The sequence below is a fragment of the Coregonus lavaretus genome, assembly GCF_964263955.1.
Source record: "Coregonus lavaretus genome assembly, chromosome: 9".
NCBI lineage: Eukaryota > Metazoa > Chordata > Actinopteri > Salmoniformes > Salmonidae > Coregonus > Coregonus lavaretus.
This window is the reverse complement of record NC_139996.1, coordinates 39,621,312-39,693,400: the sequence shown is the minus strand read 5'-3', so window position 1 is coordinate 39,693,400 and position 72,089 is coordinate 39,621,312. Positions and strand designations below refer to the sequence as shown.

Below are 72,089 nucleotides of genomic sequence, written 5' to 3'. Positions count from 1 at the left end.
ATGAACAGGAATGACATTTACTCGTACTTTGGCCAAAAATTGTTATCTGAAAGCCATACCCCTAATAGGCCACGCCTACTGAAAATAACCTATGGATTACATAGAAAAATACCCAGCAGCTGGGTCAACCCAACTGATGGTTAAAAACCCCCACTAATGGTTAAATTAACCCATTTTAGGGTAATCTAAACAACAGAACATTTTAGGTTATTCACGCAACCCAACTGGCTGGGTCAAAATAACCCAGTGTGTGTTCTGTCCAATATTTACCCAGCGCTGGGTTACCAAAAAACCCAAATTGAGTTGTTTTTAACCCAGCATTTTTTTTTTGTGGATGGTGTTGGTGGTTAGGTAAGAGGAACCTGTAAATGTTGAATGAGAAAACAGGCTGTTGATGTACTTTAGTTAATAAGATACTCTGTGGATCAAAAATAGATGAGTGAGATTCAAATGTGTGTGTGTGTTTGTTTCCATGAGTGTGTGAGTGTTTCTATGAGTGTGTGTGTGTGTTTCTATGAGTGTGTGTGTGTGTGAGTGTGTGTGTGTTTCTATGAGTGTGTGTGTGTGTGTGTTTCTATGAGTGTGTGTGTATTTCTATGAGTGTGTGTGTGTGTTTCTATTCGTGTGTTTGTGTGTGTGTGTCTCTAGCTCTCTAAATGTGGTACCCTGTCATTACCCTGCTCTGTGCCTGATGATTACCGTGGTTGCGTGGCCTCTGGAGGAGCACCTGGGCAGAAGGCAGATGCAGCAGCAGCTCACACCTGTCCTGTCCTTGTCCGTGTTACTGTTGAGCTCCACACACCACAGACTGCTCATTGCCATGTTTTATCATGTTTTCACACATGTTGAATCAGCCAGTAAGAATGCTTTGTGATGCTCTGTGAGTCTTATGTATTGGCATAGGGAGAGCATGTAATGCCACCCAGCATAGGGGATCTGGGCCTGCTGGGACATGCTGGAGTTGTCTCTCCGGGGTGTGTGTGTGTGTGTGTGTGTGTGTGCGTGTGCGTGTGCGTGATTGATGGCTGATAACCATCAATACTCCTAAATCCAGAGGACGGAGTGAGACGGTGTGTGGATGAGGGATGAGCAATCCCATTTTAACATGTGTCGGAGGGATATACAGTCACAGTGCATTCGGAAAGTATTCAGACCCCTTGAATTTTTCCACATTTTGTTACGTTACAGCCTTATTCTAAAATTGATTAAATCGTTTTTTTCCCCTCATCAATCTACAAACAATACCCCATAATGACAAAGAAAAAACAGGTTTTTAGACATTTTTGCAAATGTATAAAAAATAAAAAACTGAATTATTATAACATTTACATAAGTACTCAGACCCTTTACTCAGTACTTAGTTTAAGCACCTTTTGCAGCGATTACAGTCTCGAGTCTTCTTGGGTATGACGCTACAAGCTACAAGCTTGGCACACCAGTGTCGCTGCACAGCTGTTTTAAGGTCTCTCCAGAGATGTTCGATCGGGTTCAAGTCCGGGCTCTGGTTGGGCCACTCAAGGACATTCAGAGACTTGTCCCGAAGCCACTCCTGCGTTGTCTTGGCTGTGTGCTTAGGGTCGTTGTCCTGTTGGAAGGTGAACCTTCGCCCCAGTCTGAGGTCCTGATCGCTCTGGAGCAGGTTTTCATCAAGGATCTCTCTGTACTTTGCTCCGTTCGTCTTTGCCTCGACCCTGACTAGTCTCCCAGTCCCTGCCGCTGTAAAACATGCCCACAGCATGATGCTGCCACCACCATGCTTCACCGTAGGGATGGTGCCAGGTTTCCTCCAGACGTGACGTTTCATCAGACCAGAGAATCTTGTTTCTCATGGTCTGAGAGTCCTTTAGGCAGTGGCGGCTCCTGAAAAAATTCTCAGGGGGGGCAATTTTTCTGATGATTTAGGTGACCTACACACATTTTAAAAAAGATATGTCCAGCAACAACATGAAGACAGGGGCAGCATATAAGTCAATACCAGAAGCATTTATTGACTGATCTCAAAAGTGTTGGCTTACCAGGGTTGGTGGAGCCCTCAGTTTCATCTTTGCCTCGCAAAGCTAACTCAAACACTCCGCAAAACTTCACACACTGGATTAGCCGGCTGAGGATGTGGCGGTTCTTGCTAATGTCGTAGTAAATATATTTGTTATAGTGAATATGGAATATGATATGTTGAGTAAAATGTTGTGCTAAGATCTATTTAGGTCAGGAGCTGGTTATAAGTTCTGTTCCTATCCAATAACAATGGACAAAAGGGTCCTATCTTGTCAGCCTTGTCAGCAGGTGGCCAAGGACAACACCCACGCCATAGGCCTCTCAGTTCTTCCAACTCACGAGTTCTTGCTCTGAGGACACACACACACACACACACAAACACACACACACACACATCATCACTGTTAAACACACACACACACACACACACACACATCATCACTGTTAAACACACACACACAAACACACACACAAAAATCCCCTCTCTTAGGCTGAACATTTGAAGACAGAGAACCCGACTCAGAGCCAATGCAACAGTGACAGTAGCCTGGAGGGGACCTCGCCCAACTCATCAGGACCAATCAGAAGATCAGAACTACTAGATTCAACCTACTTCATTTATTGCATAAAATGTCTGCACACAATGTTTCGGGGCTCTCTTCAGATAATAATAATAATAATAATAATATGCCATTTAGCAGACGCTTTTATCCAAAGCGACTTACAGTCATGCGTGCATACATTTTTGTGTATGGGTGGTCCCGGGGATCGAACCCACTACCTTGGCGTTACAAGCGCCGTGCTCTACCAGCTGAGCTACAGAAAGTGGATACTCATGGATGCGCATCGCAATTGTAAAATGTCAACACAATTGGAGACACCACGTCATTTTTGGAGACATGTTATTGACAGTAAACTATTGTAGATGCGACTGCTAACTAAATAAAACATTTTAGCTGGCTAGCTAATCATCTTAGCTAAATGTGGGGCAAACAATTCAGTTATTTACCGTTAATTTGAGGGATTGGGGTGAAAGAAATCGAGTTACATAGTGATACTTTACGATATACTGTATTGACAATATCGCAATATTTTAGCGCTAGTTGGCTGTACCTGCACCAAAACACCATTATTGTTCCTTCATAGCTTGTTCTCAATCTTTTCACATTGGGAGCCAATTTGTTTTCAGCACTTTTATTTCCATGACTGATCAAAACTCGTTCTCATGGCTTTCTGATCCCTCTGCAACAGACATATGGTGCGCAATAAAATCACAGTATCGAATCGCAATACGTATAGAATCATGAGACTCGCAATGCATATATCTTATCGTGAGGTTCCTGGCAATTCCCAGCCCAAGTTCATTTGCCACAACAAATCTCTTCGCTAGCAAACGCGATGTCTTCTCCAAAACGGCAATGTGTCTCCAGCAATGTTTACTTTTTTGACGTTCTATGGCATCTCCACTTTCCAAGCATATATGACCACATGTAATATTTTGGTAAGTGATGCAAATAGTGAACTATGTAGGGCCAGGATGTAAAATATATGTAGCTGCAGCAATTTCTCTTATCTGATATGGTAAGTAATGGGGCTTAATGTATAGCTCCCTAAGAGTTTGACGAACGGGTCCGTGCACGCGATTCCAGATATCTTTACCTCTGAATAAACTGCCTTTATTATACCATATCCACCCTGTCCAAAGTCTCTACTTGGTCTCAGTTCTCCAGTAAACTTGTGATTATCAACACTAACCTCATCGTTGTGGCGGCGGACAGCTAGCCTGTATCCCTCATCCAGTTGAGTGGCAATGTTATTTCTTCGTTCGTACCAATTTTTGGAAAATCCTCGGGTGTAGGACTTTCCGCCTTTAGTAGAAACCTGTTGAATTATTAAATTTGGTCTGGGAGGTCCTAATTGTTTCGTTGCCAATTTATCTTCATTTGTTCGCCGACAAAAAGGAACTTCTTTCAAAGACACAATCCGCTCTTTTCTTAGTTACGTTCATGGTTACGTTACGTATGACGAAAGCGCGTAAGTGCAAGCCCTCAGACACCCATAGAGATTGTATTGAAAGCTCTGAAATTTGAAAAAAATAGATTTTACATGGGAGTCTATGACAGACTTCTGGGCGATTTTCAACCTGACTGAAATCGCCCCAAAAGGGGGGGGAGCCATTTGAAGCACGACTTTAGCCTGATTGGACATTACAACACTGATAACTACTGTTGCCGTGATATAATTGATTAGAAAAAAAATCCCTTCCTTTTCCCGTTTGGCAGTGCGTCGCCCATATCGCCCTATTGAACACACCGCCCCTGCCTTTAGGTGACTTTTGGTAAACTCTAAGTGGGCTGTCATGTGCCTTTTACTGAGGAGTGGCTTCCGTCTGGCAACTCTACCATAAAGGCCTGATTGGTGGAGTGCTGCAGAGATGGTTGTCCTTCTGGAAGGTTCTCCCATCTCCACAGAGGAACTCTGGAGCTCTGTCAGAGTGACTATCAGGTTTTTTGGTCACCTCTCTGACCAAGGCCCTTCTCCCCCGATTGCTCAGTTTGGCCCGGACAGCCAGCTCTAGGAAGATTCTTGGTGGTTCCAAAATTCTTCCATTTAAGAATGATGGAGGCCACTGTGTTCTTGGGGACCTTCCATGCTGCGGACATTTTTTGGTACCTTTCCCCAGATCTGTGCCGACACAATCCTGTCTCGGAGCTCCACGGACAATTCCTTCAACCTCATGGCTTGGTTTTTGCTCTGACACACACTGTTAACTTTGGGACCTTATATAGACAGCTGCGTGTCTTTCCAAATCATGTCCAGTGAATTGAATTTACCACAGGTGGACTCCAATCAAGTTGTAGAAACATCTCAAGGAGGATCAATGGAAACAGGATGCACCGGAGGTCAATTTCGAGGTACACTTCAACTGTGAGAGACGGAATCTAAAACAAAAATCCAGAAAATCACATTGTATGATTTTTAAGTAATTCATTTGCATTTTATTGCATGACATAAGTATTTGATACATCAGAAGAACTTAATATTTGGTACAGAAACCTTTGTTTGCAATTACAGAGATCATACGTTTCCTGTAGGTCTTTTGGCCCACTCCTCCATACAGGAAATATCACAATTACATTTACATTTTAGTCATTTAGCAGACGCTCTTATCCAGAGCGACTTACAGTTACCTCTTATTTAGTGTAAAATGTGTATTCCAAAGGGCTTTAAATATAAAATTAGGTGTTGTTTACCATAAAAACACAGAGATATGGATCTCAAAGTGAATTTTATGTATTTTGTTTTTAGTGGATGTAAATAATACAATATTTTAAATCTTTCTTCATTATTTTATAATCCTACTTAAAATCTCTCTTACCAAAAAAGTTATTTTCATGATTATTGTATTTATTATTATTATATTAAAATGTTCTGTGTGTCCCTGATTTCACTTTATTGTACTGTAATTTTTATCATAGGTACACTTCAACTGTGAGAGACGGAATCTAAAACAAAAATCCAGAAAATCACATTGTATGATTTTTAAGTAATTCATTTGCATTTTATTGCATGACATAAGTATTTGATACATCAAAAAAGCAGAACTTAATATTTGGTACAGAAACCTTTGTTTGCAATTACAGAGATCATACGTTTCCTGTAGGTCTTGACCAGGTTTGCACACACTGCAGCAGGGTTTTTGGCACACTCCTCCATACAGACCTTCTCCAGATCCTTCAGGTTTCGGAGCTGTCGCTGGGCAATACGGACTTTCAGCTCCCTCCAAAGATTTTCTATTGGGTTCAGGTCTGGAGACTGGCTAGGCCACTCCAGGACCTTGAGATGCTTCTTACGGAGCCACTCCTTAGTTGCCCTGGCTGTGTGTTTCGGGTCGTTGTCATGCTGGAAGACCCAGCCACGACCCCATCTTCAATGCTCTTACTGAGGGAAGGAGGTTGTTGGCCAAGATCTCGCGATACATGGCCCCATCCATCCTCCCCTCAATACGGTGCAGTCGTCCTGTCCCCTTTGCAGAAAAGCATCCCCAAAGAATGATGTTTCCACCTCCATGCTTCATGGTTGGGATGGTGTTCTTGGGGTTGTACTCATCCTTCTTCTTCCTCCAAACACGGCGAGTGGAGTTTAGACCAAAACACTCTATTTTTGTCTCATCAGACCACATGACCTTCTCCCATTCCTCCTCTGGATCATCCAGATGGTCATTGGCAAACTTCAGACGGGCCTGGACATGCGCTGGCTTGAGCAGGGGGACCTTGCGTGCGCTGCAGGATTTTAAGCCATGACGGCGTAGTGTGTTACTAATGGTTTTCTTTGAGACTGTGGTCCCAGCTCTCTTCAGGTTATTGACCAGGTCCTGCTGTGTAGTTCTGGGCTGATCCCTCACCTTCCTCATGATCATTGATGCCCCACGAGGTGAGATCTTGCATGGAACCCCAGACCGAGGGTGATTGACCGTCATCTTGAACTTCTTCCATTTTCTAATAATTGCGCCAACAGTTGTTGCCTTCTCACCAAGCTGCTTGCCTATTGTCCTGTAGCCCATCCCAGCCTTGTGCAGGTCTACAATTTTATCCCTGATGTCCTTACACAGCTCTCTGGTCTTGGCCATTGTGGAGAGGTTGGAGTCTGTTTGATTGAGTGTGTGGACAGGTGTCTTTTATACAGGTAACGAGTTCAAACAGGTGCAGTTAATACAGGTAATGAGTGGAGAACAGGAGGGCTTCTTAAAGAAAAACTAACAGGTTTGTGAGAGCTGGAATTCTTACTGGTTGGTAGGTGATCAAATGCTTATGTCATGCAATAAAATGCAAATGAATTACTTAAAAATCATACAATGTGATTTTCTGGATTTTTGTTTTAGATTCCGTCTCTCACAGTTGAAGTGTACCTATGATAAAAATTACAGACCTCTACATGCTTTGTAAGTAGGAAAACTTGCAAAATCGGCAGTGTATCAAATACTTGTTCTCCCCACTCTATATATTTTAATATACATTTGCAAACATTTAAAAAAGCTTGTTTTCGCTTTGTCATTATGGGGTATTGTGTGTAGATTGATGAGGAAATAAGATAATTTAATAAATTTTAGAATAAGTCTGTAACGTAACAAAATGTGGAAAAAGTAACGGAGTCTGAATACTTTCCAAATGCACTGTACAAAAGCAACCTTTTTACATTACATAGGTGTCCCACAGGGCAAACGTAGGGCCGTAAAAAGTTTTTTTTTTTTTTTAAATAGAACCAGCAGCAGCAGGACAATGGATATTTTGTGATGAGGTGTTTTTGAAGGAGTCAGGCGCAGGAGGGTAAATCACAGAATAACAGGCTTTAAGCCGCAAAATACAGGGTTACACAGAAATGCGTAGAACACACTCCAAGACACCAAACAGGCGCACTGGAAAAATACAAGGCACACAGGAAATACTGCCGTTGATACACAATACACGAGCTCCACTGAGCTTCACTAACCTCCACAATAAACAATCAGCCACACCTTTGCATAAAGGTCATTTTCCAACAGTCGGGCCAGCACCTTGCGAACCAGGGACACATGCTCGGCGCGCGTAGCGGAATACACCAGGATGTCATCGATGTAGACCATTACACCGCGACCAAGCATGTCCCGAAACACCTCGTTCACAAAGGACTGGAAAACATCAAACCATAGGGTATCACCAGGTATTCATAATGCCCCGTGGTTATGCTGAATGCTGTCTTCCACTCATCTCCCTCTCTGATACGCACCAGATTGTTCGCACTCCTGAGATCTAATTTGGTGAAGAAGCGCGCCCCATGCATTGATTCAATCACAGAAAGGAATGAGGGGGAGAGGATAACTAAATCTTATCGTCTCCCTGTTCAGTGGTCGATAATCAATGCACGGGCGCAGACCTCCGTCCTTCTTCTTCACAAAGAAGAAACTCGAGGAGGCGGGTGAAGTGGAGGGACGTATATACCCCTGGCGCAGGGACTCGGTGACATATGTTTCCATAGCCACCGTTTCAGCCTGTGACAGGGGGTATATATGACTCCTGGGAGGTACAGCGTCTACCCGGAGGTTTATCACACAATCCCCCGCCCGATGAGGTAGTAATTTAGTCGCCTGCGTTTTAGAGAACCCTTGTGGAGTGCCAGCCAAGGGATACCTAATACCACAGGGAAAGCAGGAGACTCAATAATGGAAAAAGTAACCTGCTCACAATGAGTCTCCTGGGTAATCATGGTGACTGGTGCAGTAACTTCCTTAACCAACCCGGACCCTAATGGTCAACTATCAAGTGCTCTGATGGGGCGTGGAATGGATAGGGGAATCAATGGAATGCCTATACGGTGTGCGAATGCCCTGTCCATAAAGTTCCCAGCTGCGCCTGAATCGACTAGCGCCTTACACTGGGGAACTACCATGTGCTCAGGAAAGGAGACAAGTATTTTACAGTGCGCAGCAGAGGGCTCTGAACGAGTGTGGGTGTTCGATACCTGGGGTGATGCGAGAGTGCCCTGCCTGCCGCCTCCAAACCCAGAAGAGCGTTGACGACAACGTGTGGTGAAATGTCCCTTCGCGCCACCAGTGTGGCACTGGCGCTGTCGTCCTCCGTTCTCTCGGCTAGCGGTTCCACCCCTCTCCATGGGTTCTGGATCCGAGTCGGCCGGGATGGAAACGGGCAGACCTCCTCCAGGACGTCCTCTGGTTGCCTGCAGGTTGTCCAAACGAATGGCCATGGCCACCAGTTGCGAGAAGGACAACATGGTGTCACGGCAGGCTAGCTCCCGTCGGACGTCCTCTCGCAGATGGCACCGGAACTGGTCGATCAGGGCCCGCTTGTTCCACCCGGACCCAGCTGCCAGAGTTCGAAACTCCAATGCGAAGTCCTGCGCAGTCCTCGTCCCCTGCCTCAGGTGGACCAGCCGCTCACCCGCCTCTCGACCCTCGGGCGTTTGATCGAAAACCGCCTGGAAGAGGCGAGCAAACTCCCTGTAGTTCTCCAACGCGGCTCCTCCTTCGTTCCACACCGCGTTGGCCCACTCCAGGGCTTTCCCCGAGAGGCAGGAGACGAGGGCGGAAACCTTCTCCCGCTCCGATGGAACCGGCTGGATGCTGGAGAAGTAGAGCTCCAGCTGGAGACGGAATCCTTGGCACAGCGCCGCTGTCCCGTCGAACTCCCCTGGTCGGGATATCTGGATCCCTCTGGGTGCTGGGGTGTAGGTGGCGGGATCCGGTTGACCAGCTGGTCTCGACGGATTGGGCTCTCTCCTCTCCAGGCGTTGGACGACCTGAAGAACCCGACCCATCGCTTCACCCAAGCTGGCTAGCATAGTTGAATGCTCTTGGACCCGTTCCACGACTCCAGGCATGTGCGTCTCTCCCGCTGACTCCATATCAATAATAATATGCCATTTAGCAGACGCTTTTATCCAAAGCGACTTACAGTCATGTGTGTATACATTTTTTTTTGTGTATGGGTGGTCCCGGGGATCGAACCCACTACCCTGGCGTTACAAGCGCCGTGCTCTACCAGTTGAGCTACAGAGAACCACAAGTTGGGTGATTCTGTGATGAGGTGGTGTTGAAGGAGTCAGGCGCAGGAGGGTAAATCACAGAATAACAGGCTTTAATCCGCAAAATACAGCTTTACGCAGAAATGCGTCAAATACACTCCAGGACACCAAACAGGCGCACTGGAAAAATACAAGGCACACAGGAAATACTCCCGTCGATACAAAATACACGAGCTCCACTAACCTCCACAATAAACAATCACCCACACAGACAAGGAAGCAGAGGGAACACTTATACCATGACTAATGAGAGAATAAGGACCAGGTGTGTGTGATTGAAGACAAGACAAATGGAGTGATGATAAATGGATCGGCAGTAGCTAGTAAGCCGGTGACGCCGAACGCCGAAACCTGCCCGAACAAGGAGGGGAGGCAGCCTCGGCGGAAGTCGTGACATATTTAGTCTTAAACGGTTATGTAATGTGATTATAAGAGAGCGATTGAGACTGAAGTGGTGTGGAAGTGTCAACAGTAGGGCTGCAGTTCATGGGGAGCTACAGTGAGCTAGAGTAGGGTGGTCAGAAAGTGATGCTGTTTGTAGAGAGCCACTGCACTCAGTCTTGGTTGGAACATGGACTAACTGGTCTTCCAACTGTTTAGAGTCTACTTGAAAAGTAAAAAAGGATACAAGTATCACATTTCAATCAAATCTAATATCTGAAGGTTTTCAGGGTATGGCAAGCCATCCATTCTGCTCCGTGATTAATACCCTAAAAAGCCTTAAATGAAATACACACTCTTGTTGCACAAGATACGTTTTGTTTTGTCTTTTACAGACTGAATAGAACACATATTGTTCATGTTATCTTCTATGGCCTAGAGCTAATTTCAGCTAACATAAGTCAGTTCACATAAGTCAACAGATAATGCCCTCCTGTCATGTTTGAACAACTCTGCTGAATAATGGGAAGTGCACCACTGTTTCTGACACAGTGCTGAGAAAGGTCAAGGGTCGAGGCCTGAAGCGACCTGCGTTTGAAACTCTCACTTCTGTGTAACAACACCATGGCTGGTTCTAGAGGTAAGCCTTTCTTCCTCCAGGCTAAAAGGTCACTTCAATTAACTCTCGCACACTCTTTTCTCTGACAGACCACTCTTCCTATATGTTACTTCAGTCTGGTCTGTCAAGAGTTAACCAACAGAAAGGGATTGGATCTCTGTGTGCTGCGGCTGCCAGACTCATGAGTTGAACAGGGTGCAGATAAAACATACATTCTCCCCTGCCTGTCCGGTGCAGGGGGGCTGGCTTCCAATCTATTCCCAAAACCGAGGGGAAATAATTCAGCAGTTGAACAAAAACACACTACAGTACCTCCGCAGTCCACCTCTTCCCCCTCTTCCCCCACCAGAAAGGGGGTCTGTGGGTGAGTGTTGTTCCCCGTACTGGTCTCCTGGTAATTTATTTCCCCTCTCTGCAGAGACAAAGGCAGCTTGAAGCCCAGAGCCGAGGAGGTGAAAGGCTACTCCACGAACATACAGAGAGGTATGCAGCCTTGCTACCCCACCACAAGGCCCCCTCATATATCATATATGCGCCACCTCAAAATTAGGTCAATAATAGGGAGTTTAAGGAGTTCAGGGGGGAGTGACACTGTGAGACTGGGAAACTGTGAGACCTCTGGCATAGGAGGACGGGTCCACAGAACCAGCAGAATGGGTCATGGCCCGGGTTTGGCTTGGTTCAGCCCGGTTCAGCTCAGTCCAGGCCGTGTAGTGTGATGTGGAAGAGAGGAGCTGAGTTCAAAGCATCTGGGAGGGTGGAATGTACCGACAGCTCTCACATGTCTGGAGGTCCACAGGATCAGATGCTTTGCAAGAGAGGAATTAAAACAAAAACGGAGGGAGTGAAAGAGAGCAGAAAATTGAATCGACATGGGGAGGGAGAGTGCAGCATACACACGAGCACACACACAAACATGCATACACACACACATGCACACACATTCCTCTTTAATGAAGTCAAGCAGGAGCGATCATCTCAGAACCTGTCCCCCATCGCCACAAAAAAAAATGGTTTTAAAGTAAATTTCCTGCAATTCTACACATTTTGCCAGAGTGCGTAGAGAACATGTTGCAGTTTGAAAATGACGTTTTTGGCAATTCTACACATTTTGCCATGGAGCAGAGAGAAAATGTTGCAATTTTATAACAAATTTAATGCAATTCTACTCGTTTTGCCATGGGGAGGAGAGAAAAATGTGCAGTTTTACAGCTAATTTCCTGCAATTTTACACATTTTGCCATGGGGGTGGAGACATTCTTTTTCAGTTTTAAAGTTAATTTCCTGAAATTCTACACATTTTGCCATGACTTATGCCATCACTTACAGAAAACCACATGAATTCACAAGTGATAACATGAGATTATGTGAAATCATGTGAAAACGTGTTTTTGGAACACTTCACATTTGTGAAATTTCACATCACATGTGAAATCATGTGCAAACATGTTTTTGGAAGACTTCACATTCGATATTGAGGGGATTTGATTAAATGGCATGGGTTGCCCCGGTGGGAGGAGTTTGCACTGGGTGAAAAGTGATTGTATTCATTTTGTAACTGGGCTGCCTCCTGGTCGTGAGCCAGGTGCCCCGTTCAAAGCCCACGGCGAAGTTGGCTCAAAACAAAAGTGACATAGACTAAGCACGTGGAGTAATGAGTAGGAGTCTGTGTTTTCACATGCAAAATGCTTTATCTGCCTTCCCAATGAAAACTACTTTGAAAATTCTAACATATGTTTTATGGAAAAGCGATGTTGAATGTTTCTGGATGATGCACCATGCTGCCTTGTTGACAACATGACCGAGCATCGCAGATTACAGTTTGATTTGAGAAGGACACTCCTCCCTCGCCACTTTTGCCCTTTTACGTCACTGGCCATAGACGGCTGCACCGCGGCTCAGGTTAATAGAACTTATCACATGCTGCTTTACATGTTGTCACACGTTATTACCTTAACTTCACATAAGATCACGTGATCACATGAGATCACGTGAAATTCATGTGAGCACCATGTTAGGATTTTTGTTAAATGTTTTCAAAACATTTGTTTTACCAGTCGTCAGGACGCCACGTGATGGTCCCAGATGGTCCAAAACCATCCCAAACCATTATAAGTATAGTAATGGTATGGTGTTTTTAAAGAAATATCGTAATGCCGTGAACCAAGAGGTTGTGAGTTCAAATCCCAGGTGAGGACACATTGAATAATAATTACTCTATAAGTAAACATACACAATGTATGTCAGATATGTAAGATGAAAACACTGTATGTTAAAAGCACTGTGTATCAACGACACATTTTTGTTGTGACATGTTTCAAAAACACAGGAATTCACATGTGAAATCTCACATGTGAAGTGTTCCAAAAACACATTTTCCACATGTGAAATCACGTGTTTTTTCAATAAGGGACGTTAATATGATATCTGAGTGAGAGTAACTAACAAAATCAATGGGGGCCCACTGGAGCTCAGGGCCCCTGGGCACGTGCCCTTCGTGCCCGGTCGGTAATTCGCCCTTGATTACTACAAGTTTAGATAGCTGGGTAGACTAACTTACCAATCAAAAAACTGTTAGCTGACATGGGCTAACTGCGTGACTGTCAGTGACTAACATAACAAGAGCAAAACTTGTGATGCACAGCCACATTTTGAAATTGCACCTTGTGTTTTCTACTATTCTAACGCTCAACAGAATTTTCTTATTTTAATAAATGGTCGATGGCCCCCTAGTGGCCGGGGGCCCTAGGCGACCGACTATGTCACTTAGGACTGAGGAGACCACCTCCCACAGGGCTCTGTTCATAAACACACATACTGTACATTACATTAGACCATTCTCCAGCCATCTGGCATCATTGGACTCAAAAATATCCAGTATCATATGTGTTATGCAACCCAGTCGAATAAGATCACCTCAGAGTAACTCGCACTGTGGGAGAGGTCTGAGACTGGGAGTACACCTTGGAAATTGTATTGTATCCTCATTACAGGGTTAAGGAGTACACCTAGTTATATTGTATCCTCATTACAGGGTTAGGGAGTACACCTAATTATATTGTATCCTCATTACAGGGTTAGGGAGTGCACCTAATTATATTGTATCCTCATTACAGGGTTAGGGAGTACACCTAGTTATATTGTATCCTCATTACAGGGTAAGCTCCAAGGTCAGACATCACACAGTCAACAATATCCCTATTGTCAAGCAGTGAGGTGGCTGAGATAGCTGTATCGTGTTATAGGAATTCTTATGCTCAGCAGAGACTGGGGAGTTCTTTAGACTCAAGATCAAGTGGGAAAAGGGTGTGTGTGGGACTGGAGAGGTCTGGGGGTCTCCCACCTACTGGGTTTCCCCATGGTCAAGTCCACAGGATATGGTCAGAGGTTAGGGGTCAGTTTGGGTCCGGGGTCCAGGATCCACCCCAGTGTCTGTGCTCTGCTCTGCTCTGCATTTGGCTTCACTCCTTCTCCCTGGGCCTCAGGAAACGGTAGAAGAGGGAGTTTTGTTTTCGGTCTGAAATGAGCTCTTCCTGAGCGGCAGTGGGTTTATTGTTATAGGGAAAGGGAAGAAGGTTGATACCTATAGGTAGCTGGGGAGGGCGGTGTGCGGCTGAAAGGTCTGGAATGCATTACACTTCCATCTCCCAGTCGAAAATACCTCACCTCATAACATCTCACTCCCCATGTGGTCCGGCAGCTAAACCAGCCTCATGTTTCAAGCATTGCACGCTAACAGACGCAGTCTCTCACAGTGCCCAACACAATGCCCAATTTGGCTCTGCTCAACTCTGTGGTGGTATATTTAAGCAATAAGGCATGAGGGGGTGTGGTATATGGCCAATATACCACGGCTAAGGGCTGTTCTTTGCACGATGCAACGTGGAGTGCCTGGAAACAGCCATTAGCCATGGCATATTGGCAATATACCACAAACCCTCGAGGTGCCTTATTGCTATTATAAACTGGTTACCAACGTAATTAGAAGAGTAAAAATAAATGTATTGTCAGACCTGTGGTATAGGGTCTGATATACCACGGTTTCAGCCAAACAGCATTCAGGGCTCGATCCACCCGGTTTATAATATACTGTACACTTCTGTTGCTTCAAAGGGTACAGGGTTTGTTTGAATTCAGGAATTGAGAGCCAAGCTAAATCTATTTTAGTCCTTGCTGCTTCAAACCTCTCCTGCTGCAAAATGAAGTGAGCTACAACTTAGTGATGTTTTATATCAACACAAAAATGTTGATGTAAAAGATATAAAAATGAAACAGTGAAGGACTACGCAGACTAGAGCATATTCAGAAGGAAACCATGGCTCAGAGAAAAGGCATCAGAACTTTTGCAAACCATGTATCATATTATTAATCACATTATGTAACTGTAAGTCATATCGAATTACGATAGTATAACTTTCTTGTCTCTCCCCACCTAATTAGAATGACGGTGTTGGGCCTAATTTATTGAATACTGGTCCTAATTTAGCCCATGTAACGCAACTTCTATAGATATCAGACCTGGGTTCAAATAATATTAATTTGATTTCAAATACTTTGAGCATTTGATTGAGTCTGTCTGGAGTGCTAGGTGGGCGGAGTTTACATTTTTGAGACTATTCCATTGGTTCCATTGCACCAGGCTAGCTCAATCAAGTACAGCTAAAGTATTTGAAAGAAAACCAATTCTATTTTAACCATGGTCTGTGAGTCAGTATGGTCTGCAGTGGGGCTGATGCTCCCCAGGCCAGGCTGGTTGTGTTTGTCAGTGAATCAGATTCAGGGCTGGAGAAGAAGAAGAAGAAGAAGAAGGAGAAGAAGAAGAAGAAGAAGAAGAAGAAGAAGAAGAAGAAGAAGAAGAAGAAGAAGGAGGAGGGAGAGGGAGAGGGAGAGGGAGAGGGAGAGGGAGAGGGAGAGGGAGAAGGAGAAGGAGTCCTTTAGAAATCAGAATCAGACAGCCATTTCCTCCACCATCCATCCAGCACCTTCTATCCGCAGCCCCCCTCTCTTTGCCCTCGATGCCCTGGCCCTGACCTGCTGCAGCTCTATGCTCTGGCGTGGCTTGTGCCAACGTGTACTGGAGTCTTTGATGTGGGCCGTTGACCGCTTGGCTCGCGTGAGCGTAGTCGCCTGCTGCCTTTGATCGTTGGCTGCCTGGACGTTCTTAATGTAATTGATGGAGGGAAGTCTCCTGTGGTAGCTTAGCACTCCACCCTACACCCCACACAGCTGGCCAACCAGCCAGCCCCCCACAGTTTCCTATTTAACTCTCACACCTGGGTATGGGGCGGCTCTGTCCTCTGACAGGTAAATCAGTGCTATGATCCCCTCGTATGGACAGCTAGCACTAAAGACACTCGCTTCGCCTGTATGAAGTTCAGTCTACTGTACTGTAGCCCACATACCCTCAATGTCTGTCTGTCGCCACCAGCCCATGCTGCCTGGACTGACCTAACAATGCTGCTGGCGATGAAATGGATCACGCCACCATTATACAGGCAGCTATTGGGGGAATGGGGGTGGCATGTGTTTGCGTGTGTGTCTGCGTGTGTGTTTGTGTGTGGCTGCGTGTGTGTCTGTCTGCTTGTGTCAGTGTGCCTGTGTGTGTTGCCAGGAACACACTCTATTTGTCCCCTGCCTGCCAGACAAGCTGTGTTTACATGTGGGGGACATGAAAACATACATGGGCATTGACAAGTGGGACTTTCATGTGCTGTGATGTGCTAATGACCTAATGAAGCCATTTGGGCTCCAGAGGGAGGGGACATATCAAATCAAATCAAATCAAATCAAATGTTATTTGAGCCACATGTAGGGCTCACTAAGCTGGGTGCCTACCTTCCTGCCTGCCTGCCTGCCTGCCAAAAGACAGTGGGAAAATACACATGAGCGTATAGGAATAGGAGTGAGTTACACACACACACAAACGCATAATCACACACACAGAGCTCACATGCTGACACATTCTCCAGCTATAGAGTCAGGTCTTTACTGAGTCAGGAGAGGTCAAGTGCACACCTGCGTTATGGCCCGCTAGACTTTCCAGTCACCTTCTCGTTGGTCACCCCTACCATTAGCTCTGTTGAGTGAGACAACATATGAGATTACATACACAGTGGGGAGGTGCAAAGGGCTTGTAGGCTACAGTCAGTAGATGGGAGGCGAAAGGCTTTTGCGTGCAAAGCTTCCATTCATCATTGTCAATAGCTTTGTGTTTTCTGGCCATAGAAGCCTCCTTTAGTTCTTCCTCTGAAAATGCTTTTGGGATGAACTGCTGGCTAGCTCCTGTTAAAGGGGTCTTTCCACTGTGCCACTCAGCCATAGCGCCATAAAGCAGGCCAGTGCAGCTCAGAGTACTGTTAATCACAGCAGTGTCGCTGGAGTGTGACCTGTGTTATTGTTAACCCAGCTCTAATGGACTCTGTCACCACCACGAATACATGACAACAAGGTGTTGTTGTCCACACATTGAGATGAGGCTGAGGCTTGCCTCCACCTCCTTCTGAGATTTGCTCGGTTGTTTTACTTTGGATTGATAGCAATGACAACAAAAACACACTCTTGGATGGGAACTGTAATTACCAAACAGTCTCTTCTCCTTAAAACCCCCTCACACACTCTCTCTAGTAACTAGGACTTGATGTTTTAATGAGCCTTCAAACAAACAAAGAGTTTGAGAGTGTTTGAGAGAGTGTGTTTGTGTTTGGGTGTGCAGATGCAAGCACTCAGCACTCGTCCAATGCTCTCTCAGGTCATATAAACATGGTCTGAGGGCCAAACAGTCATGCTCTGGATCTCTGGCCTACTTCTGAACGAGACCTCACCATTGGTCCTTACCTCTATCAAGGGCGTCGGTGCACCACGTTTATAGGTCCACCTAGAGGTGTGCGTGTGCATCTGCGTGTGCATGCATGTGTTGCTGTATCAGAGACAGAAGAGGAGTATTTATTGGCCAACTGTGAAAACAGTCAGTTGACGTACCTTATTTTCTGCTCAGGTGGAATGTGAATGATGTAGCGGCTAGAGTACTAATGCTGGAGTCAAATACAATTACCTTAAGTGGACCAGACTGAAAATGAGTGGGTCTGTTTAATTATTTGGCTCACAAAAACACAATTTAACTGAACTAAACTTAATATGAGCCCAATCTAAGTGCCACCATGATTAAGAAGTTTACAGACAAAAGGGCTGTCAACAACAATGTATATGACTTAACACAGTGTTGGAGGGAGGTTACAGTTTATGGCAAATTATCACCAACAGTCAATGCCCCACGTTTTGAAGGTCGATAGTTCTTATGGTAGCTAGCATATACGGTAGTTCCATATACAGTAGGATCTCCTTTCAACTCCATTGGACAAAGGTTGTGGTATCCCCTCTGAACTCCTTAGTGTCATTGTTCCTGAATATTCAGAAACGTCTGAACTTCCTTTGTTCTGTCCTCCACCAAAAGCCATCCATCTCAAAACACATCGGCCAATGACAGCCATGGGAAGTACATTACTATGCTCCAGTCCAAAGTAATATCCTCTCGATCAGTATAATGATTCACTTCACAACGGCCCTGTCTGTCTGCCAGCCAAACGATTCCCATATGAAAAACGCTGTCTGTCTCATATGAGAGTGTTTTCTAATTCCCACATCTGCAAACAGGCTTCTTCAGGGGAAGAGAGAGAGACAATCCAGCCTAGTCTGATCAGATGCCTGTGAAGATCTACCTTTCTGGAGAAGAGAGAGAGAGAGAGCGTCTAAATTACATAATGAAATCAAGGGTTGGGTGTGTTTGGGTGACCTAGTTGGAGACAGAGTATTAAGCAGAGCTGGCCTGAGACTCATTATACACTGACAGGTCCAAATTAATGGGCCATTTCTCTAATATGGAACAGCGACAGGGGCCTCCGATACTTCTAATGTTTCAAATTCAGCAAAACAGTGACCCCTCTGGAGGTTTTCTAAAATAAATCCCCTGTCACACAGTCAAACCACAGGAAGAATACAAATGGATCCTGTCTGCATGGCCCGGGCACTCCGACCAACATGTGAGATAAAGTGAAAAAGTATGTTGCATGTTTTATGTGTGTTGGCTCGATGTGTGTGTGTGCGTGCACTATTGTAATATGTACGTGTGTATGGTTATAGCCGTATGTCTGTTTTCTCCATTTGCTCATTTCATATTCCTTAATGCCTCTCTTTCTAAATATTGTCTGCTTCTGTCAGTCAAAGCCTCTGGAAAAAAGCCAACAGACTCAACAGACAACCAAGTTCATCAAGGAAATCCGGATAAACTTTAACAGAGCCGATAAGAATCATCACAACCCAAACTTCTGCTAACTTCACTAAACACTAAACGACCAAATGTTTCCGAGCACATGTCACTTCTTTCCCCCATGAAGCTCCCCTGCAGATAGGAGGAAACCCGTAAAACAAGCAGTGCATTCCTTTCGTCAGACACGTTTTCTCTCAGAGAAGTTTTTATCGTTTGGAGCAGTGGTTCAGGGTCCAGTCTGGAACGGCGGTGGCAGACAGGCAGGAGGAACCGTGGGGTGATGGAGAGGGCCACCTGAACAAACCTGTGTGGTTCTAAGGACCAAGATTTATTGATATTTTCCCTCAGGCTGGGGCCCGTCTCTGGGGCCACTTTGTCAAGGGAAAGAGGGTTCCCTCTCTCATGTTTTCTCTCACGTTTTCTCTCTCTCTCTCTCTCTCTCTCTCTCTCTCTCTCTCACTCTCTCTCGCACTCTCAAATTATCTCTCTCACGTTCTCTCTCATGTTCTCTCCCTGTCTGTCTGTCTGTCTGTCTGTCTGTCTGTCTGTCTGTCTGTCTGTCTGTCTGTCTGTCTGTCTGTCTGTCTGTCTGTCTGTCTGTCTGTCTGTCTGTCTGTCTGTCTGTCTGTCTGTCTGTCTGTCTGTCTGTCTGTCTGTCTGTCTGTCTATATATCTATCTATCTATCTATCTATCTATCTATCTATCTATCTATCTATCTATCTATCTATCTATCTATCTATCTATCTATCTATCTATCTATCTATCTATCTATCTATCTATCTATCTATCTATCTATCTATCTATCTATCTATCTATCTATCTATCTATCTATCTATCTATCTATCTATCTATCTATCTATCTATCTATCTATCTATCTATCTATCTATCTATCTATCTATCTATCTATCTATCTATCTATCTATCTATCTATCTATCTATCTATCTATCTATCTATCTATCTATCTATCTATCTATCTATCTATCTATCTATCTATCTATCTATCTATCTATCTATCTATCTCTCTCTCTCTCAGCTGTTTGTCCAGATGGGTGGGTAGGTGTCTGCTGTGGGGCTGTCTGGCCCTGGCCTCAGGGGTGGAACTCCTGTCTTTCCCAACACTTCTTCTGTCTCCTCTTACTCACTGACTGACTGAGTCGCTGCAGCATCACTGACCTTCATGCGACTTCCGCTACTTGGTACTACATACAGTATACATGCCATGTGTTACAGAACAGACCAGACGGACTGGCGGCCAGTTAACCATACATGATTAGTTGATTACTGCATACCGTATAGTATGCATTGTGCACTCAAACTAAAATAAACTTGCACACAAACATACCCACTTAATTCAAAACCACAGTATGCTAACAGTTCTAAACTATCGCTGTGTCGTTAAAGAGGATTTCTCCACCCTAGCAACAGTGAAATCTTGGCAGTGGCAACCATCGCCCCAAGTAAAAGTAAAATCACTGACTACAGACATTCAGTAAATGTGTAAAGAATTCCCTTGACCGTGGTAAATTCGGTTATACACCTCTTGAGACGCAAGGTAGTAAAATCAAATGAAGTGTGCGGCAAATTTGTCCTGCTTTGCTGCAGATATTGCAATAATTAATCCAGGCCTTGCACGCTTTTCTGCCATGGTATTCCACTCTACTAGCCAAGTCCATGGGGGAATTAAAGAACTCCTTCTCAGTCCTTTACCAAATGTTTAAGTCTTGGAGCAGCAGTTTGCTGTGAATTAAAAAAATATATTAAATGGTCCTGTCTCAGAGATTCAAATAGCTGTTCTATTGTTTTTGCTCAAACTCAGAGGTAGTTTCCAAGGTAAGTCAAAAACAACATTCTTCTCAAGGCTACAGGAATGCATATTTGGATTCGCAAAATCAACAAGACAACGTTTAAACCGTGAAACAAAATAAAACTCCAACTACACCTAAACTCAAACATACATTCAGTCTCACAGAAACACGTGAATAGAATGTTGTTTTTATCTTCCCCTGAGACCTGGTTATTGCTTGTGATTGAATAGCGCCTCCAGTCAGACAGTGTTTCTTTCTGTTGGTCATTACAATACAAGTAGTTACCAACGAGGAGAGGCTGGCTGGAACCTCCAGGCCCATGTGATGGATGTGTTTACCCTAGATCTAATCACCATGTCTGATGCGGCTTCTCTGGACGTGTGAGGGGGAAATGCCGGCTAAATGCAGTCACTGCCGTCTAATGAGGTGGTTTAGCTAGTGGCCGTGGCTTTCCTCTTCCTTCTACCCAGCCTGTAATTCAGCCACCAGCCACCCTACCTCTCTTGGCCTGCTTGCGTCACAAGTGCGTCCGTCCATATTTTCGATCTCTGTGAAACATTTTGAAATGCTGTGCTGTATTAAAGGTTGAACCCAAAGGGCTGCCTGTCACTCAAAGCTGTATGTGTGGTTTTGTTAATGGATTAAATGGGAATGTAAGAGGAAATGACTTGTGTTTTAGATGGTAGCTGAACTGTGTGTCCTGGATCCATTAAGTCTCATACACACACACACACACACACATCCCCCCAACACACACGTAGGCCACTCTTGGTCTCTGCGTGTCCTCGTGGCAGTGCCGCTCTTGGCAGTACTCTGTAGGTCTTCTCCTAACGGTTAAACAGCATGCTCATGCCATGCTACCTAATGACAGGCTTGGGTAATTCCACTGAAGTGGCAGTTTTCAGAGTCAGCAGGCAGAGAGAAGGCACTGCACCTCCTTATGCTCAGAGGTGGTGTGAGGACACCATCAACCACTGCACGCTGGCATGCACACACAGGCACACACCATAGGTAGGTATGCACTTACATATGCAGACACACACACACACACACACACACACACACACACACAGCCCAATGATACTGCACATAAAGGTCTGGAGGTTTATTTGCTTGAGTTATCTTCCAACAGTTCCTCGAAGATCGGACTGTTTGATAGTACTGTTAGGGGGTATCTCATTCCAGCTCAGAATCTGCTCCTATTTTACACAAGATCAAAAAGATAAAGCTGAGCATTTTTTCTCTCACGAGGGTTTCACATGGCTGTCACTTCCCATTTGAAAGCATGACCATGTTTTCGCTAGCGTCAGCCCCATTCAAATCAATTGGAGATGTACATTCTGAGCACAAATCCTTGTTGCTACTGATATTATATAGTGATATTATATAAGTGGCCATAAATGAACCCTGTCTGGCTGGTAGTGGTACAAAACAACCTACATCTCCGGCTATCTCTCTGTGTCTGATAGGGAAGGAGGTTTAACTAAATGGAGAGGGTCTCACGCTCCTGAGACAGAGTCCATAGCTGCGTCCAAACTCCCTATTTAGTGCCCTACTTTTGACCATGGCCTATGGTGCTCTGGTTTAAAAGTAATGCATTATGTAGGGAATAGGGTGCCATTTGGGACGCAAACCATATCTCTAGTCTGCACTTAGACACACTCCATCAGACTGTAAACAGAAGACGGAGAAAGAGTGTGTGTTTTTGTCTTTGAAAACATGGGGGTAGTTATGACCGCTTATTTCTGCCTTGGCGTTTGTTTAGCCGAACGGCCCGTTATTAGGATAGCAAACTTCCAAGCTGCATCGTTACGTAGCCATATGTTTGTCTTTTAAATTCCCTCTGAGACAGGATGTAAGGGGACCTCCATTTAGTCTCATGAGGCAGACCAGGGGAGGTGAGCCGAGGGTCTTCAGAGTGGAGGAGAATCCATCATCTCAACACCACTTGGCCTGGCTCAATTAGACATTCCCAAGGGGCTGCATGGGGCTAAAGCTAGGCTATGCTAGGTCACATTCGCATGGGCCTGTATGACGTTAACGCTAGGCTACACTAGGCTACTCTATCTCACTCCCAGGGGCCTGTATGAATCTAATGCTAGGCTGTGCTAAGCTGGGCCAGATTTACAGGGGCTGCTGAGATCCTGACACAGTTTCCCTGGCTGTGTCCGCCTGCAGGCTCAAGTTCTGCCCCGTGGCTACAGCTGACTTCCACTTGCATCAGCAAGGTGGGAAGAAGAAAAAGAAGAATGGGCTTTTATTCAGGCAGGACTGGCGCTACATGAATATTTCAAACAGGCAACATGATTCCAGAGTGCCAACCTAGACAAAGGCGAGTTAGGTGGGTGAGGAGGAGGGAGGAGAGGTGAGGATGGGAGGGGGTTAGAAGAGCAGGGAGCGTGGGAGACTGGGAGCTGAGATCTGAGTTTCGCCTTGAGGTACCACCTGCTGGAATCCACAGGCAGCCTTGTGGTTTTGGTTTGTTCAGTGACAGGATTGACGGCAGCTTGGTAAAACCCGATCTGACCATGTCTGCCTGCAGCTAGCGGTGCCAGCCAGCCGTTGAGCCGACGAGCCAACGTCCCATCTCCTGTGGAAAGATGAAGACGTTGAGCGAGCTCTGGCTTGCGCTCCCAGTTTTTTTGCCTATGTGTGTGGAAGTGAAGGGTGTGCCTCTGGACATACCAGCCATTCCAGGTCGGCAATAAACCCAAATGAAAGGGGGATAAAGAAGTGATGTGTTGAGTGAGACCTGGGCAGCTGGGCCAGGGGGTGGGACCAGGGTAACGGGGTGGGTTTAGCTGATGAGAGGTGCTGATGTTGCCTAGGGTGACGACTGGAGACAGATTGAGAGTGAATACTTTCCTGGCTGCTCAAGGTCCCGCCCTCTATGCCAATTTGGGCACAGGTTATAGCAATGTGTTTTAGAGTAACACTGTGGTCTGACTTAGATGTAACGATACTGCTGTTAGTTGTACCTATTTCCACATCATTCTGGCAGTTGAAGTTCTTAGAACAGTTGTTGCATTTACCAGACAGACACCAAAAGTTTCAGTACAAAAGTTTTAGTTTTTTGTTGTATATTATACATTTTTTACTATACAATACAAAACAATACAATACAATACAATACAAATGGCCGCTCCCATCAGTGGGTGCTCTGGTCAGTGGGTATTTTCATACAGCAGCTCTGCCAACTACCTGTCATGTTGTTATTATACATGTTCATGGTGGCGACCCTCAGTGTCATAATGGTATGATAGTTTACAGTTATTTGGGTCTACTTTAAACCTTGTCCAATGTACTGGTTAAGATGGAGGCCTAACCCAGGCTCCACAGATCCTGAACAGAGAGCAGATCCATGATGAGATAAAGGCAATGCATGTTCCAAAACACCAGCTTTTCAAATATTGGGGACACAATGTACTTTTCTGTTACTATACTCTACGCACTTTTCACCGGTTTCTTGTATAACAATATTTCAAAACATTAGTTCATGTTCTTTAGATACTTTTTAGATAATTTACCAGTTGTGCATTTGAATCTTAGAAAAGCATGAAGAATATTGTAAACCTATGGTGGTTCTGTAGACTTGCACATCACCTAACATTTGTGGAGTGTTGTCCAATAAAATGCATGGCTGTTAATTCAGTCAAAATCACATCATTACACATTTCTCAGAGCAGCTTGGCTATAGTACCAGTCAGTCAGTTGGGACACGTAGTGATGTGATTGACACGGCTTCAGAGCCTTGTGCTGCAGGGCGACAGAGCATGGAGCAGCCTCAGCCTGAGCCTGAGTCACGGCTCATTACACCGGAACACTGGACCAATTACACCCAATTAACAACCCCAATGGACCCCCCAGAGAGAGGGCCTGTAACATGCCAGGGAAAACGTAGGAGGTGGAGGCCTGAACACAACCCATGTTATCCACACATCCTCTTTTAACACCACGCTGTTAGAGAAGCATACAGAGCTAACATGGCTGAAGAACCAAAAAGCGCTCCTTTGTTCAGTCAATGTATCTCACGCACGCAATCTCTGTTGTGGCTAGAAGACATGGGAATCAACCGAAGCCAAAAATAACTCTAACCCTAGCTTTAATAACAGGACTATTTCCAGACCGAGCCGACTGAACGGCCACATTTATAGTTGAACATGACTCTCAGACGGCGGCGGGTAGGCGATTCCTACATGGTCCTGTAGACATCTGGATGCTTTTCAAAAAGCCGGTTTCGTTTTTCAGAATGGCCAGTATTTTGAAATGCAACAACAGAGGGGGCCTTTGTCTTTGAGAGTAACTGACTTCCAGGCAACATGTGGAAAGAAGGGCCAGCCATTTCATCCCGAAGGTATGTCCGTCTGGGTTGCAGCGGGTCGCAATGCAGGCAGCAGGGCTCTACCCCATCCGGGAAAGCCTAATGCGAGCCAGATTGCCCGTGCTTTTGGGGAAAATAATATAAATCTCATAATTAGCAAAAATTGACCAATTCATCTGAGACCTGGTTTGACATTGCGTCTGCGTGTGCAGCTGCGTTTGGGAGTTGTGTGTTTTATGTGTTTGTAGTCCTGATCAATCATGGAATAATAAATCAAAGGAGGCTGGTAGCCCGCCTTGGGCCTCTCGCTTCAGAGAAAGTGGCTCACAACGTGAACATTGATTGAGCGACAGCAGGGCGGCTGGGGCATGGAGACGGAGTGTTTGGATTTGAGTGAAAACATAGTCCGTCCAACAGCCAGAGTATTGTAGGGCAGGGCGGTTGGTTTGTGAGTCTGACTGGCCTCAGTGGACCAGGCATAACAGCAGTGGGGCTGCCCAGCACGTGTGGACCGCTGTAATCCAAAGCAACAGGGTCGACTGGTGAACAATTAAATGCCAGGCTTGGCTGTGATCACTGAACTCTGGAATGGAAGTTTTAGCACAGAGAGCTTTAAATGGGCCGTCATAAAGTATTCTGAGAGAGAAAACAAACAAAGAGAGAGAGAGAGAGAGAGAGAGAGAGAGAGAGAGAGAGAGAGAGAGAGAGAGAGAGAGAGAGAGAGACAGAGAGAGAGACAGAGAGACAGAGAGACAGAGAGAGAGGGGGGGGGAATAGGGACTTGGGCAGCTTTACTGGCTGCAGATGAAGTGATTGTGTACAAAGGGATTCCATGCATGCCAAGAAGGGAGATGGAGAGGAGACTGCCCATGGCCAGGTAGCCCCCCACAACACCCCCCTCTCCCCCTCCCTCCCCAATAATGGAGCTCATCACAGTTGGCACACAGTTGCTTCTCCCCAGCAGAACACTCCCTCTTTAACCCATTGGCACAGGTATTTATGATGTAAAGGCCAATAAAAGCATGTGTGTGTGCGTGTGTGCGTGCGTGTGCGTGAACGCAATGTGAGTGTATGAGTGTACAATATCACACTGTATTACCCCAAACAAACTCTACATCTTTAGATTAATTCAGCATCTGTTCAGTAACAGTTTGTCCCAAACTTATTAAACATAAACAGGGAGGTGATGGCTTGGAGTCTGTGGATGACATAACTGTTTCCCCCTTGGGTGTCACATGGTCTTGGTTAGGGAGCGGAGCGCTCATGTCCCCTGTCATCCTCCCCATCTGGTGTCCATAGGGGCTTCCGGGATCAGACCCATCCCAGGGTGGGGGCCACATGCTAGGCTATCGGACCCATCCCAGGGTGGGGGTCACATGCTAGGCTATCGGACCCATCCCAGGGTGGGGGTCACATGCTAGGCTATCGGACCCATCCTAGGGTGGGGGCCACATGCTAGGCTATCGGACCCATCCCAGGGTGGGGGTCACATGCTAGGCTATTGGACCCATCCCAGGGTGGGGGTCACATGCTAGGCTATCGGACCCATCCTAGGGTGGGGGCCATATTTTTTATTTATTTATTATTTATTTATTTATTTAACCTTTATTTAACCTGGTAAGCCAGTTGAGAACAAGTTCTCATTTACAACTGCGACTTGGCCAAGATAAAGCAAAGCAGTGCGATAAAAACAACAACACAGAGTTACATATGGGGTAAACAAAACATAAAGTCAAAAATACAACAGAAAATATAAATACAGTGTGTGCGAATGTAGTAAGTTATGGAGGTAAGGCAATAAATAGGCCATAGTGCAAAATAGTTACAATTTCATATTAACACTGGAATGATAGATCTGCAAAAGATTATGTGCAAATAGAGATACTGGGGGTGCAAATTAGCAAAATAAATACCAATATGGGGATGAGGTAGTTGGGTGGGCTAATTTCAGAATGGCTGTGTACAGGTGCAGTGATCGGTAAGCTGCTCTGACAACAGACGCTTAAAATTAGTGAGGGAGATAAGAGTCTCCAGCTTCAGAGATTTTTGCAGTTCGTTCCAGTCATTGGCAGCAGAGAACTGGAAGGAATGGCGGCCAAAGGAGGTGTTGGCTTTGGGGATGACCAGTGAGATATACCTGCTGGAGCGCAGACTACGGGTGGGTGTTGCTATGCTGACCAGTGAGCTAAGAAAAGACGGGGATTTGCCTAGCAGTGATTTATAGATGACCTGGAGCCAGTGGGTTTGGCGACGAATATGTAGTGAGGGCCACATGCTAGGCTATCGGACCCATCCCAGGGTGGGGGCCACATGCTAGGCTATCGGACCCATCCCAGGGTGGGGGCCACATGCTAGGCTATCGGACCCATCCTAGGGTGGGGGCCACATGCTAGGCTATCGGACCCATCCTAGGGTGGGGGCCACATGCTAGGCTATCGGACCCATCCTAGGGTGGTGGCCACATGCTAGGCTATCGGACCCATCCCAGGGTGGGGGCCACACGCGAGGCTATCGGACCCATCCCAGGGTGGGGGCCACACGCTAGGCTACAACCACCACACAAAACCCACCACAGAAAGAATGGGTGAGGAACTGGTGAATTTGGACAAAGATGAAAGTAGAGTAAAGAGGAGGAAGGCAGCATTAAAAAGAAGACAGAGGTCACATATGGTTGCGGAGGAGGAAGAAAGTTGCCTGAGATCACAAGCAGAGAAATAATTTATCACTGCTTACTCTATCATTTCTAGTGGCAGAGACAGATGGCCTGAAGTCAGATTGGTAAGTGATGTATTACTTGGGGTTTACAAACACATGCACGCTCGCACGCACCATATATTGGTTATATGGGAACATTATGGGAATGCTATATTGATGTTCTGGGAACATTATCTGAATGTTGTATTGATGTTATGGGAACACTATGGGGACATTATAATGATGCTATGGGAACATTATGGGAATGTTATATTGATGTTATGGGACATTATGGGGACGTTTTATGGGAACATTATGGGGATTTTATGGGAACGGGGAATGTAATGGGAACATTATGGGGACGTTATGTTGATGTTTTGGTGACATTATTGTTGAGTGGGTGTCAGATAAAAGTAACATGCTTTCATCTTTGAAGAGACCAGTGTGAAATGTTAACGTGTGATTTGGACACAGATATAAAACATTTATACTATATATTTGAACACATTTTTTAAAAAGTTATTCAAGTATAAATTACCAAAGTTACGATATTTTGCCATAGATTTTCTGTTAATTACCAAAATGACTGAAGGTTTCAGTAACTTTGGTAAACTACCGGTAGCTTTGCAACCCAGGTATTAGCCTATTATTACAGATGTGAGATTGGACCAGAGATGATGCCGTTGTTCATTTGGCATTACAGCATTACTGCAATATCTATAGAAAATGTGGCTTGTCAGTCCTGTGAACGTTTCACCTACTACCATCAGACCCGGGTTCAAAAACTATTTAGGGTATTTTAATTACTTTCAAAGTAATTTGGAAGTAAGTATTTTGATATATTTTTATTTGAAAACACAAGTAGTTGAATATTGGAATGCACAGTATTTGGAAATACATTTGGAAAGAATTTTGGAAAATATCGGAATGTTTGGTATTTGAAATAATTTATTTGGAAATAAGTATTTGAAAATACTTTAAAATAGTAGGCTATTTATAGGAAATTATCTGAAAATACTTTCAAATTGTCAAGAGTGGAGTGTAGTGGGATGTGGAATCACACGCAGGACACAGAGATATAAATCCAAAGGTCTTTAGTGAAGTCCGTAGAAACACGCCAACAACGGCCACAGGCCACAGGCGAAATAAACGCACACTAAACTGAACAAAGTAAGTGTGCACAAAGTGCAGGACTCTCTAATACAACACGAAATAAAGAGAGAACAAAATACAGCGGACCAAAACTACCACACGACAGTAAAACAATTACACACAACACCTAAACTAACACAAGGAACTAAATAGGGTGCCTAATGAGACTAAACACTAAACAGGTGTGCCAAACAGACAAAACCAATCAAACATGAAACATCGAACGGTGGCAGCTAGTACTCCGGAGACGACGACCGCCGAAGCCTGCCCGAACAAGGAGGAGGGGCCGCCTCGGCCGAAACCGTGACAGTACCCCCCCCTTGACGCGCGGCTCCAGCCGTGCGCCGCCCCCGGCCTCGGGGACGACCAGGAGGACGCGGAGCAGGGCGCGTAGGATGACCACGATGGAATTCGGTCAGAAGGGACGGGTCCAGGATGTCCCTCCTCGGCACCCAGCACCGCTCCTCCGGGCCGTACCCCTCCCACTCCACGAGATATTGGAGACCCCCCATCCGGCGTCTCGAATCTAGGATGGCCCGAACAGTGTACGCCGGAGCCCCCTCGATGTCCAACGGGGGCGGAGGAGTCTCTTCTATCTCAAAGTCCTGGAGTGGACCAGCTACCACCGGCCTGAGGAGAGACACATGGAACGAGGGGTTAATATTTTTGTAATCAATGGGCAGTTGTAACCTGTAACACACCTCGTTCAATCTCCTCAGGACTTTAAAAGGCCCCACAAACCGCCGACCCAGCTTCCGGCAGGGCAGGCGGAGGGGCAGGTCTCTGGTTGAGAGCCAGACTCGATCTCCAGGTGCGTACACTGGCCCCTCACTGCGGTGGAGGTCGGCGCTCGTCTTCTGTCGACGGATGGCTCGCTGCAGATGGACGTGTGCAGCGTTCCACGTCTCCTCCGAGCGCCGCACCCACTCATCCACAGCAGGGGCCTCGATCTGGCTCTCATGCCAAGGTGCCAGAACCGGCTGGTACCCTAACACACACTGGAAAGGGGTTAGTTTAGTGGAGGAGTGGCGGAGAGAGTTCTGTGCCATCTCGGCCCAGGGCACATATCTCGCCCACTCCTCCGGCCGGCCCTGACAGTATGACCTCAGAAACCTACCCACATCCTGGTTGACACGTTCAACCTGCCCATTACTCTCCGGGTGGTAACCCGAGGTAAGGCTTACCGAAACCCCCAACCGTTCCATAAATGCTCTCCACACTCTAGAGGTGAACTGGGGGCCTCGGTCAGACACTATATCCTCGGGTACCCCGTAATGCCGGAAGACGTGAGTAAATAGAGCCTCAGCGGTCTGTAGGGCAGTAGGAAGACCCGGCATGGGAAGGAGACGACAGGCCTTCGAGAACCGATCCACAACGACCAGGATGGTGGTATTCCCCTGTGAGGAGGGAAGGTCGGTAACAAAATCCACTGAGAGGTGAGACCAGGGTCGTTGTGGAACGGGCAGGGGTTGTAATTTACCCCTGGGCAAGTGTCTGGGTGCCTTACACTGGGCACACACTGAGCAGGAGGAGACACAAATCCTCACATCCCTGGCTAACGTTGGCCACCAGTACTTTGTACTAAGGCAGTGCACTGTCCGGCCAATACCTGGATGTCCAGAGGAGGGTGACGTGTGAGCCCAATAAATAAGCCGATCCCGGACCTCGAGCGGGACGTACGTCCGACCCACCGGACACTGTGGAGGGCTAGGGTCGGTGCGTAATTCCCGCTCGATCTCCGCATCGACCTCCCATACCACCGGTGCAACCAGACAAGACTCAGGTAGTATGGGAGTGGGTTCCACGCACCTCTCCTCTGTGTCATACCGCCGAGACAGGGCATCTGCCTTCCCGTTCTGGGACCCAGGGATGTAAGTGATATTAAACACAAACCGGGCGAGAAACATAGTCCATCGAGCCTGGCGAGGATTCAGTCTCCTAGCTGCCCGAATGTATTCCAGGTTACGGTGGTCAGTCAGAATGAGAAAAGGGTGTTGAGCCCCCTCAAGCCAATGCCTCCACACCTTTAGGGCCTGTACTACGGCTAACAGCTCCCTGTCCCCTACGTCATAATTCCGCTCCGCCGGACTGAGCTTCTTAGAATAAAAAGCACAGGGGCGGAGTTTAGGTGGTGTGCCGGACTGTTGTGAAAGAACAGCCCCGATACCGGCTTCAGACGCGTCTACCTCTACTTGGAATGGTAAAGTGGGATCCGGGTGCGCCAGCACTGGAGCCGAGGTAAACAGGTCCTTCAGTCTCCCAAAAGCCCTGTCCGCCTCAGCTGACCACCGCAAGCGCACAGGACCCCCTTTCAGAAGGGACGTTATGGGAGCTGCCACCTGTCCAAAACCCCGGATAAACCTCCGGTAGTAATTCGCAAAACCCAAGAACTGCTGCACCTCTTTAACCGTAGTTGGGGTTTGCCAATTACGCACGGCAGACACACGGTCAACCTCCATTCTCACCCCTGACGCAGACAACTGATAACCCAAAAAGGAGACTGACTCCTGAAAGAACAGACATTTCTCGGCTTTGACATACAGGTCATGCTCCAACAATCTCCTCAATACCCTGTGCACCAGGGCTACATGCTCGGCCCGAGTAGAACTGTACACCAGAATATCGTCTATGTACACCACTACTCCCTGCGCCTGCATGTCCCGGAAAATCTCATCTACAAAAGATTGGAAGACTGATGGAGCATTCATTAACCCGTATGGCATGACGAGATACTCGTAATGACCGGAGGTAGTACTAAATGCTGTCTTCCACTCATCGCCCTCTCTAATGCGCACCAAGTTATATGCGCTCCTGAGGTCCAATTTTGTGAAGAACCGTGCCCCGTGTAAGGACTCCGTCATGGTCGCAATCAGCGGGAGTGGATAACTATATTTCACAGTCACCTGATTGAGACCGCGGTAATCAATACACGGACGCAAACCTCCATCCTTTTTCTTCACAAAAAAGAAGCTTGAGGACGCGGGAGAAGTGGAGGGCCGTATGTATCCCTGTCTCAGAGACTCGGCAATGTATGTCTCCATTGCCCTCTTCTCCTCCTGTGACAAAGGATACACATGGCTCCGCGGGAGCGCAGCTCCTGCCTGGAGGTCTATCGCACAATCCCCCTGTCTATGAGGCGGCAACCGTGCCGCTCTTGTTTTGCTAAACACGAGTGCCAAATCCTCATACTCAGGTGGAATGTGCAGTGCTGGCATCTGGTTCGGACTCTCCACCGAGGTCGCCCCTACGGAAACACCCAGACATAGCCCCTCACACTGAGCAGACCACCCTTTAAGAGCCTTCTCTCGCCACGAAATCGTAGGATCATGGGTAATCAACCAGGGAAGCCCCAGTACCACCGGATACGCAGGAGAGTCGATCAGATAGAGTTGAATCGACTCCTCATGACCCCCCTGCGTCTTCATCCTAAGTGGCGCCGTGACCTCCCTAATCAACCCAGATCCTAACGGACGACTATCTAGGGCATGTACAGGGAAAGGATTATCAACCGGAAGGAGGGGAATCCCTAACTCAACACAGAATTTACAATCTACAAAATTCCCAGCTGCGCCTGAATCTACTAGCGCCTTATGCTGGGAACGAGGTGCAACCTGTGGAAAACAAACAGGTATAGTTATGTGTACGACAGAAAGCTCTGGGTAAGTGGGGCGCCTACTCACCTGGGAGGACTCCCCAATGTGTGACCTGCCGTCTCCCTCACCAGGGGACCCTCCCCAGCACCTAGCCGCGGTGTGCCCTCCACGGCCACAGTTGGTGCAGGGGACAGCCCCCCTCGGGCTCCTTCTTCTCCCCCCTCTAGCGCCAGCACCTCCGAGCTCCATCGGGCTCGGCTCGGAGGCGCCGGAGGGTGGAATGGGCGACCCCCACCTGGGACGTCCGCGGGTAGCGAGCAGGGTGTCCAGCCGAATGGCCATGTCCACCAACTGGTCAAATGAGAGTGTAGTATCCCTGCACGCCAACTCTCTGCGGACGTCCTCCCGGAGGCTGCAACGAAAGTGGTCTATGAGGGCCCGCTCATTCCACCCTGCATCTGCCGCTAGAGTCCGGAACTCCAGCGCAAACTCTTGAGCGCTCCTCATCCCCTGCCGGAGGTAGAATAGACGCTCCCCCGCCGCCTTCCCCTCCGGTGGATGGTCGAAGACCGCACGGAAGCGGCGGGAGAACTCCGCATAGGTGATAGTGGCGGCGTCTATTCTCCTCCATTCGGCGTTGGCCCACTCCAACGCCTTGCCGGTGAGACAGGATATGAGGGCGGAAACGCTCTCGTGTCCCGAGGGCGCCGGGTGTACGGTGGCAAGGTAGAGTTCCACTTGTAATAGGAACCCCTGACACCCGGCAGCGGTGCCGTCGTACGCCCTCGGGAGCGAGAGCCGAATCCCACTGGGTTCCGGTTGTTGGACGGGCGGGCTGACCGATGGTGATGGTGCGGTAGGTGGAGGTGTGGGTACATCGCTGATCTCCCATCGATGGAGAATGTTCATCACCCGGTCCAGGGCGTGCCCGATTTGGTTGATCCGATCTTCTTGACCACGAAAGCGCTCCTCCATGATGTTGGTGGGTGTGGGTGCTCCTGCTGATTCCATGAGATGGTGTGTAATTCTGTCAAGAGTGGAGTGTAGTGGGATGTGGAATCACACGCAGGACACAGAGATATAAATCCAAAGGTCTTTAGTGAAGTCCGTAGAAACACGCCAACAACGGCCACAGGCCACAGGCGAAATAAACGCACACTAAACTGAACAAAGTAAGTGTGCACAAAGTGCAGGACTCTCTAATACAACACGAAATAAAGAGAGAACAAAATACAGCGGACCAAAACTACCACACGACAGTAAAACAATTACACACAACACCTAAACTAACACAAGGAACTAAATAGGGTGCCTAATGAGACTAAACACTAAACAGGTGTGCCAAACAGACAAAACCAATCAAACATGAAACATCGAACGGTGGCAGCTAGTACTCCGGAGACGACGACCGCCGAAGCCTGCCCGAACAAGGAGGAGGGGCCGCCTCGGCCGAAACCGTGACACAAATACTTCAAATAGAAGTACAGTGGCTTGACAAAGTATTCACCCCCCTTAGCATTTTTCCTATTTTGTTGCCTTACAGCCTGGAATTAAAATTGATTTTTTGGGGGTTTGTATCATTTGATTTACACAACATTCCTACCACTTTGAAAATGCAAAATATTTTTTATTGTGAAACAAACAAGAAATAAGACAAAAAAACTGAAAACTTGAGCGTGCATAACTATTCACCCCCCCAAAGTCAATACTTTGTAGAGCCACCTTTTGCAGCAATTACAGCTGCAAGTCTCTTGGGGTATGTCTATATAAGCTTGGCACATCTAGCCACTGAGATTTTTGCCCATTCTTCAAGGCAAAACTGCTCCAGCTCCTTCAAGTTGGATGGGTTCTGCTGGTGTACAGCAATCTTTAAGTCATACCACAGATTCTCAATTGGATTGAGGTCTGGGCTTTGACTAAGCCAATCCAAGAACACCATCCCCACAGTGAAGCATGGTGGTGGCAGCATCATGCTGTGGGGATGATTTTCATTGGCAGGGACTGGGAAACTGGTCAGAATTGAAGGAATGATGGATGGCGCTAAATACAGGGACATTCTTGAGGGAAACCTGTTTCAGTCTTCTAGAGATTTGAGACAGGGACGGAGGTTCACCTTCTAGCAGGACAATGACCCTAAGCATACTGCTAAAGAAACACTCGAATGGTTTAAGGGGAAACATTTAAATGTCTTGGAATGGCCTAGTCAAAGCCCAGACCTCAATCCAATTGAGAATCTGTGGTATGGCTTAAAGATTGCTGTACACCAGCAGAACCCATCCAACTTGAAGGAGCTGGAGCAGTTTTGCCTTGAAGAATGGGCAGAAATCCCAGTGGCTAGATGTGCCAAGCTTATAGAAACATACCCCAAGAGACTTGCGGCTGTAATTGCTGCAAAAGGTGGCTCTACAATGTATTGACTTTGGAGGGGGTGAATAGTTATACACGTTCAAGTTTTCTCTTTTTTTTTGTCTTATTTCTTGTTTGTTTCACAAAAACAAATATTTTGCATCTTCAAAGTGGTAGGCATGTTGTGTAAATCAAATGATACAAACCCCCCAAAAATCCATTTTAATTCCAGTTTGTAAGGCAACAAAATAGGAAAAATGCCAAGGGGGGTGAATACTTTCGCAAGCCACTGTACACATGTATTTGAACCCAGGTCTGACTATCATGTAACATCGTTCTTCCGATCCTTCATACATTATAAGTACAGTAGACTTTTCAGATACCGACACAGTACTACAGTAATGCCCTGGAGACCCAAACCACTCCCAGTGCAGGTGTCCTCTACTCTCTCCCATTGTGTCTGTCAACATCACTGATTTGACTATCATTCTAGCGAAGCTGAGCAGGATGTTTTGGGAATGCTGGGAGGCTTGTTGTTGCCCTTGTTCCTCCATGGTCTCCTGACTGTGGAGACAGGGATCTCAAGGAAGGATGTCCAGGGTGGATGCCATCAGGCATTGGAGCGGGAAGACCAGCGTGAACGAGTCAGGAATGGGTGGACGGGTGGGAAAATACCCTGGGAGAAGTCAATCAGTCATGGCTGCTGAATCATGGATCAGATAGGAAGATGGGATATGAAGAGGCATGGCAGATGGTTCATTTAAGGGCCTCAAACACCTGTGCGCTTCAGTGCTTATCACGTGAGAGAGCATTCTAAAAACAGAGTGTGTGTTTTGCTCATGCTTCAACATTTGACTTGTGTGCCAATATTTTACAGTGCTTTGATTTTGACCATGCACACACGCATGCCCACACAACAGAATACACGCATGCAAGTGCGTGCCTACACACACACACACACACACACACACACACACACACACACACACACACACACACACACACACACACACACACACACACACACACACACACACACACACACACACACACACACACACACACACACACAAACACACACACACACACACACACACACACACACACACACAGACAGTCGTCCTCTCTGTGTTGGTGTAATGAATAGAGTGTGAGATAGTCCCAGGTCTATAATCATACTGATGACACATTACTGTAATTCTCACCTGACACACTTTACCGCCTTATCTCAGCTCTACTGTGGCTGGTCTAGGCCCGTCACGCCAATAAATACGCATTCCTATGCTCACTTTGAGAGATAGATTGAGCACCTTGTTTTTCTGTGAGTGTGTGTGTCTATGTGTGTTTGTGTGTCCCTGTGTGTGTGTGTGCGTGTATGTGTGTGTCAGTGAGTGCATGCGTTTGTGATTTTGTTTCCCATGGCATTTTCTAAATAAAAAAAGAGTTAGTATGGTCACTTATGTCTACAATATACAGTACCAGTCAAAAGTATGGACACACCTACTCATTCAAGGGTTTTTCTTTATTGTAGAATAATAGTGAAGACATCAAAACTATGAAATAACACATATGGAATCATGTAGTAACCCAAAAAATATATTTTCGATTTTTGATTCTTCAAAGTAGCCACCCATTGTCTTGATGACAGCTTTGCACACTCTTGGCATTCTCTCAACCAGTTTCATGAGGAATGTTTTTCCTACAGTCTTGAAGGAGTTCCCACATATGCTGAGCACTTGTTGGCTGCATTTCCTTCACTCTGCGGTCCAATTCATCTCAAACCATCTCAATTGGGTTGAGGTCGGGTGATTGCGGAGACCAGGTCATCTGATGCAGCACTCCATCACTCTCCTTCTTGGTCAAATAGCCCTTACACAGCCTGGAGGTGTGTTTTGGGTCATTGTCCTGTTGAAAACAAATTATAGTCCCACTAAGCGCAAACCAGATGGGATGGCGTATCGCTGCAGAATGCTGTGGTAGCCATGCTGGTTAAGTGTGCCTTGAATTCTAAATAAATCACAGACAGAGTCACTAGCAAAGCACCCCCACACCATCACACCTCCTCATCCATGCTTCATGGTGGGAACCACACATACAGAGATCATCCATTCACCTTTCTCTGCGTCTCACAAAGACACGGCAGTTGGAACCAAAAATCTCAAATTTGGACTCAACAGACCAAAGGACAGATTTCCATCAGTCTAATGTCCATTGTTCGTGTTTCTTGGCCCAAGCAAGTCTCTTCTTCTTATTGGTGTCCTTTAGTAGTGGTTCTTTGCAGAAATTCTACCATGAAGGCCTGATTCACGCAGTCTCCTCTGAACAGTTGATGTTGAGATGTGTCTGTTACTTGATCTCTGTGAAGCATTTATTTGGGCTGCAATCTGAGGTGCAGTTAATTGCCGATTTCTGAGGCTGTTAACTCTAATGAACTTATCCTCTGCAGCAGAGGTAACTCTGGGTCTTCCTTTCCTGTGGCGGTCCTCATGAGAGCCAGTTTCATCATAGCACTTGATGGTTTTTGCGACTGCACTTGAAGAAACTTTCAAAGTTCTTGAAATGTTCCGTATTGACTGACCTTCATGTCTTAACGTAATGATGGACTGTTGTTTTTCTTTGCTTATTTGAGCTGTTCTTGCCATAATATGGACTTGGTCTTTTACCAAATAAGGCTATCTTCTGTATACCCCACCACCTTGTCACAACACAACTGATTGGTTCAAACGCATTAAGAAGGAAAGAAATTCCACAAATTAAGTCATACCTGTTAATTGAAATGCATTCCAGGTGACTACCTCATGAAGCTGTTTGAGAGAATGCCAAGAGTTTGCAAAGCTGTCATCAAGGTAAAGGGTGGCTACTTTGAAGAATATAACATCTAAAATATATTTTGATTTGGTTAACACTTTTTTGGTTACTACATGATTCTATATGTGTTTTTTTTCATAGTTTTGATGTCTACACTATTATTCTACAATGTAGAAAATAGTAAAAATAAAGAAAAACCCTTGAATGAGTAGGTGTGTCCAAACTTTTGACTGGTACTGTATGAAATATAAAAACCACAGCAAACTGATGTAAGACCTTTTACATTTTTTTTACATTTTTAGTCATTTAGCAGACGCTCTTATCCAGAGCGACAAAGTTAGTGAGTGCATACATTTTTCATACATTTTTTCATACTTCAGTTGCATTGGTGTCAGCCTATTCAGTAATGCTATGACAGGCTTAGCTTCTTTTTGCTAAGCATGCTTTAATAGTTTGGAAATGAGCCCCCTCCGCCTCTGTGTTCTTATCGCACTGATCAAGGGATGGAGCTTCCCGAAAACAGGCCATCGTGCCAGTACGTCCCCCTCAGCCTTCCACCCTTCCCCCACTCTGCTCTACTTCCTAGAATCCTTATCTGGAAAGTCAATAAGGGCTCCTGTCTTCATCTGCACCGGGCTCCATCCGCAATGCATCCTGGGAGGATGGTCGCAAAGAGCATTAGGGAATATAGTCTATGTACTGTAGGCCTACATACAGTTACATCACATATCATTATGGATTGTGACGGCTAACCAGCAAGGAGAATGGAATGAGCAGCTTCATGTATGTATTGCATTGCAATGTATTGTCATTACTGTGTCATTACTCCATTCTAAGTCCTCCTATGAGACATGATTCTTGGGAGTTCCTCTTGAGAAAGTCAATACTTCAGGCAATAGTTGAGAAATTTCACAGACATTTCTGTTGATACACATTCACAGACAGACAGTACACACACTGCAACCACTAATGCCACAACAGGAGTTAATGAAAATAGCCCCATGCAATAATAGTCCGAGTAGTGAGACTGTGATGTGTTTGTTTTGAAGGAGCTGTTCATAGCTCCTAGACTGTAATGTCTGCTCTTTTGTTTTCCTACCAGGGGTTGAAGAGGCAAAGCAAAACACAGAGCCTGTTTGAGTTGCCAACTGGAGAAATGAACTGTAAACACTCTGCATACCTCCCATTTCTCCACATTGAGTATAGTAAGGATGCCAGAAGACGGTTCTCTGTGAGCAGAGTGGAGGGTATGAGGAGGGCATGGAGTACACTGTTCATCCCAAATGGTACCCTATCCCCTATATCATGGGTATTCAACTCTTACCCTACGAGGTCCGGAGCCTGTTGGTTTTCTGTTCTACCTGGTAATTAATTGCATCCACTCGGTGTCCCAGGTCTGATTAGGGGGGATTTTTTTTTAACAGTGGAACTTGCTTCTAGGTCCAGAGTTGAGTTTGAGGGCCCTATATAGTGCACTACCTTTAACCAGGGCCCAGAATGTGAAAGGTAATGTACTATATAGAGAGTACGGTGTCATTTGGGAAGCAAACACTGTTCTGCTGGCAAGATAGAGAGCAGAAATCAGCCTGGGACACAAACATTGATACAGCTACCTGCTCCCTACCTGTCTAGGTTGGATGGGCTGGATGGTTGGGTTGAATGGAAACGTGGGATGCCACAGACAGAAGCCACACTGAATGCCTACCGCAGAGCAGAGCAGAGGACAGTATGCTCCAATAAAACATCCTAGTGACATGCCGCAATACAAGTGGCTGGCTGGCTGGCTGTTCTTTGTTGATTAATTGTAGTAAACACTATCTATTAGTGAAGGAGATGGAGAGAGAGAGTATGTGTGTATTTGTTTGTTTGTGTGTGTGTGTGTGTGTGTGTGTGTGTGTGTGTGTGTGTGTGTGTGTGTGTGTGTGTGTGTGTGTGTGTGTGTGTGTGTGTGTGTGTGTGTGTGTGTGTGTGTGCGTGTGCGTGTGCGTGTGTGCGTGCGTGCTTCCATTTGTGTGTAGAGGTTGGGGGGTGTTGGAAGGGTTGTTTACATTTCAGATTAAAGCCTTGCTGTGTTTTGACTCGTTTCCAGATGTTGTTGGATTGGTCCTATTTGTTACAGTAGATGGGGGCGGGCCCTGCCCCTGCCCCTGGACCAACCCAAACCCTGGACCAACCCAAAACCTATTTGAAATGTACTGTCAACATTGAACTATATTAAGAAGTTTGCTGAGTATCATAGGGCCCCTGTTATAAAAGCAGAAGCCTGTATTTGTTGCCGTGGTTACAGCTTGTTTTCCATCATAACAGCTTATATGTAGACTTACTTATTTTGTGTGTAAAGAGCCATGACACTGTGATGTCACCACATCTTGGTAAATTACAAGTTGTTACAACCATAAATTAAATAGACATACAGCCTGTCCTTCAAAATGCAATATCCACCGGCCATAACTCTCACGCTAAATTCTAAGCATTACAATGTAATAACATTTGAAAACTGATCTCCAGATAAAACGTTTAAGGCCCACCTTTCATTTCCAACGTAAAATGTTCAACTTGGATCATAAAAAATAAACCAAGGTAAAAATAGTACATGGTAAAAATAACACATTCCAATGGCATGATATTGTGAAGGATTGACATTTACCCATTTAGCCCAAATGTTGCTATACTCCCTGGGCTGTTTGGAGTAGAAATATGGGGGGAGGCATGTTCCCAGAATAGAGCCTTTATGTGTGTTGAAATGGATAATTGCTCATCTGAGCTCACCCAAGATGCCTTACTCTCGCTCTCCTTTTCCAATGGCAATATAAACTTCCCCTGCATTCTTGGAAGAAAGGGTTATGTTGACCTCTCTCTCTTTCACAGTGATAGGAGCGTCTGTACTGCAGAGAGAGAGATGGGGGGGGGGGGTTACTTTTCTGTCTCTCTGTTTTTTTAAACGTTGTGAGTCAGGGCTCAGAAATGAGGGAGTAGGCATGAATGGTCCTGGCTGTTTATTATGTGGGTCAGTGGGCTTCACTTTAACATTTCAGCTTCACCTCTCTCTCTTTCCTACAGGAAGTGACCAATAGACCTGAGCCGTACGTCTGGCCGTGCCTGACTGAAAGACAAGTCATGTGTGCAGCCGGGCCCGAGAAAAGAAGTCAAACACAGTTACAGTGCCAGATAAATCCCTTTGTAGTGTGTCAATGCAGGCGGGGAGGTTACGTAAAGAACACCAATCATTGTGCTGTTTACACAAGGGAATCAAGGCAAGTGTTTGGTTGGATGGATGGACGTGCTGCACCAGGGTTTAATCAATAGGACCACAAGGCAGATGTTAATGTGAGGTTATCTGCTCTCCTTCTCTCCTCGCTGTCTCTCTATCAGTGGAGGCTCCTCAGAGGAGGAAGGGGAGGACCATACTACTCAGTGAATTTTAATAGTTGAACATTCAAAAAGTTACTATTTTTAGATAAAACTATACTAAATATATTCACGTTACCAGATTAAAACATGATGCGTGATTGTACACATGGATTGGATTGTGGGTTTACTAACACGTTAGTTCTAATTTGTTGACTATAATGTTAATATGGTGACAACGATGTAGGCTGTGTAGTGGTTAGGGCTTACAGTATGAAGGTTTGACTTGAGGAGGTTTTTGCGCCTGGTCACAGACAGCTGTTGTGTTGTGCACAAGTGAAGGGAAAAGTTGAGAGGAGAGCCCATAGATCCGAGAAGGAATTATACAACAAGCAATGTGATGATGCTGTATGTGGCTGCTATGAAAGTGAACTGTGTGTGCGGGTGATCAGGGGTGTTTTCATTCCGCCGATTCTGTTGCAAAACGTTTCTTAAACGGAAGCAAACGAAATGGGGAGGGACCTACCTGAATTTGTCCATTAGAAACTGGCTGGCTCGTTTTGACTAATGATTACACCCCAGATCAGCTAGATGCAGGTAAGAGTGTGCAAGGCGGTATTAAGTGTGCCACTGTCTGCCGCCTTAATTACTCCAATTTGTATTTCGACCTGTTAGGTCAGGGTTCTTCAATTCCGGTCCTGGAGGGCCGAAACACCTCTGTTTTTCATCCTCTCCTTCTAATCAGGTGCTAATTCAGACCTGGGAGACCAGGTGAGTGCAATTAACTACCAGGTAGAAATAAAAAACAGAAGTGTTTCGGCCCTCCAGGACCGGAATTGAAGAACCCTGTGTTAGGTTGTAGCAACCTCATGATGGGTATAGGGCAAATTAAAGTATCATGTAGTAGCCTAAACCTATCGATGTTACATTGAGCTGGGTGAATGGAATCTGAATGACAGTCATCCAATATGCGGTAATAGAAATAAGGCCATCCTCCCTAATCTTAAACGTCACAGACCGCCACTGCTCTCTCTCCCTATCTCTTGCTCTCCCCCTACTGGGATGCGGGAAAGGAGAACAATCTAAAAGCATAACCCTGCAGCCCACAGTAGCCTGCAAACACTAGTTTGTTCCCCTGCTCACTCTCCCACCTCTTGCCTGTGAACTGGTTCTCTCTCTCTCTCTCTCTCTCTCTCTCTCTCTCTCTCTCTCTCTCTCTCTCTCTCTCTCTCTCTCTCTCTCTCTCTCTCTCTCTCTCTCTCTCTCTCTCTCTCTCTGTCTCTCTGTCTCTCTCTCTCTCTCTCATTGTGTAAGGAGACATCTGTCCACAGCAGGCCTAAGGGACCTCACCTGACTGACTGGGGCCAGAATGTCAGGAATGCGAGTTCAATACTTGGTCAATCGGCCAGAGCAGTCGACCAGTCTACCAGCCATCCATCTGAAGCATCCCAGGTCAGAAGAACTCACACCCTCAGAGGCTTCTCTGTTTCTCTGGGCCCAGACCGAGGAATGTCCTGCTAGGAGTTGTATTATTGCCCCTTGAGACCAGGGAGAGAGAAGGAGAGGGAGACAGAGAGCGAGCGAGCGAGAGACAGAGCGAGAGAGAGAGAGAGAGAGAGAGAGAGAGAGAGAGAGAGAGAGAGAGAGAGAGAGAGAGAGAGAGAGAGAGAGAGAGAGAGAGAGAGAGATAGGGAGACCACCCTGCTCCAACCCAACAGCCCATCTCTCACGTTGTACAGAAGGTTATATTTTGGTTTGTAAGGGCATATTGAGCCTACACTCCTGATACTGTGTTAACATCAGTTGTTAGGAATGTCTGTCAATGCACTAATCTTTCCCACCCTGCTCAACACATAGTTGAGTGTAGCGTATCATTACCCTATGAGAGATCTCTGTTTTGAAAAGGGGACATGTGTGGGAGGTGTGTATTACTACCTTTGATGTTTGTCAGGTCCTGCATACCACTGCATAAATATGTTAGAGTGGTCAGAAAGAGAAACAAGATATGGCAACTCCTGACTTGCTAATAATACAGTCATCATGTTGCCAAAGTGATGATGAGGAATTGTAGTTTTAAACACAGTGGTCTCTCTCTCTCTCTCTCTCTCTCAATCTCTCGCTCTCTTTCACTTTCTCTCTCTCTCTCGCTCTCTCGCTCTCTTTCTCTTTCTCTCTCTCTCTCTCTTTCTCTTTCTCTCTCTCTCTCTCTCTCTCTCTCTCTCTCTCTCTCTCTCTCTCTCTCTCTCTCTCTCTCTCTCTCTCTCTCTCTCTCTCTCTCTCTCTCTCTCTCTCTCTCTCTCTCTCTCTCTCTCTCTCTCTCTCTCTCTCTCTCTCCAGTGTTTACCATTATCTTTCTCTTCTCACTCTCCTCAAACCACAGGGGCGTGCCGTGCACCCCTCTCCTCTGTTGAGCTCTTCCACATCCGCTGACTCTGTACCACCTGAAGCCCCTGGCACTCAAACAGTTTGAGCCCTCTAATATTCTTCAGCTGTCCAGAACAAAGACCCCTTTACCCAACTCTATCCCTCTCTCTATCCCTCTCTCTATCTCTCCATCCTATGCCTCCTTTGTTTTCCCTCTGTCCCCCCTCACTTTACTTCCACTCCAGACTACTCAACTACATTTCTCCCCCCTCCCCTTATGGATCATCCTCTCTCATGACACCCTTCCATTCCCATCTCCTTCCCCCCTCCTACCCCAACCAATCCCCAGACAGGTTTGGAGCATTGCGTGAGACGGGGAGAAGTATAGTCTTTCGTCAAGCCCGCGCAAGTGAAAAGAGGGGGTCAGAATGGGGGGAGGGAGGGGAGGGAGGGGAGGGAGGGAGAAACATAGGAAAGGGGGAGCAGCGGGAGCGAGGGAGGGGGCTGCTGGGACAGATCCATTTTCAAAGGGCTGTCTTTTCATTTGTTTTCCTTCAACATTTCACTGCTATTTAAAAGGGGAAGAAAAAAAGGAGAAAAAACTCAAAGAAATGGTCCAGATGGCCATCAGTCATAAAAGGAATCTTTCAGGGACGACTCACCCTCTGCATTAGGAGAAGACATTCCCCATGCTTGTGGCTGCCAGAGAAGGGGAAGATAGTACAGTATGCCCAAACAGCCAAGCATCTCTCCCTTTCCAGCTGTCACCTTAAGTGAGCATCAAACGGGACTCACCTGAAGTTGCTGAGTGGTTGCTTTTGTTTGAAACCTTATACCTCCAGAAGAACTCCTCCACCCCATCTTGGCAGCCATTATGAGGGGTAGATATCTGTCTGAGACACTACCTCCTTTAAATCTAACCAGGATGTATGAAAAGATCACCCTGAGGGCTGCTTTAATCCACCATCATCAGAACAACCACAAAGCCACAAAGATACCTCTGTTCCCACAAGCCTGCTTAGGACAAAAGGGACATTTTAATTCATTTATCTGAAGGGATCTTATATCATTTGACATTGACGTATGGTTGTGACTGAGAGCGTTAAGGCATGAACCCTGGTGCAGAAGGAGGGGTGGAGGGAGGAGGGGAAGGGTCTTTGCTCTGAGAGAGTGAGAGAGAGAGAGAGAGAGAGAGAGAGAGAGAGAGAGAGAGAGAGAGAGAGAGAGAGGGCGGGGACACACAGAGAGAGAGATTACCTCAGTGGATAGCACTTCATTACCTTGTGTCTCACATTGTTTTATGTGAACTGCCGTGTCTTTGGTGGGCTGTAACAGGATAGTGGATGTCAGGCCCCACATACTCACTCTTGTTCCTGAGACACCAGTAGACCACCCTGGTGTCAGGCAACCTGGAGCCGCTAGTTCAGGGGTTTCTGCAAGCCAGCTATCTATTGTCACTGGTTCAAAGAGGTCAGATTACAGTGTAGGCTAGAAAGTGGTCTAAGTTGATATTCAGATGTTTTGGTCTGAGTGGATTTGCAAACCTGCTTCATGCTGAAACTGACAGCCTAAGCACATCTGTTTACTTACAGACTGGTAAATTTACCAGCAAGTGAAACCAAAGTCTAGTATAGCGTCCTCCACTGTTCCTGTCCCATACCAGGCTCGAACTAGTGGTCCTCTGATCGCAAACACACGTACCGCCTTCCTTGACAACGTACCATCCAATTGAGCTATTGAAAAGGATCCATTGGCAACATTTTCAAGCTGTCTGTGGAGTGAGCTTACGGCTCATTCTTATCTCCGAAACACAAGCTTAACTGATGCTTTAGAGTAGACAGTTGTCTTGGAATGGACGTGTCTGGCTAACATGCTAACCTGCGTTTCGTAGCAGCTAACAAGCAAATCATCTACACTTAGTAGGTCCTTTCATCTGCCAAAACACTAACCTGTTTGTATCTGCTGATATTCTCCTTCTCCAAAGCAGGAACCTCCACCTATCTTTGTCTGTCGGTGGGTCATATCAGAGCCCTGGCTGTAACCAGACCCCCCTCCGTGTGAATGGCCTCTTCTGAAGAACAGAGAGGAAGAGGAAGTGAGACAAGGAGGCCACAGTCCTGGACTGGTCACATCAGTCATAATCATGTCAGTTTGAAGACGTGCAGTCTGTCGCCCTGGGTGATAAGGGCATGTGACAAGAGCCATTGTGTCAGGAACAAGATGGCAAAGCGTGAGAAAGAGTGGCAGTGATGGAGGATGGAGGAATGGGGCAATGCAGTACTGTACATCATGACATAGACACTTAAATCTCAATCTTAATATGAATTGTGGTACAGAAAATCTATGAACTAAAACATGAACAAAGCTGCCACTTTTACAGCTGTTTCTGATCTCCTCTACTATCTAATGAGCATATTCCCAATCAGAAGTGTTGCAGGCCTAGTGAGTTTCCTTCACCAGTTTTGAGACAATTTCTACTTTATATGAAAAATGGTTAGTCTGAGAATGGAAAGAAAAAATAAAATAAACTTTAATCACAGAAACACTGACCCGGAAAAAAGGAGAGGAAGACACAAATGGAAACCAGAGGAATGCAATCCAGCTGGGGGATGCATCCAGCCCATCCAGCCCATTCTGCTGCATTTGTAGCTAAACGGGAGGCAGGGGTGAGCTGGAGGATGGGGGTGGGGGGAAGGGAATGGTCCCGAAACAAAAACCAAATTGAAGGAAGAGCTAAAACCAGCACCGCTAAAACCCTGTGGTCGGGACTGGGTCCCAGAGCTGCAGAGCTGCAGGTCTGCTGACCACACATCTCTGGGCCCTGGCCAAGACTCCTTTCCCTTTCTCAGCCCTCCCTCTAGTCTTCACACCCTGAGGAGAGGAGAGGAGAGGAGAGGAGAGGAGAGGAGAGGAGAGGAGAGGAGAGGAGAGGAGAGGAGAGGAGAGGAGAGGAGAGGAGAGGAGAGGAGAGGAGAGGAGAGGAGAGGAGAGGAGAGGAGAGGCAGACGACAGGGCTGTTTAATTACCTGACTGGCCCAGCCGGCCAGCAGGATCGGCCACAGCAGCGTCTGTCTGACAGGCTTCCTCCCTCCTGGCCCGGGCCGGTCTCCACGCCCTAGCTGCATACTGAAGCTAACCCACATCCCCTTCTGTACTGGGAGCCAGGCCCACTGAGACACACACTGGAGGCTACATGCTAACAGAGCACACTATTCACATTTCATGCTCTCTTACTGTTAGCACACGCTACGTTAACAAGAGGAATATGGATGGAATTGGAAAAATAAACCCTTTCTCTTGCTCAGCAGCTTGAGCATGCATAGGCCTAGAATGCATTGACACTGCAATTCCAATTAAAGGGTTCTTTGCTGCTATGTTATTCCATTGTCAGCTCCAGAAGAAGTGAAAGGCTCCAGGTAACACTTCTTTACGAGCTTGGCTGTGTGTCAGTTCATAATTATTTGGCACGCCCAAACCACTCGCCCTCGGGGGGAATCCCAATTCACTTCTCAAACCGGATGAACTTTCAATGCCATTCTAAAGGGCTGGTCCATGCCATTAGATATGCGAGACAAGTACGTAGTATACGCCCCTTGGCTTTTGATTTGGCCCGAGGGAGAGAGTTTCTACAAAACTGTTATCTGCTGTTGACACTTAGCCCTTGTGTTCCGTGAGAGCTTGTCAAATGTGTGAATGAAATGTGGAAAATCTAAAGGAGGGACCAAAACAAACATCCGCTATTTTAATTTCTTCTTCAATCAACTGCTGTACATTTATTCTTCCTGCAAAGTCCCCTTCAAACAACTGACATACTGTCCACAACAGTAACGGTTTGTTTAATCTATTAATCAATGCTGCTCTACATTCATTGTTCTTGCAGAGTTCCCTAGCATTGTAGAGCATCTTCCTCTATGTTTTACTAGCCTTGTGGAAAAGATTTGGTCCATTGATGTAGTTGAGTGGCATGCAGTGTGCCTCTCTGCACAGAGAACAGCTCCAACGGATCTAAGCAATCATGAACAACAGGTGGGCTGGATGCCGTTACTTCCACTGCAAACAATTTGCTTTGAAACCCAAAAAGCTGATCCAAGACAGGAAAAACTTCCCATTAGTGCTGCTTATTTTCTGTTCATGGACCACACAAGCGTGCGCATGTATGCATATATAAACACATACACACGATTGCACGCACACACACAGGCACACACACACATGGCACATCCTCTTCGGAAGTCAATCATAATAAACAACATGAAATCATACAAGCATGTGTCTCCTCAAACACACACAGACACACACACACACACAGACACACACACACACACGCACACACACACACACAAACTGGATCCAGAGACAGAAAAACCGACTCATTTGCACTTTCTCCTTTCCTTTCTTCTGGGTCTGTTACGCAGCTCTGGTGGAGAGAGAGGGCAGAGCAGAGCAGAACAGAGCGAGGATCTGTAATCAGAGCCCCGGGCAGTCCGCCGTGCCCTGGGGCTCTGTAGTGGTTTGAGAGCAGGCCAGACATTCCTGAAGAGATCGCCGCCCAGACATCCAGCAGCAGCCAGTCAGCACCGAATTCCAGAATAGCAGCGCCCCCGCTAAAAATGTTCCTCTAGACAGGAGAGCCAGGGTGCAAGGGGGACAGGACCGGGCGCAGGATGGGGGGACAAAAGAGGAGAGAGGAAAGGAGAGGGGATGGAAAGGGATGGAGGTTTATTCCATCTCCATTCACAATGTTATCACAATGGCTCAGAGGGAAAGGAGCGCCGGGGAGATCTGAACTTGTGACCGGCGTGTATACAGAGTGGCCTTCACTCACACACAGCCCCTAGCTCCTTTTAAAACAACGTGTCAGCTATCTGAGGAACACACGCTCTCCTGTACTCAGGTCTGCTCTGGGCACGACCCTGTGTTTATTTTTCCGGCTATGAACGGGCAGCTCGGTTTACAACACCCACCCTAAAACCCTAAATGTGGAATATCCTGACGGCTGCCTGCAGCAGCAGCCAAACGTACCAAGGCAGCACTGACTAGGCCAGATCTCAACTGCTGTTCTTGCTCTATTTGCAGAAATTCTCCTCACTTGCTCTCATTTAAAACCGTTTTTTCTTCAGCCTAAAGATGAGTCATCTTAACAGAAGTATTATTTGCATTTTACATAGATTCTCTAACCTGTACGTAGCAAATTCCTCTCTATGGGATGTATTTTGTCCATTGCAGCTTAGTTAAATAGAGTGGAAAAAGCAGTGGCCTCTTTTGACTGGACACTCCAAGGCAAGCTGTAGTAGGATCCAATCCCTAATGTATAGTATGTCGACTTCCATGTCTCCCAGGCAGAGTCAGGGTCAAAGTAAAGGACCGGATGGGGGGTTTGAGTCTGGATATTGGGTCTAACCCCCTCCCCTCTCCTTCCCATCCATGGGCAAACTCACAGGCTTACCTTAAACAGAAGGGGGGGGGGGGGGGGGGTGAAGGGAGGTAGTTCAGAAGGTCTGGCAGCTGCATTTTATTTGAGGGTCAAAAAGTGAAACAGGTTTTTCTGAAGAAGCCAGAAGAAAAAACTATTCTTTGAAACTCAGGTCATATCAATGTCAGGGGTGTAGTTATAGTGTATAGTTCTGATTTGAACATTGCAGCTTTAATCCATGCTATTGCTGACTGTCTGTATTATTTTACGTAGCTGATGACAGACATCAGATTTATTACATAAGTGCCGTATTATTCCTTTGTACTCTAAGTACCTAGCTACAGTTTTTTGTAGCTTCCTATCTCTGTTCTGACCTGCTATTCATTTCGGGAAACCGTTGGCTGAAAACTGTTCCTAGTGCAGCTCTGAGGTAAACCTGGCTCACAGCCCAACCTCACTAAAACTAAGGATCCTAAAGAGCTGCTCACTCTAGTTCTATATTCTCCCTCCGAGGCTTTTCCAAGCACACATTATGGAAATTCAATGCCAGGAATCTAGTTACAAATTAAAAAGACTGATTAATAGCGGTGTATAATGACTGGTTTAATTTGTTACAGTGTTTTCAGGGCCCAACAGTTTATGAAGCACAACACCTATAGCAGTAATTATGTGTGAGACTAAAAACTGCTGGAGGTACAGTACTTGTTCAGTACTGTAGATATAAACATGTGACAGATTATACCTTATATACTGTAGATATCGAGTAAGCTAGCTACCTAGCATGAGATTTGGTTAGGAGTCACTTTAGATATACCATGTTTCTCTTCCTGGGCTTGTTGCCCTGTCTAGTCTGGACAGCACGAGCCAGTGGTGCCGTCCCACACATCAGCACCAAAGCCCAAAGACTGCTTAGCTACAGCCAGACCAGCCAGCCATCTACTACTCCCTCTTAAAGTGGATCAAATTAACCTCACAGCAGAAATGTTCTCCCTTGACAACCAACCGATTCTCTGTTCTGCTCTCAAAAACAGAAACTATTTTTTCTCCCCAAGACACACACACACTCACTCACTTTCTTGTCTGACCTTGAAGTTTCTCGGAGAGATCCCACTGGGCACAGACGTTCAACGTCTAGTTTTGATTTACATTTGGTTGAGTTGTCAACTAATGTGAATTCAATGTGAAATCAACCAGAAATGTAGGTTAAAAGTTGGGTGAAAAAAAGCCTAAATTCCCTTACGTTGATTACTTTTTGTAAATCCAATCAGTTTTCCACTTACATTTTAGCAGACGCTCTTATTCAGAGCGACTTACAGGAGCAATTAGGGTTAAGTGCCTTGCTTAAGGGCACATCGACAGATTTTTCGCCTAGTCAGCTCAGGGATTAGAACCAGCGACCTTTCGGTTACTGGCACAACGCTCTTACCCACTAAGCTACCTGCCCACTTTGATTCAATGTCATCACATTGAATGTTTTGGTTGAAATTACATCGAAACAACGTTGTTTCAACCAATTTTTGCCCAGTCGGATTCTACCAATTCCCAAAATATGCAAGTAGATTACAGTAGGATTTTAATGCCAAGAAAAGCAAGACAGACATAAAATGAACAACACAGAACACACAAAGTCAGACACGAAACACAACTTCTTTGACGTGATCCATTTATTTCAGTTGGTACAGTACTACAGTAGAAGGGTTGTAGTAGAGGGACACATGAAGTTTGGTTCCTCACCAGGAAATGTCTTAAGACTTATTCATATACAATGAAATTAGATTGCAACTCCTTAAACAAATACTTGACCAACGCTTTCACAATGAAATGACACATCATCACTCCCCTAATGCTGTATCCCAGACAATGATATATCTCCATTTATGTCATCAACACATTCCCAAGCAGGCCAAAGCATGGACAGAGTAGCTTTATACATCAAATGGCTTAATCACCAATAAATACAAGTATAAAAAACACCTTGATAATAATTATCATTACCAAAAAAAAAAAAAAACATGATCATAAAAGATAGCAAAGGCACTCAACTTAAACCACCTTGGCAGTCCAGGTTCACCAACTGATACCAAATAAAAATCATAACCATGGCAATAGCCAAGAAAAATTATGAGCCGTAACAAAAATAATACTTAAATAACATAATACTATTATTATTATTATTGTCTTAATACCATTATCCAGTCAAGTTTTCCTATGATTAGACTTTCTGCTACTAACTAACGGATATGCACCAGTTATTTCCAGTTTGGCAGATAGAGTTTAATCAGATTCTTTCCATTGTTTTTTCCTGATATCACTCCTTAGATTAGGAATTCCCTGCTTTGGTACAGATGGAGTCTTACCATTACTTATTTGGGGTCAAACAAGGGGTTGTCAATGTGATGGCACGTACAAGTATGTGTTTATCCCTGTGTTGCTATGTGTTAGCATTTTAGAGAGGTTACTGTCATAATAATAAGACATGTGTACCAGGTGTACCAAAACAGGGGAAACATTCAGATCCCACTGACGTCAGATCAGTCCTCTGATCTCTTACGGCCAAACTCAGGGAAGAAATACTTTCTGCCATAACATAAAGCAATATAAAGTTTCTATATTTTGGAGAATCAAAAACAGAAGCGTAATGAAACAAAATACTAACATAGTATAATTTTATCACTGTAAATCCAGTTGACAATAAAAGGCAATACAAAGGGCAATAAAATGCAATATAATACGGAACGGGTCTGTCGTTTCAATCAATACCCAGGACTTTGCACTAGCGGACCTTTGACAACATTCAACATGTTCATTCTGTTGCTTGGGGGTTGCTATAGTTTCCCATACACATATTCTGATAATATATCGGATGTATCAGTCACAGATCTGCCGCCCCATCCCAGGATTGAAATGTGTTGCACACCAAGGCCATTCTAAACACGCCACACAAACACGTTCCACAGAACACACTCAGCCCATGACACAAGTTGCTTTAAAAGCCTCTAGCGTTCGGCCTAAAACAATCTCTTAACACAAAAGTAAAAATATAACAAAAGCCTGTCAGGCTACTATTGTTGCAAAATGAATTCATTTTCAGATGAGGTTTCCCATCTATGGTTAAAAGTTCCAAGGGCACATACAGTACCCAATCTATTTCATCCCCTGGATCATTAAAGCTTCTTCTCATCTTTGGTTTTTTTTAAACGTTCATTTCCTTTCTTTCTACTCAGAACTCACTTTCTCTATGTTACTTTCACTAGTCTACATACCTGTTTCCTTCAACTCTTTCACCCTTTCCAACAGGAAAGGCCTCTCAAATCTCACCATCACCAAGAACATTTCTCTTTCACTCCAACACTTGTTTCCCACTCAAATCTCTACAACGCTCTCCCTCTCTCGTTCACTCTACCATTATTTTTCTCTCTGCTACACGCTACTTTCCTCTAATAGAAACAATAGCTGGCTAATTATGCTTAGTTGACATAATTCCCCTGTACACACAGCTGGAGGCCCGACAGCACACACCACAGAACCCACCTGCCAGGTACCGATAACATCTCCTGCACCAACACGTCTCCAGCCATTGTCTGTGGAATGTGCTGTGTCATCAGAGCTCTGAAACAAATCCTCCTTCTTAGCCCTTTGTGGAGTGGGAGGGGGTGCCTGCGTTAAAAATTAACTAGACTATAACATCCACAAATAACAACCTGAGCATTGCGTGGGTCTACACATGACGTACACTCTTAGAAAAAGCTGTGCTATCTAGAACCTAAAAGGGTTATTCGGCTGTCCCCATAAGAGAACCCTTTGAAGAGCCCTTTTTGTCTCAAAAGGGTTCTACCTGGAGCCAAAACGGTTATCCTATGGAGACAGCTGAAACCTTTTTTCTAAGAGTGTAGGGTTTCTTTGTCATTTCCAGCTGGTATGACTCTGTAGCCAAGTTATGCCAATTGAGAGAGAAGTCCTCAAACCAGAGGCAACTCCAGCACTACAGACAGACAGACAAAACAACCACAGACATGGCTGTTTATTTGCCAAGGACATTCCAGGGCTATGAGAGGGCATCTGAGCCATCTACCTTCACTAAGGTGAGCAGCTCCAGACCCCTCCAGCTCACCTGGCCAGGCCGTGTGTTCAAACCAAATCACCAAACTGCTGACACATCTATGGGGGAACAAAAAAACAAGAAAGTACTGCACGAAAAGGATTGTTTAAGACTCTGTCATCTCTCTGGGCTTGGTTCTTGTTCCTGACTGCGTTTTTTGGGGAATGGAGATGGGACTGTTTCATCTCAACTGCCGTTTTAGGTCTGTGTGACCCCTGACCTGTGACTGTGTAAGGCTATAGGCTGCTGTGTGTTCCATTAAGGTCCTGGGTCTCTCTCACCACGTTCACATGTATACGAATCAAAACAGTACAACTGGTGACAGGTTGGCCTGGCATCCATCTCTCTCCACTTTCAGGAAATGACATACATAATTTTATATGGATCTAAAAGGCACTTCCTACATATTCCCTAATATCATATGCTCATATATAGGACATGCGCTTTTATGGTGATATACATAGCTGCATGTTTTACATATGCAGCCATATTAATATATCATGTATACATGTTTCATTTTAATGGGTAACATAATAATTACATATGTCAGTTCCACACAAAGGGTTGGAGACATTGAGCTTTGGACTCTTCCAGTACTGCCAGAACCCACCAGTTTTCTATTCAACTAAAATCTACGCAAATATGAATAAATAATTAACATTGTCAGTTATTTTGGCGCAAGACCCTGGTTTGTTTTTTACAGGAAGTAAAAGATCACAAAAACCTGCTCTGTGTGAGTTTTAAGGTGCATTTTTAAACTCCAACTCAATTCATGGCTCGCTTCAAGAGCCAACCAGTTTCTGATTGCTGCATTTGTGATTCTAACTTGCCTTTTGCTGAATATGTAAACATTTGAACACAGCAAAGTCTATGGGCGGATGGAGGAGGCAGGCTGGGTGGCATTCTCTCGTGCCAGTTGTTTTTCTCTCTACATCGTTTGAAAACCCTGCTAACTGAATTTCCTTTGACTGAGAAGTGCATAACAGTGTATGTATAATATAGTTTCCAACAAGGATTAAATTCCCGGTAAGAAAACTATAACCTCCCAAAAAGTGTAGGTAGGCTATCCCAGCAACACACTGGTCAATTGTCGTCAATGACATGCACATACATGAACACACACGCATACACACCAACAGAGACAGATGTTATAGCATCAGCTTGGCCACCTGGCTGCCTCCTCTCTTCCCCCCCGGGCCCTCCTCGGCTAGGTGAGGTTGCTGCTGATGTCCAGGGCTTGCTGGTACACCTGAGTCATGTCGTCCAGGTCCCCCAGCAGGGAGAAGCTGCCGTTGTCCCCTGGGGACCCCAGCGCTCTGGGGGTCCGGCTGAACTTTGACCCATGGAGCGGAGGGGCCGCCTGGAAGCCCTTGAAGCTGGCCAGCTGCAGCAGGTTCTCGGCTGACACGCAGGCCCTGATGTTGGGGCGGTGTGGGGCGATGGGGGGCCAGTCGGGGGACAAACTGGGGGACAGGACGTCGTCCTCCAACACCATGCTGGACGGACGGCTCTGGCTACGGGACAGGCCTGAGTCACCCCCCGAGGAGGGCTCCCCGAGAGCACCAGCTGAGGGAGGGCCGCTGTAGGTGGAATACTTCCCATTGCGCTTCAAGATGCCCTTCCTCCCCACCACTCTCCTAGGAGGGGAGTTGCAGGCGGTGACCAGGGACATGGTGGCGCCCCCTAGCAGCTCGGAGGACTCGCTGCGCTCCGGGGAGGAGTAGTACCCTGATTCCCGTTGTTGGTTGTTCTTCAGGATGCCCTTCTTGGGGAGGGTGGGCACCATCTTAGCTGGCGAGCCCCCTGCCAGGGCAGGCTCCTCCTCTTCCTCCTCTCTGTCGGGGCTAGAGCAGCCTGCTTCTCCCTCGGCTGGCCTGAGCCCCATCATCGCTCCACCACTCCCCAGCTCCACCTCCTCCAGGCTGGGCGAGCGCTGCTCCTCCGTCACCCTGGTCTTGAGAATCCCCTTGGGCCTCTTCAGCCCTGGCTTGTCCCCCTCCACTCCACCGTGGGGCCCATCCCCCACTTCATTCTCCTTCTTGGACTTCTTGGGACGCTGGCGGAGGACCAGGGGCAGCAGGGTGGTGGGTTTTCCCGGCCGGGGCTCGGTGCGGTTCTGCCAGTCGATGAAGCGGGCCAGCATGGGAGAGGAGGTGCCGTTGTCCCGTTGTGTCTCACAGTCGCACACGCTGCTCTTACAGCCCCAGTTGACCCACCAGTGGTTGGCGATGTCTTCCACCGTGGCCCGCCGCTCTGGGTTCACCATCAACATCCAGCGGATCAGACCGCGGGCATCTGGGAAGGGAAACAGGAGGGGAGCAGAGATTAACATTCTGTTTATGAGCACAACAGGGGGCATGTATGATCGGGTTACATTTCAGTGTTTTCTTTTGCTACAGAGCATTCATTATCTAATAATAGTTCTACTTAGTCGGGAATGGTCAAATTTGATGGGGGTGGGGGCCACAAAAAATCTGAAGGGCCACATTGTGAGCAAAACATTTTAGTGGCCCCCCTCTTGACAGCGGAGAGCAATGTACTGTAAGTTTTAGAGCACATTTTGTGAAATTGTACACATTTTGTCATGTGGTGTAGAGAAAATGTTGCAGTTTTAAAGCAAGTTTGCTGTAATGCTACACATTTTGCCATGGGGCAGAAAGCAGATTTAGCAATTGTATAACTTATTTCATGCAATTCTACACATTTTGCCATGGGGTGGAGAGAAATGTTTGTAGTTTTTAATATGATATCTGAGTGAGACTGACTAACAAAATCAATTACCGGCCGGTAATTTGACCATGATTACAAGTTTAGATATCTGGCTGCTAAACTAATTTAGCAATCTAACAAATTTTTGCTGACATGGGCTAATTGACTGACTATCAGTGACTGACATAACAAGAAAAAAACTGCTGATGCACAACCAAATTTCTAAATTGCACCTTGTGTATTCTACTATTCTAACTCGCAACAGTAAGTTGAGACCCCGACTGAGTTATTTATTTTTTGTGGGGGGGGGGTTGATGAGAGGGCCTTCAAAAGGGGGGCCGCAGGCCGCCAGTTGCTCATCCCTGACTTAGACAGTGTATACAATCTTACAAAAAAAGGTGCTATCTAGAACCTAAAAGGTTTCTTCGGTTGTCCCCATAGGAGATCCCTTTGAAGAACCCTTTTGGTTCCAGGTAAACCACTTTCCACAGAGGGTTCTACATGGAACCAAAAAGGGTTATCCTATGGGGACAGCCATAGAACCCTTTTGGAACCCTTTTTTCTAAGCGTAGAGGGTGTGTGGATAGAGGGAAACTAGATCTTAGACTGTGTAGGTTGAGTCACTTTACCCCTACCTACATGTACAAATTACCTCGAATTTCCTGTACCCCCACACATTGACTCGGTACCGGTACCCCCTGTATATAGCCTCGTTATTGTTATTTTATTGTGTTACTTTTTTACAATTTTTACCTTAGTTTATTTAGTAAATATTTTCTTAACTCTTTCTTGAACTGCATTGTTGGTTAAGGGCTTGTAAGTAAGCATTTCACGGTAAGGTCTACACCTGTTGTATTCGGCGCATGTGACAAATACAATTATATTGTATTTGATTTGATTTGATTTGAGGGTCTTGTTCTGCACCTGAGGACTGGGTGGGCTCTCTGTAATCTCCATTGCTTATCTGGCGGATGAGGTTCTTGTGGTCTCCTCCATCGAACGGCATGGTCCCATAGACCAGGGTGTACAGCAGCACCCCCAGAGCCCAGCTGTCCACCTATAGCAACACACACACGTGTCAATACATAGGTCGCTACACAGATCAGGATCAGGATCAGATAGACTGAATGTGAGAGATTAGTCAGTTAAATCAGTCACTGGAGACGCAGTTGAAAAGGATAGGAATCTCACATTTCCCTTTTCCAATTTCCAGTAACTGATAAATGAGGCTCAATGCCATTACTGGGTTAGCAACAGATTATCAAAACATTAACAAGGAGCATACTGTATCTGAACTGGAACGACGTAACTATGGTGTAGCGACAGCTGAAACACTGTAAGCACCGCACAGCTATACCATATTGCTCTTGGCCCCACTTTCCATCTCCATCCTCTCAGCCATAGAAACAGTGATAAACACTAGTGTGGAGTCGGGATTGTGCCAGTTTGTTTCCATTTCTCCCTCTGTCTTACTTTCTGTCCACTAACCTAATGCAATGTGGCTTTCTTAGTAAATGGGTTATGTAAGACCAGTGTCTGGGGCATGGAGGGTGCAGGAGGGGGGACAGAGAGGGGGACGGAGGGTGGGTAATGAGTCTAGCAGAGATGGCAGAGCTGTGATATCCTGGCCCTGACAGATCTCAGGAGACACACTGCCAGCCACTGATTAGCCAGATGTCAGCCTTTGGAAGGGAAGGACAAGACTCCTGGAGGAATGTGGCTGTTGATGGCCAGGGGGGTATAGCCAGCCCAGCGCTGGGACTGAGGTCTGGGACTGGCTGTCAGGGACTGACTGTCAGGGCACAGGAAATTAGATAGGGCTGCCCCGGCAGCCCCACACTGACTGGACTTCCCCTAGGGCCAAAGCCAGGAATGTCTCACCCTGGAACCGCTCTTTCATTGGTTAACTGACTGAGACCTCTCCTCCGTAATTGGTCGGCTGGCAGGGCCGCTGGGAGGGTGAGACGGGGCGAGTGCCATTGTTGTGTTCTGTTTTTGTTTCCAGTGTTAGCTGTAATTTGTGGATTTTCCGCAACTGGGTTCTGTCATTTTAATTTGCAATCTCTGTGGGGGTTTTTTGCACAGTGAATTATACAAAATTGAATGGTTGGACTTTTTATAACGCACAACTCTTCTTGCAATTCGGAAAACGCCCTGAAGAACAATTACCTTGGAATTAGTCAATAAATCGTTTGGGGCTATTTTGTTACTCTCTCTCCCTTTTTCTCAACTAAACAACTTCTCAGTCCCACCCATCCTTGGCAGTGAAGTTCCTGGGCCTGTCTGTGTAACTCCTAAAGTCCGGAAGTTTAAAGTCTTCAAAGGGAGCTGAGACACCATCTGAGGCCTCCCACTGAGGATGTGAGAGTTGCTGGGAATAGTAACTGACTGGGGAGTAATCCCATCAAAGAGGAGACCTAATGCCTCCACCCACCCTCCCTCCTTCACTTTCTCTCCCCCTCCCTCTCTCCCGCCCTCCCTCCTTCCCTCCACCACTCTCTCTCTCCCTCCCTCTCTCTCTCTCTTCCTCCCTACACCACTATCTCTCTATTAGCTCTGGGACTCCCACCCCACAGTGCCAGGTCCTGGAGATTAGTAATAACTTCTCCCAGGGACAAAAGAAAACCAGTCTGTCTCATTGTGTCCGTCTGTGACCTCTGACCTGTGTGGTGCCTGCCTAGTGCCTACCTCTGGGCCGTGGTAGGGTCTTCCGTTGACTATCTCCGGTGATGCGTAGAGAGGGCTACCACAAAACGTCTGCAGCAGTTTTTCCTTATGGTAGAGGTTGGACAGCCCAAAGTCAGCAATCTGGTGGGGAGACGGAGACAGAAGAACATAGTGGTTTGGTAAAACATCATAACAAAGGTCATTAAAAGTCTCATGGCACTGACAAGGTGACATAACAAAGGTCATTAAAAGTCTCATGGTACTGACAAGGTGACAGAAACCCTTCAAGCACCGGCATATCTAAACTCTATTCAAAGTTACAGACTCTGTTAAACATTTACAGACTCTGTTACAAGGTTACAAAAGCAAGGTCTGTAGAGTTTATTAAAAATGACTCTTTCTTACCTTAATGTTACAGTTTTCATCCAGTAGCACATTTTCCAGTTTCAGATCCCTGTGCACCACCCCATTCTGTAAAACAAACAGTCCATTAGTTGGTTCTAGGTTGGTACAGTAGAGGGCCATTTGTTTGCAGTTCGCTCGGCTTGCTGATGGTGTGGTGATTTACAGAGACCAAACTCCAGTGTTGCTCTCAGGGGATATAGTCAGAGTGGGCCAATTGGTCTAGTACTGTTTAAATTCCCTGCCTCACACTCTATCGTCTTTGTGTTGACATCTGCAGTGATTTTCCCTCTAACGTGTCACAATAAAAAAAGAGCCTGTAATTATGGACTCAGATAAATCATGTTCTCACAACAGCCCCGGATTAAATAGCAACTATGTAGTTAGTGGCCCTTTCAAGGCAGGCATTAACATGTGGTACACACAGGGACAGGAAACACATGCAGCCATTTCAGATCTGGAAGTGATGGGGTGACTTCATTACAGCTGTGGCTGGGTTCTGTTTTGTGCTGTGTGTCTTCAGTTGGTTAGCAGTGACAGGGAACACTTGTTCACATGCTTCTGATTGGAGAGGGGGGAGGTGGCTCTAATCAGCCCTCTCACAGTACACCTCCTTCCTGTGTCAGTCAACCACACTATATCACCCCACCCTACACCATGCTACTCCACCCCCAAGTGCGGTTGCCTCTAGTGACTCATCCCAATACACTGTGATTGTGGGGCTCCCCCTATCTATGCTGGGGAGATGACATCATCCTATCCCAGCTGTAGAGATGATGACTAGGGGGGAGCCCAGTCAAACATCCACCCTCTCTGGAGGACCATGGTTGAATGAGGGGAGTGGAGGAGAGGGTGTGGGCTAGGATCCATTCTATGGGGGGGTGGAGATAATGGGGTGTCCTGGGGGAGCTATTGGGTGATCCAGGGACATGGAGACATGACAACAGATGAGGGCCCAGGGAACCAGAGCCGAGACTGGGACTGCTCAGTGCACTATGGGCAACACTGGCTTGCGTTAAATCTGTCCTCCCTAACACCAAGATGCCAAGAAAAGCATAGCTCATACTGCTTGACAACGTGAGGGATATATACGGTTATATTCACAAGGTTCTGATATTTCGCCCTGCATCTGATTTGCAGAAATATGTGTGTGTTGCTCTGCAGAATCTTACCTTGTGACAGTGGTGCACGGCAGAGACTATCTGTCTAAAGAAGTGTCGTGTCTCTCTCTCGCTCAGGCGCCGGCGCTCACTGATATAGTCGTACAGCTCACCCTTACTGGCGTACTCCATCACAATCACGATCTTGTCCTTGTTCTCAAACACTGGAGGAGACAGAATAAGTAGAATGGACACAGTCAGCATGGACACACAGACAGATACCATCTGTTTCAAAGCAGAGATTTCATCACAAAAACATTTGCGGAAAAACAACTAACTTCATCGTTTCAGTGGACAGTATTATGTTGAATATCATCTAAATGAGAACCCCTACCAGATTCAGAGCAAACTGGCTGTGTTCAAACTCCAGAACACGTTGCATCTCGGCACTGCTCATACGATTACATTACATCACTACCAACCCCACCTCATGTGTCTGGCTTGAGTCTTAACAACACTGCTGGGAGGGAGGGGGTGTTTTAGTAATCAGCCAAACCCCTTGGAGAGGAGAGGACATGAGAGGACATGGGAGGAGAGGAGAAGAGAGGAGAGGACATGAGATGACATGGGAGGAGAGGAGAAGAGAGGAGAGGACATGAGAGGAGAAGAGAGGAGAGAAGAGGACATGAGAGGAGAGGAGAGGAGAGGAGAGGAGAGGAGAGGAGAGGAGAGGAGAGGAGAGGAGAGGAGAGGAGAGGAGAGGAGAGGAGAGGAGAGGAGAGGAGAGGAGAGGAGAGGAGAGGAGAGGAGAGGAGAGGAGAGGAAGCGAAGGAAAGAGGTTAAATAGAAGATAAATACAGGAGGGGGCCTAGTTAACCAAAGGTCCATAGTGTCTTCTTGCCCTGACCTGGACAGTAAATCATCAACTTCTCATCATGTCACTAACTTTCACCACTCTCTCCCACATTCCAAGCCCCCACACTAAGCCCTATTCACATGGAGAAGAGATAGGAAGCCTCAACGCCCTACAGACTAGACACAGGACAACCTGTTCCACCACTATCTATCTAGCCTCCCATGTATCATTACGCCTACAGCCAGGGCATGTTGCCGTGCCAACAGCAGTGCACCATGTGAGGGATGAGAACTGCCAGTGTATTTTCCCACACAGCAGGGGCTCCAGGGGTGGAGGCCTAGTCACCGCTCTCTGCACCCATGAGCGAGCACCTTCACAGGCCCACCCCTCCCCTCTCCTTCACCCTCCCGTCAAGAGAATAATCCTATGGTAAAAACATGTTGATGCTGATTGATGGTAACCCTCCCTGATTGTGACTGTTCCGCCGGACAGGGCAGGCAGCACGGGAAGCGGGCCAGCTGTCCTGGGGGTCGGATCTGATTGGCTGACAAAGCCTCGACCCGGGACGACCCTTCCGGCGAGCCGTGGCAGGGGTCCGTTTGAGAGCCAGCCCCCCATGATTCAATGGGATAATTACCTGGTTTACATAACGGAGGCGTGTTATCCACGGCCCGCTGGGCTGGGTCCCGCTAGCTAGCTGCCCCTCCGTCAGTCACTCATTCTTTCTTTGTTCCACGGCCAGCAGGTCTCAGATCACACTAATTAGCACCTATTGTCCCACTGCCCTGGACTTTGCTTGGCCAGCTAGGGCTAGGCCTCTGAGCTGTTAACATGAGAGTTAAGCTAAATCGCTACCTCAGCTGAGTTAGAGGACAAGGAAGTTACAAAGAACATTTACCTTGTGTGTTTAAATGTGTGTTGTCTGAAGTGAGGCCTTTAACATGAACATTTAGTTCTTTGTCTTATATTTTACAAGGAGGGTAATGCACAGTACTGATAATGCAGTGCTTTTTCCATTCAAACCAGAGAATGAGTCGGAGAAATCTTCTTAAAATCCTCTCTTTTCTAAACCAGAGGGAGGTCCTTGTCAGGCTCGTTTTGTAGCCTTTAAGTTTGCTGGGGAACAATGGCATTACACAAAACAATACACAAATAGCCGTTGTGAATACTATTTCAATGGAATGGACCATATTGACTGCTTCAGGAAGACTTCTCTGGAAATTGTTCCTTTAAAATCGAGTTATGAGGTTATGAATTATGCTGGAAGTGACAAGCAAATGTGCTTTAAATGCTCGCAGGCATTATTTTCAAAAAATTAATCAACGCTGCACATCTGTTTCAGCTTTGTTTCACACAGGCAGTTAGTTGTTGACACGGGTGTTGCCGGATACACATATGTGTCTATACATTTGCAATGCTATTCTGGGCGGGCGCCAGCCCACAACAGTAAACAAGAGAAACACCAGAAACCAGGCAACCTCTCCAAAGAAATGACTGGCAAGGATTGGTAGCAGACAGTGGGTCTGAGTACATGGCACACACATAGGAGGGAGCAGCACTCCAACTCCTTATAAGCTAGTTTATAGAAGTGTTCTCCTAATCAGCCTCTCAGACACACACAAACTATGTTAAAAAACAATAACCACAACACTCACTGTTGTTCCCATGACAAATGTCACTGTTTGACTGTTCGTCACCAACACGTGGGTCGATGAAGTTTAGCAGACTTTGAACCCAATCAAAGCAGTCATAGTCAACCGGTTTGGGCAGTGTTGTTAAACAATGTGGCACAACAGAAATAGGCATTAGGAATGAGTCTGATGTGACTCATAGTTTAACTGCCCTTTGAAATGGCGGTTCATTTGTGGTTCAAACTTGGATTGGAAAATGTAAGATAATACCACCTGCATCAACATTCTCTGTAAATCACAATTCCCCTCTCAAACGGAGGTGTGGGGTCAAGCCAAAAGAGCAAATATGCAACACAAGATATGAGTGAAGCCTTTGTCTGTTGGAGGGTTGTGGGACAGATATACTGTATATGGATGTAGCTTTAGCGTGAGCTTAGGGCCTCTCCTCCCTGTGCATATCTGTGGAGTCAGGCTCAGGGTTAGCCTCCTCTCTCTCTCCCGCTCTCCCTCCTTCTACTATCCTCAGTCTCAGTCTGGCTCCCAGCTGGAGATCTCTCCAAGTACTAACAGATGTATGGCCCTGAGACCACGGAAGACACAAGAGGAGACCTCTCAGATGTGGGAGAGAGGCAAACCTCACGGACACCCCCCTGACACACACACGTGCACGCACGTATACACACACTCTCTGAAAGACACCCACACACACACACACTTGCAGTCATACACACACACACACACACACACACACACATACACACACACACACTGGATCTACTCACTGGGCTCAGACAGAGAAGAAAAGATGAATAACATCCCAAAACCGAGGTCCAGATCGGATGATGACATCTGCTTGTCATAACATGACAGTCTTACAGCAGCACCAGGCAGGAGGAAGGAAGAGATCAAGTGCTATGTGTGTGTATAGACAGACACCCACCTTCATAAATAGAGATGATGTGGGGGTGTTTTAGGGACGACATGATCTCTATCTCCCTGCGGATGTGAACCATGTCCTGCTCATCCTTGATCTTCTCCTTCCGGATGGACTTGATAGCCACCTGAGGACACAGAGGACAGACACGTGTTCTGGTCAGTTGACGTGGACTAATGTGTAAAATCATGAGAAAATGACCAGTGGAGTGGGCAGGTCAATCAAACTCACTAACAGATTGTGATGATAAATCAACACAGGTCAAACCAAGAGTCAATTCACCCACACAGCATATACATTTTAGTCATTTAGCAGATGCTCTTATCCAGAGCGACTTACAGTTAGTGAGTGCATACATTTTTATTTTTGTCATACTGGAATCGAACCCACAACCCTGGCGTTGCAAATGCCATGCTCTACCAACTGAGCTACATCCCTGCTGACCATTCCCTCCCCTACCCTGGGCCAATTGTGCGCCGCCCCATGGGTCTCCCGGTCACAGCCAGCTACGACAGAGCCTGGATTCGAACCAGGATCTCTAGTGGCACAGCTAGCACTGCGATGCAGTGCCTTAGACCACTGCGCCACTCGGGAGGACACTCAGGAGGGAGCAGCACTCCAACTCCTTATAAGCTAGTTTATAGAAGTGTTCTCCTAATCAGCCTCTCAGACACACACAAACTATGTTAAAAAACAATAACCACAACACTCGTTGCAGACAGCTCGTTGCACGTACATCAGCAGGGACATTTGGACAGCCAGAATGTTTGCTCTGTTGACCTTCACAAAATACAGTATGTCTTACATAACATAATCTAAATGAACACTCTTTGACCCTCCTTCCTAGAGCCCCATAGTGACCCACCCATTGTGACCTCTGACCTCTGCTCTCCACTCAGCCAGTCAACCCAGACAGGAGAGGCACTGAGACTCAGTCATCAGAGGCTCCTGCTGTGTAATTCCCCGTCTCTTAAGAGGAGAAAATAAAGGTGCTCTTGGCGAAAAAACAATGTGGCACGTGGTGCAGTAATGGAGGACTCCTTTGTACTGAGTGTTCACCCTGGTATTAACAGACAGCTAGTGCTAGGGGCTTGGTCTATCTAGTCTGTGATGTGTGTGGAGTGGGGCGGGGGCGACTCCCCCTAGCCAGACTCCGGTCTAATGGACATAGGTAGAACATCAAGGAGAATAGGGTGTTTCAGTGCTGTGGGTTTCCATGGCAACTGCAGCTCGGGGCGGTGTGTGTGGATTGATGAGCTGAACCTTCTTAACAAGCCTGCGAAGACATTACAGTAGATGCAAGTGCCAAACAAACACATTTTCAGGCCAACGTATCGTGTTGATTTACACCATCCTGCTCACAAACACTTACACATGTCGTACAGTATGTAGGTCTACACCCACATCTATTGTAAAAACTACAAACCAGAGGCCTAAGGTCAAGGGTGGCAGGTAGCCTAGTGGTTAAGAGCGTTGGGCCAGTAACCGAAAGGTCGCTGGTTTGAATCCCAGAGCAGACTAGGTGAAAAATCTGCCGATGTGCCCTTGAGCAAGTCACTTAACCCTAATTGCTCCTGTAAGTCGCTCTGGATAAGAGTAAAAAATGTCAAGTCAACAGAGACTCCCCCTAATGCTAAACATACATGTTTGAGCCCCATAGACTATCCTTACTACTGTATTCATTCAGCCGGTCTCTGTTTGCTAGCCTATAGGGAGGACAAAAGCTTTCCTTACTAAGAGAGAGGTCAATTACAGTGGAGGCCAATTCTACTCCAGGGCCAGGCAGCAGTAGAAACCACACAGTCAGTGTGCCAAGCTAATTACTGTGTAAATTCATAAAAATAACCCAACCGAATAACTTTCTTCATCCAGAGAACGACTTGATTACATAGAATTAAAAGAAAGATGTAAATATGAACAAGTAAAGGCCCTGTTTTGTTTCCACACGCTGAGTAGCAGTCTTTAAGTCTTAGTTAGTCACTGGTCTTTATTGGTTAAGTGTTGTACCTCCACTGTTTCGTGTGTTCCATTACCTCATGGGGTTATCAACAGCATTAGTACTGTATTCACTTCATGCCAAATCCTAAACCATGAGAGGGAACGTAAATCCCCAGTCTGTCTCTATGTGAAGCAGGACACTGCAGGTCTGTTTTTCACTTTTGCTGTTTTTAATTTAAGGGGTGTTCTTTCAGTTCCTATAGAAATACAATACAGGACATACTCTACTTGGAGATGGTCATGTATAAATACACAAAGGTTTATTTCTGAATTAATTTTTTTAGGGAGTACACAATGGTCTTACTGACATGACCCTAAGTCATGGGTAAAGTGGTGTGTGTGGTTTAATTTTTAGAGAGATTTGTGGACGACTGGACAGCATGTACTTCCTTATTGCAGATAGTACAGTATCAATAGATACTGCCCTTTGACCCTCATTATACTGTACGTTTCAAGTTTTTAATATCACATGCATGAGTACAGTGAAATGCCTTTCTTGCAAACGCAAAACCCAACAATGCAATAATCAATAACAATGTAATACTAGAAAAAACACACAAGAAATAAGAAGAAATATGTCAACCTATTAGAGAGACAGCCTTCCAACAATACAGAGAGCAGACAAAGATCCATCCATCCCCCCAGGCTCGTCTCTTATCCCCCTGGGACCCTGTAGTGGGTGGGGTCATTAAACACGCAGGCCTGTGTATCATCCACCTGCCAGCTGGCTGACTGGCTACAGTACTGCAGCCCTGCGTTTGTCTTTAAGTGGTGTGCTATTACTGTCAGTCACACAGATGGCTGCCCTACCGGCCTGGCCCAGCCACCCTGTGCCAGGTATAGTCCTCCTCTACAGGCTGTATGCTGCAGTGTGTTTGATGTGAGAGGCCACGCTCCGCTCCACTAGAGCCTGACAACGACCTGCGGTTTCTCAGCCCATTAAAATAGATGAGGTATCCATCACAAGTTCCCTTTCTCTCTTAAGATCATGTTCATTTGTGTGGATAGAGAGAGATATTTTGTGTGTGTGTGTGTGTGTGTGTGTGTCAGGGGAGTTGACAATAGCAGGGAGGACCCTATTATTGATTGAGAGAGCTGAGCCATCTGTTTACCACAGAGCCAGAGTGAAGAAGAAAAACTGCTGATAACTGCACAACTACAGCCCATAACAGTGAATCTCAGTAATTTTCTCCTCCCAGTTAATCCCCAGTGAATCCATTGTTTGGGGGTGAGGTAATCTAGTGCTTTAAACTCATATGAATGTGACTTTCTAACCCCTTAAGTGAAGCCCACCATTCCCATTATGGTGGGTTTCCCTGTCTTTAAACTGCTCCCCTCCTCCTACCTTCTCATCCCTCCCTCTGCTTTGGACCCCCACACAGGATATTAACTTTCCATTCGTGTCTCATTTCCTGCTGGGGATGGCCTTTCATGTGTCAATGCCCACTCTGGGCCCTGCTGTCACCACAACCAAGGCATCTCCTCCCTCACACACACATTTTAGTCATTTAACAGACGCTCTTATCCAGAGCGACTTACAGTTAGTGAGTGCATACATTTTTCATACTGGCCCCCCGTGGGAATTGAACCCACAACCCTGGCGTTGCAAGTGCCATGCTCTACAAACTGAGCTACAGGAGGCCTACGCATGTAAGCACACACACCCTTCTGTCCTGGCAACATCTACAGCATAACAACCACACGTGCAAGAGTTAGAATCAAACCACACATACAGTAGTCAAATCAAACTACACATACAGTAGTCAAATCAAACTACACATACAGTAGTCAAATCAAACCACACATACAGTAGTCAAATCAAACCACACATACAGTAGTCAAATCAAACCACACATACAGTAGTGATATAAAACCACATATACAGTAGTCAAATCAAACCACACATACAGTAGTCAAATCAAACCACACATACAGTAGTCAAATCAAGCCACACATACAGTAATCAAATCAAACCACACATACAGTAGTCAAATCAAGCCACACATACAGTAGTCAAATCAAGCCACACATACAGTATGAGGACACAGATAAACCAACTTGCCATCCAAAGTGAGCAGCCGACAAACACAACAGAAGGTTGTGCAGACTCTATGTCTACAGGCTGTCAAACTTTAACACATGCACTCATGCACCCCGACATCTAATCAATCTCTCTTCAGTGATAGTCCCACACACACGTCATCAGTCTCTTCTCAATCTCTTTGCCCTTCTGCTCTTCTCATTAGCTGCAAAGGAAGCCGAGGCACGCCAGGGAAAGTAATACAGGCAGGGCCAGCAGAGGGATTCCATAACAGTCTCTCACCCTGTTGCTATCTCTATCATATGGACACTAGGGGCTCTTTAGGTCAGGGGTCGTGTACACTCTCACAGCACCATGCCAGACACACGTGCCCTGGGGCCACAGTCTGCACACCCTCTCTATCTCTGTTTGGGTGCCTCTGAACTGAATGTACTCAAGTGTTAATTTACAAAGGGCCCATGGCCACTTCTACTGGTAATAATGTTGTGACACATTCAATGGCAACTGTTCAGGTTGATTTATAATTAGCTACCACCTAGGGTTCCAGGGTCAGCTCTGCTGCCTGCTATTTGAAGTGGAATCATTAAAGGCTGAAGAACAAAGCCAGGCCAGGCTCACTGATACATTGACATTTTAATCATTTAGCAGACGCTCTTATCCAGAGCGACTTACAGTTAGTGCATACATTATTTTGATCAGGCACTACCATCACTCCATAAATCTCTAGAATGATGTCAGGGCATGTGGAGATGGCAATGACATACTAAGTGGTAAAACTGTGGTTATTAATGGGATATAACACAATAGCCTTAAAAAAAATCACCAAATGTGACTAGGCTTTTAAAAACAGACCCAAACAGACCCTGATTTTCACTTGAACCAAGCTGTTTAATGAGTTGGAAAACTTGCTATAAGGCATTGATGCCATAAAGCAGTGGCACCTGCCAGGCAGACCATGTGAGGGAGCTATTTGAGCTATGGGTTTATGGTGCCAAGCATGCATGTGCCAGGAGCTATGGAACACAGAGGGACATGTTGACCCGACTGAGTTTCCCCCCTGGCATTCTGAATCTGAACACACGTAAGGAAATTTCCTCTCGTTCTGCCAAAAGGGGACCATGGGTAAAATTCTGCAGCACATAGAAATATCTGAAGAGGTGAGGTACATGGGTCTCCAAATATGGTGCATGAGGGCAGATGGTGAGCATTCAATGACATGCTGCAGTCCTCCAAGTCATTGAGAAACTCGAGGAACTTGTTGACCAAAACAACACCAAGACACAAACAAAAACAAAACAGTTGAGGGACATTGGTAAAAGGGACACAGTCATTCAGGCAATTATTATTTTAACATGCAGTTAAATTATTTCAACAACATCAAAAATAGGTGTTATTCTAGGCCAGCTCTCAAGTTTGAGTTTGCCTCTTAACCTTCCAGCAATAAATGGCACATTCCAGCCCATTCAGTGTGAGTAGGCTGAAGTATCTTGGAGGAGTGTTGGCCTGTTTCAATGATGTGTATCATTGAGGACAGCGCGTGCTAAAGACATTCCCAGGGCCTCTAGGGCCTTATGAGCACGGGGGAATTCCCAGAGGGAAAAAAAGATGCACATGCCTAGAGCTCAGCAAAGAAGCTATTTGGGGCCTCTTTGTTGTAGCTATGTCTCAGGATTGGGCGTCTCAAGTCTGTAGGCTTAAATTACATAGGCAGCCAAATTCTGATATTTTTTCCAATAATTGGTATTTTTATCAGATATTTTCTTGATCTGATTGGTCAAAAGACCAGAATTGGCTGCCTGTGTAAACGCAAGAAGAACTTTTACAGATGTCTCAGGCATACAGGGTTCTTGAAACCCCTATGCGTAAAGAGTGTTTAAAACCCCTATGCATAAATAAGTGTCTCACCTCTCTGCCGGAGTGTCGTTCAATTGCCTTCTTGACTTTGCCATAGGTCCCTCTTCCGAGAGTCTCGAGCAATTCGTAGCGGTGTTTCAGGTTATGCTTGTGGTGGTGTTTCTTGAAGCCTGAATTTCTCCTGCTGCCATCGCTAGCTGCCGGTGTCTCTGCCATTGAATGACCGGCAGGTAGCGATGGAGGGGACAGGTCACCCCTAGATAGTTTCGCCGCTGAGGTGAGGGTTTGTTTGGCCTCAGGACGGGTCAGCCCTCGGTGGGCCGAGAGACAAGCTGTTTCCATCTCTAGGGAAGTATTCAAACTAACTTCCCACAGTTAAATATCTTAAACTAAGCTATTTGTTACAAATATTTATACTATAGTTATACTTATTATAGGCCTAATAATAGTCGTAATAAATAAAATAAATTACAGTGAATAATGCGTAAATATTATATTAATGAACATAGAAATTATTCCGATTGTCTAATGATCACTCCCTTTGTTAATTCTTCTCTAATCAAAGAATTCTCTCCATATCTAGTCATCCATTTGTCGCCTTATAAGAGTGAGTCATTATTATACGATTAAATAAAAAAGCAAAAGGTTATAAAGGAGACATGTGACATCACCTGTCTTTACGCGCCTGATACATAATGCAATGCATATTATACATGTTTAACTATAAAGGTATATTATAGGGCTACAGTCCTCTAAATATGTATTCAGAATTCGACAGACGAATGCATGTCGAAAGCTGAATCCACTTTCGATTGTATGTCTCCTCGGGTATGAACAATGGTGCTCAAAATTGAGCAATCCAGAAAGAAAAAAATATTTAGGTTATTTCAACATCAGGCTATTCTATTCTCGTCATCCGTGTAGTAGCCTATACTGGCATTATTATCTCATAGTCTTTCGTTTATTCTGGGTCGTTCACATAATCTACCGTAAAAATGCTGCCAACATCGTTAACTCACAACTAACAGGCGAAACCTTCAACGTCATTGCCTCCGGAGAAAGCAGCGACGAAACCGGCGTTCTGGATGAAGATGACCCTCATTTTGTCGTCAAACCAGGTGTAACGTCATTCAGCTGAGCTCTGTGTATGGCGCGAGTGCTCCATGCCCAAGTCGACGTTGCAGATGCGCTATGATCGGATATGTCAAGCACAGACGTTTTGATGATTGCCATTGTCGTTTTGCTCTCCTTCTTCTTGTGCCCTTCTTCTCCCTTTCTCTCTATTCTCTAACGTGAGGGGCTGTGGATAAGGAATGTGAGACGATCCGAGTCCGGAGGCGGAGTTACAGTCCTCCTCCTTCCTTCTCTCCCACTATGTGCTCTCTGCCTCTTTCTGTATTTTGGACTGTTGCTGCTGACTGCTTTTTCCCTTGACAGAGGCTGTGGAAGTATAGCCCTGTTTTTGGCCAGCTACAGTCATTTTACTATAGCCTAATGACTAAACTGTATTTCAGACACAAAATATTATATAAAGTCATAATAAAACCTAAAATCGTAATAACCTGCCAAGGAATATCACCCTACCTGCCTTTCATTCATTATTTTAGCTGTCAAGGTTATTAGAGTGCAAGAGAACATTTGTTTTGAATGGCAACTCAGGTTGAGTCAGTTAATTATTAATATTGCTGAAACCTTTATGAAGTCACAGGAGGTCCATCACTTTCAAACCAATATTTTTTCCATTAATAATACATCCACTGCTGTTACTGTGGGACAGTCTATAAGAGCCAATGATACTTATGAACCAGGAAGCAAAAACAGAAACACGTATCCAATGTTAGGTTTATCACTAAATAAATGTTATGCATTCATTCTCTGGCATGACAATGACAGATGACAGGCAGTAAGGCACATTGAGAATCTGGCTGTGCAGAATTCACAATTCACAATCTAGCTCAGTGTTGCTGTCATTCCCTGGGGATACCACAGTATGTATGTTATCATTGTGCAAAATGAATTCATGTTTGCATCTGGTTCTACACAATACATTTCTATCTGAGGGTTCTGTAATGTTGCATACCCCTGAACAGACCTACTATGCCCAGAGAGACTCATCTCACTTCTGGTCCTAATCTAGACCCAGACTCTGAGACATTACCAGGTGATGACCTGATGCAGCCTGCAGCTCATTGGGTTTACTGTAATTGCTCTTGTTAACGTTGGGTTGTGTATGGTGTAATTTATACACTAATTAGAGAGAGGGGAAGTTTATGTCAAACCTCATCTGATTAGAGTGACCTATATGATAGCAGAACACATTTCAAACATTTGTGGTATTTTGTTTATCTCTAAACATGGTCATTGGAGTATCCATTTATAGCAGCACTGACTCAGTCAGAGATGTATATTTGATATGAAGCAAAGTTGGCCTTTTTTGCACTCAGGCAAATATTTGTTCTTGGACAAATATAATGTTCATACTGCCCTCTAGTGTGGAGAGGTATGGAGACATCCCATAAATTCATAAAGCTTTACCAAGTCAACCAAGAGGACAAAGTCTTAACAGTCATATTATTCTCCTGACACAATTTATTTCCAAACAATAGCAGCAGTTCCAAATAAAAATATATTCCTCTCCAGTAGGGTTATTGATTTATGAATTTATGATTTTAGAGTTCCCAGCTAGTCAGAACCCAATGAGTTAACCATCAGACAGACGACGGTGGCTGCCAAATAGCCATAAAAGTGGATTCTGGGCAGCACCTGCGGAAATACATCTAATGGCTTCTACATAAAAGAGATGTTAATCTGCTTGTATTTGTCACAGTTGCGTCTAGGAACATATTTACCCCTATGTCATATTTTTTAAATAATATTCTCTAATCAATAAACTTGTATTTTGTAGGTTACCCCATGTAGGTTATAGCCTAGGACAGTCAGTGACAGATGTCACTATAAATAATTTCCATAACAGTGGAACCTGTTTCCATGTCAGTGTGTTCAATAATAGTAGGCCTAAGCTATGACACTATACATAGCCCTGTTCCAAATGTCAATTTACATTCTCTGCGATGTACCCAACCGAAAAGTTATAAAATATATTTATAAAAGACGT

The 72,089-nt window shown here is 45.9% G+C and overlaps 1 protein-coding gene across 1 annotated transcript; it reads right to left on the bottom strand.

The window, feature by feature from the left end:
* Positions 1-50,329: 50,329 nt before the first annotated feature.
* Positions 50,330-70,295, bottom strand: nuak1b (NUAK family, SNF1-like kinase, 1b). Its single transcript, XM_084168303.1, has 7 exons — positions 69,026-70,295; positions 63,088-63,208; positions 59,733-59,884; positions 58,564-58,629; positions 58,180-58,299; positions 56,416-56,548; positions 50,330-55,077 (listed from the first exon to the last, which is right to left on the bottom strand). The coding sequence occupies exons 1-7, from the start codon at positions 69,314-69,316 to the stop codon at positions 53,990-53,992; spliced, it is 1,971 nt and encodes a 656-aa protein (XP_084024429.1). The 5' UTR covers positions 69,317-70,295; the 3' UTR covers positions 50,330-53,989.
* Between the last annotated feature and the right edge of the window lie 1,794 nt (positions 70,296-72,089).

Bases quoted from the DNA above. Each gene is read 5' to 3' on its own strand.
- nuak1b (XM_084168303.1), bottom strand. From the start codon at position 69,316: ATGGAAACAGCTTGTCTCTCGGCCCACCGAGGGCTGACCCGTCCTGAG. The intron at 59,885-63,087 runs GTGGGTGTCTGT...TGTCTCCTCCAG, and splicing joins CATCATCTCTATTTATGAAG to TGTTTGAGAACAAGGACAAG. The intron at 58,630-59,732 runs GTAAGATTCTGC...TTTGTTTTACAG, and splicing joins CCGTGCACCACTGTCACAAG to AATGGGGTGGTGCACAGGGA.